At 39.6% G+C, this 58,031-nt stretch overlaps 3 pseudogenes; 2 read left to right on the top strand and 1 right to left on the bottom strand.

Annotated features, from left to right (window-relative positions):
* Positions 1 to 7,002: 7,002 nt before the first annotated feature.
* Positions 7,003 to 17,861, top strand: LOC116124211 (annotated as a pseudogene).
* Positions 17,862 to 22,254: 4,393 nt separating this feature from the next.
* Positions 22,255 to 29,648, top strand: LOC116124201 (annotated as a pseudogene).
* A 697-nt stretch (positions 29,649 to 30,345) lies between these two features.
* On the bottom strand, positions 30,346 to 32,237 carry LOC116124191 (annotated as a pseudogene).
* Between the last annotated feature and the right edge of the window lie 25,794 nt (positions 32,238 to 58,031).

The following is a 58,031-nucleotide window of genomic DNA, read 5'->3' as shown; positions in this document are numbered from 1 at the left end:
TATTAAATTAAAAGTTGATTTAGTATATGGAAGAAATTGTATTCACAAATTGAAATTGAAATGTAAAAATTAAAATTCATGCAAAAATATTCAAATTCGGGTACCCGAAAACCGGGTACCCTTAAAAGGGTTGGTTTGCGTACTCTTTAGGGTACCGATATTCGGGTACCCGATTTTTTGGGCAAAATCGGTAGGGTACCTGGTTTTGCACAGCCCTGTCGCCATCAGGGGAAGAGACGGTTCCTCGACAAGAGGGACGGCAACATGTCTCCAAGGTTGGGAGCCGTCGGGGGAAGTGTGGTAAGGGAACCAGATCCTCAACTTCCAACTTGAGCTCGATCTCTTATCCACCTTCGTCGAACTCTTCATGTTCCTGGCCCTCGCCATCATCCTTAGAGTCATCCGATACACGTAAGCCATTCCTGGGCTTGACCTTCATCCTCTCGACTTCCTTTTGATAAGCTCACGAAAGGAAAGAAAAGTCGATCGAGGGGTAAGCCTCCACTAGCTTCTTCAAAAGGAAGACCGACGTTTCCCAGGACCAAGTAGTGATGGCCTTGTTCACTCTTCAATTTGAAACCTGAGTGCTGCCCTGGTTTCAGCTTCCTGACGACCTACCACTTTTGGACAAGGTCGAGCGAGGATTGCTTGAACTTGGTCTCCCAACTCACGATAGCCTTTTGAGTCGAGGAGAGCCGAAATTCAGCTTGTATTGGACCTCCCTGTTATGCCAAATTCTTCTCGCTTCGCTGCCTTAGCTCAGCCTTCGCTCGAGCACCTCGCTCATGCTAAGCTTGTCAAGAAACTCTTTTCCTTGACCAAAGGCTGCACTTCCTCTGAGCCGTCGGCTCAACTTCTTTTCTTCTCTGCAACCTTAGCCCTAGCCAGCGCATCCTCCTAACTATCTCTGTTCAGCATCCACCCCTTGTGAATGCCTCTAAAGGGTGGTTGCACTCTCGTATAGAAGCCTGCTCGCCATGACAACCTAAAAAGATAAGATGAGAAGTCAACAAGAGACGAGGATACATGCAAATAAAAGAGAGGCGAGCTACTAGTACCTTTGCCACATAGCTACATGTTAAAGCCAATATCTGGGTGGCAGGCGAGTCCTAATGTCCGCGAAGGTTCATAGGGTGACGCAATCCTGGCCACTGCGGCCTTGGTCGATCAACGCGTCAATCGCAACTTGGGCCGCTTCATCTGCTTTCTTACTCTTCGGCTGGGATGAGCCAGGTTTACTCCCTCCCAACAGAGCTTGCCTCGCCGCAGGAGCGGACTTCTTTTAGCAAGTCCTTTGCCGCTATTTTCTGAAGGTCGTAAGCTGCGTAGGCTTACCACTTTTGCCTGAGCCAATCTACTGCTCGGCCGCCTTCTGTTTGCCCAAGCCCCCTGAGGCCGGTTGTTTTCTCTTCCTGAGCCATTGTTGTAATAACTTCTTTCTTAACTAGTTACTCAGAAATATACTATGAAAACTACGTACATATAATATGAAATAATGGCCTAAAATTTTTCTTTCTTTAACATATAATTCTTTACTTATAAAATATATTCTGTACATAGCAAAAAACAAATATACAAGAACTTTGGTAACGATGGACAGTAATGCCATGTCTTCCTCTTCGATGTCTCCGACCGCTCTCACCACTTTCCTGCAAAACAAGGAGAAAAACGAGGTGACCACTAATTGCTTAGTAAGTAAATCCTCTACTCTTACATCGCCACAACTTACTCGTGAGTTCTTTCCTTACTATTTCTTTTCTTCTTCATTCTCACTTGTCTTTCGTTCTCTCTTTCTTTCAAGTTTCTATTCTCACAGTTCTTCCATTCTATTAACTTTCTTTGTTCTTTCTTTCTAATTCTTTCATTCTTTTATTCTCAAATTCTTTCTTTCTTTCTTATTCTCACTAACATGAGGAAATCATGGTAACATGCATGGATGAGATGCAATGCAGTAATGTAAAGAAATGCATTTTCTTTTCTATTCTGTTTCTTTTCTTTCTATTTTCTTCTTTTCTGTTTCTTTTCTTTCTTTCTATCCTTTTTCTTGCTCTCTCTTCTTTTCTTTCTTTCTTTCTTGCTGTGCTCATGCTTTCTCATTCTTTCTTATTCTATCTTTTCTTAGTTTCTTCTTTCTCTTCTTTCTTATTCTTGTCGATCGGACTCGGTGATGCATGGATTGGAACCCTGGCCATGTGAGTGAGTACAGTCCTCATCTACATGCACTCTTGCAGACTGTATAAATTCTTTTTTCTTCTTAGGCCACTCAATAATGTGGCGTGCATGTAGGAACTTTCTCTTGTACAGACCTCATCCACATACATCTTAGGGTCGTACAAAATCTTCTTCTTAGGCCGCTCACTTAAGGCGGCGTGTATGTGGAATTTCTTCTTCTTGTCACCACGGGTCCCATCGCAACACAACTATTCTTTTTTCTTCTTTAGCAATTTTTTTCTTTTATTCCTTGTGCTTTTTTTTCTCTTTATTCTTAAAATTCTTTATTCTTTCTTTAAAGTCTTATAAATATGCAAATATATGCATGTGGAGGGCTCATGCTATAATTCTTTTTAAGTGCAAACATGTAATGCAAATATGTAATGTTGACACAAGTAAGGTTTTCTTACTCATACATGCACTTCTCTTAGGCATTTCATCAAACAACATGCCTGCATACCCAAATACTATCTTTGGTAAATTTTACTTCTTTATTAAACCATAATCTTGGAGTAAAACTCCTCTATAACAAAGTTAAACCTGGCCAGGAAACACACTTCAAAATATTCTACAAATCTTTCTAAATTCAACAAACTACACTTGGGCACCATAATATCAACTCCACTATCCATGGCTAATCTACTCATCAAAAGCCATCTACTCATGAGAGTGGAAGTGGTGTGTGGGGTGTAGAGAATGGAGGGTTGTTAAAATAAACCTTAATATCTATATAAATACACATTCTTTCCATTTTGCCCTACACTTTCTTAGAAATTCTATCTTACCCTTTAATTCTTTACAAATACACCCCATTTCCAATGCATTCTCCATGAAATTTTCTTACTTTTCACTCCCCACTTTCCTGCTAATTAGGCATAGAATGGTCACTTTACCCCTATGGAAAAATCCTCTAGAAATTCCCAAGAAATTCAGCCAGCTCTTCGCCCCGACAAAGATTTCTTCGCCTCGGCGAAAAATTATAGAGCGTATGTCGCGCGGCGAGGCTTATTCTTGCCCGGCGAAGTCTGTCATTCTCTAATTTCGCCAATCCTTCACCAAATTCAGGGCAACCAAGCATTATTCACAAATACAAACATTAACCAAGGACAAACAAACAACATTAAGGGTAATGAGCATATATAAATGACATACCTCAAAGTGGGCGTTACAATTGTGTTGCTCGGATGCTTTATGTTCTCTAAGTCCTAGTTAGCTTAGGCGTTTATTCAATGGCCCTTTTGGGGCTCAAGAACGCTTCTTTGCCAACTGCCTTGAGGGCCTCTTCGCGCTCGGGCCTTCCCAAGCTCGCCACAAACACGTTCATGCCAATGGGAGGTGTGTTCAAAAGCGGTTAAACCGAACCGAAATTCGGTTGGAAAAATTCCCTCACCAAAACCGAACGGTTTTAGGGAAAAACCGAACCGGTTTTAGGTTAACCGAAAAAGCGGTTAACCGTTTTAAAAAAAGCGGTTAACCGGTTTTGAACGTTTTCCCTTTCTTTTTTTTATAAAACTTTTTTTTTTTAAATTTTGTCCTAAATTAAATTGTAAATATAGAAAATACATGGGAACTAAGAAAAAAATTTGGGTTGGGATTTAGATTGAGTGAATTAGGGATTATTTAGTTTAGGTTATTTTTATATATATATATATTGAAAAACGGTTTAGAAAAACGGTTTTCTGTTAACCGTTTCTAATTCCCCGAATCGAATTCGATTTTTTTATTTTTCGAACGTAACCGAACCGTTTTTTTGGTTAACTGGTTTTTCGGCTCTGTTAGCGGTTCGGTTCGGTTTTTGCATTTTTTTTAACACCCCTAGCTAGCGGTGTCCACGAGTATCTTTGTCACCAAAGTAGCTGGTGGCTTCTTGGCAGTGTCGGGGCTGCCGTTTTCTTCTTGAGGCCCTTGGGTTTCTCGACCATACTCTGGAGAAAGAAACAAATGAACGAGCGACCATTTGTGTAGGAAAGTAAACGCAAGCAAGTAACAACTTAAACCTTCTCCAAAATTGTAAGGAATCTGGCCTCATCCCTAAAAAAGTCGTATGCTTCAAATGAGGAAGCGTAAGAAGCTTGTTGACGTTACGTGTGATCATCGAGAAGGTCGCTAAAACGCTGTAACCTCTGCAAGCTCGCAGCTAGAGATAGTTCGCTCAAAGTTATTGCAAAACAAAACAACTCAACTAGCTCAGACATGCCAAAAGCAACCCTTGCGCACCATGGGGAATCAATGTCTTACTCGCGTCTGAAGCGAAAGCACCGATCTCGGGGGTTCGTAGAAGAAAAACTAAGAATCCAATACGGAACCTCTTGGGAGTCGACTAGCCCGTTGAAATGTACCTTTCACCTTGAAAAGGTAGAGTACGTCTGGTCTTGCCCTTTTTTGAACCTATACAGATGGACAAGCTCTTCGACAGAAGGCTTGCCCAACTCTGCGATCTGTACGCAATGTACAGACCGATGAGACTGACAATGAATTGCGGACAGTTGGAGAGGAATGATGTTGAAAACCGTTTCAGACGTTATCGATAAAACAATGAGGGGGAATGGATACCCTGCACCTTAGGAGGGTCTCAAAGATTGCCACCCATCGAGTGGGGGGTTCTTCCGAGAATGTTTTGGGACTATCAAGTTAAGTTGCGGTGCATAGACCACTCTTAGTGTTCGAGATCCCGACCGTAATCGGATTGTGGTTCTTGTGCAAACCATGGGCTAGGGATGGCTGGGAATGAGCAGCGAATCGAAGCACGATTTGGACAAGCCTGCAGTGTCGAGGTTCAAACTTCGTGCGACAAATTCTTCAAAACCTCAGGTGGTCGCGTCCCCAAGAACTATCGAGCCCATGGGTGAATCGAGAGATCGATCTATGATATGATATTGAGGAAGACATGACTATAGCTCACTTTTGGGTACCTAAAAAAGAAGCGAACAAGTGTTAGAGCTCGAGCAACTCGACGATCATTCCACACTCGCTTTCTATTCAGGCACCGAGATAGCTCACGCAATACGACAAACGTATGCGACCTACCCAAGATAACAACAACCACGCGTAACCCTTGTAAACCCGAGACCACTGGAGATACACCCAAAAACCCTACAAAACCCAAAACATACAATGTGCCCACTACAGTCCACCATTTAACGCAAAGTTAGGAAATGGAAAGATAAGAGAAAACCTTACAGAATAAGAAGTGCAGAAAACTCGCCGGAAAGAGTGTCGTGATATGATAAAACCAGCAGCGGAATGCACAACAACGTTAGAGAACTTTATGGATTGAATGGGATTCTGACGACTTCGCCACCTTTTATAGTAGCTTGCATGAGAGACGAAAGGACGAGGTTTAATCGCAGTCGTTGAGTGCATTGATCTCCACCCTTCATTCGTCGAGCAACCTCAGCCTTTAGACATGGCCAGTGTCGACTATCCGTGGGGGCAACGAACCGTCAGACTGTTACACTAATAATCGTCACCGCACGTCACCTCGGCTTCGTGTGTGAACAGTTGTAGTCTCCCACGCTCAATGAAACGTGACTGACAAAGGTTTGCGCATTTAATGCGACATGACCACAATGAAATTACATGTTTGCCCTAACTTTTTTATTTGAGTTTTGTCAAGCATTGCAGGAAATAAAGACCCAAGTGTGGAGTACGTCGGCTAGACATAAGGTGACCTAAAGCTCAATCAAACCTGCTCCCGGAGGCCTGTGAAAGACTGAGCTTGACATCAAATCGAGCAATAGTTGAAGCCTGAAACGAGCATCGAACACTAGGGGCAGATGTTGTTTGTGATTTTTTCGCCAAGCTCAGGCTACCGTGAGGATATAGCTCGACCCAGAACCAGTCAGCAACTATGTTTGATCGACCCAGATAAGCTCGTCGGCTGTAGCTCGATCCAGCAGAAGCTAATCGCGAATAATGGAGCAATCATTCAATCAATTCTCGGATTATCTCAGATCTCAGATATTGCGGAAAGATTGATCAACAACAATTTCTACGCAATCCCAACGCCTAATCGCGAGAATATCGGAATTACATTTGAGACAATTGTAATCCCTTTGTTTCGCTCTTTCCTTCCTACAAATCTTGTATATAAACCTCTCTATTAGAAAAAGGGGATACAAAATTTTCATAGAATTTACTGTAAGCTCTCACGCAAATACAAAACGTGGACGTAAGCTTCAGAGTTACCTGGCCGAACCACTAAAAACTTTCATTGTCTTTACTTTATTGAATCTTATACCTTTATCGCTGATATCTTTAATCACGCTCACATTCATTCCGGTTTCGACAGAGTCAATTGGAATTCTTTTGGTTGGTGCAAATTTCTGTATCAACAAAAAATGTAATAATATAATAAGTTTTTAGAAATTGTTACATACCATCTCTGTATTTCGTCAAAACGTTTCTTTTTACACTAATTAAATTGTTTATGCTTATGTTGCGCCACTACGTTCCGTATATCTCACTGTTATGACTACGTTACTTAACCATCTGTAACATCAATTAGAGTTTAAATTAAGGGTTATCTTCAGATAGTCATAATATCTATATTATCTTTATTGTCATTCTTTAATAATGTTTAATTGGTACAGACGGGATATATACAGTATTCAACACATTCAGACTCACAATGCTATTTTACAAACAATCCCAAGCACTGTTTTCTACAAAATCATTTTAAAAGTTTGTTGTAAATGATTAAATAGAACTAATCAATTCAATGATGTAGTTGGAAATCAATTTCCCTCGTTTATATGGACAAGGGCAAGGCTTGTCTGTATAAAACTTCTAATGGATGATCCTTACACAGCCCAGTTTCCTCCATTAGAGCTAGATAAACCAAAAGCCCAAATAGACGTATCAAAGTATCAAACTGGTGATTCCAGGTTCATGAGCTTGTTTTTTCTGTAGTTGTGCATGCAGTCTATGACATTAATCTACTAGGATTTTGTTATTAAGTCATACGGAACATCAATTAAAACAATTCATTTCATGTGCCAGTGTTTGACCTTCCTCAAAAGTGTTGCGATGGGTTGATACAAAAGTGAGCTTCCAAACAACCTTTGATTTCTTGATGCTTGATATTCAACTTGGGAATGGGGAAGCTCATTTCAGCCAAGTGCAACATTCAATCGTGCAGACTCTTATATATTACCACCAGAAACCAGACCTGGGATTTTATTGTTCCGTAATTTGAAACCATTCAGTAATTGACCTCGGAGGAGAAACTACTGCTGATCGAACAACAAATTCAGCAAATTATGAAGGCCTCTCAAGAGTATGATTTTTTCAGGTTGGCTATACATTCATATTTTCTTATGTCAATAGTCAAAATTATTAATCCGAAAATTGAAATATATCATTTATATTATAGGCTAACATATAAAAGTGGCTATTTGGGAAATGGTTTTACTGTAATAGGTGATAATCATGGAGTCCGGAGAGGCTAATGCGTGATGAATTGACGTGGCCAAAGAGTTCTTCGAGCTGCCAGCCGAGGACAATGCCAGCTTATATTCTGAAGATCCAAAGCAAAGTTGTAGATTATATACAAGCATAGACTGTGTAAGGAAAGGTGCATTTCTGGAGAGATAATTTGAGACACCCTTGGCATCCGTTGAGGAAACATGCAATTTGGCCTGCAAAGCCTGCCAATATCGGTAATGCTCTCACTTGTTGATTGTTTAACATCTATATTCCACAGTTAATTTATAATTAATCAAGGTGAAGCCAATGACATTTTGGATCTAGAGAGGTGGTTCGAATTTATTCGGTTAGGTGATGAAATGAGTTTGTCGGTTTGGATATAATCCGTGAAGGTAGGACTGAATTTGGATACTTGAGAACGAGTGAGCCAAGTTCAGTTGATGACATTAAACCACTACCCCCGGATCCGAGTTCAACATGGATTGCCTAAACACAGTGATGTGAACTCATAACTCTTCTTCCCAAGGAGATGTGAATGGGCTGCAAGCTAGTGGTTAAGAATGGGGAATGGCTGGGTGTTGACCCTTTACCTAAGCATTATTGTTAATATTGGTCATAGTTAAAGGTACATACCTATCTCCCTTTCTCATAGCTTTCATTAAAAATAATCTAATTAATGGTCCTTACATTATCATCATTCATCATCAGTGCTCCCCAACTGTAATTAAAATGCTTATTGCTTTATCGCCATTAAGAAATGCATGTAATCATTTGAAATTATGAGGTTCAAGAATGGACAATATTGTAGACTCCTGCAGACTGAGGTGTAATGTGAATCACATTCATTTAAAAACAAACTCATTTTAATAACTTAATAATATCTTTTATATATATATATAATCTTATTTTAAGTTCAATACAACGTTCGCAAAACTTCAGGTTCGTTGCGTGTGTATGGTGAAAAAAATATGTTGATAAGTGATTGGTTCAGAATATACTGTTATTTATTCTGTCAATTGTCAAGTAATTAAAGAATTACAATAAATAATGCTTATTTTTTATCTAGCTAGCTTCAAATTGTCATGGTGGGGTGCAGATTATCAGCAATGCGACCGTAGAGTCGTAACGAACACAAGTCGAGGACAAACAACTGTTGCCCGTTTTCATTATCCCTCTAGTAATACCCATATTGAACCTGCAGAAGATGTGGTTAACAGTTGCAGTCTCAACTATACAAACCTTTATTTAAAAAGATTTTCTTAATGCTTATATAGTGATACTCACTTGGACGACAACCAATGAGCGTTTAAGCTAAACTTAAGCTGTTATGTATCTGAATATTTCCTACAGATTGGATTGGCTGTAACTATTGACGACGTTGGAATACAGTATTTTCATCTTAAGCATGTTTATGCACAAATGTTATCGAAATTGGTCAGCCCCAAATGGCCTCCTTAATCTGAAAAATCAGTGCTGCAACTGTGGATACTTCAAGTCACTAACAACTACAGTGTTATGTCAATAAATTCTTATAAATCATGAATATGTTTCATTAGTTGGGGGATCGGAAGAGGAAAAAACTAGAATTAAAATGGATGAAACAAGGAGGTTAGTTTCCATAAGTAGTGTGTGAATTGAGAATATGCCACTAACGCACCTCTTCAAGTGTTACTATTGGATTAAGCACCTATCTACCAGATGAGTCGTGGTTAGAAAGCAATGTGTACCTTCCATGGTGGGTAGAAATAACTTTTAGCATAAATTTTATTCCTTACACACACACCTTTGACGTAACCTCATTTTGATCACATAATATTCAAATGAATCACTGTTATTAACGAAAGTACTCATTCTTCTGATTTACATTCCTCAAAGTTTCGAACTCAAAACTTTTCAGTGATTGTCCCTATCTTCCTTAAAATGAATCTCGCTTGATAAAAAATTACTTTTCTTGGTCCATAAATTTCTACGTGAGTGGTGACTTGTAAAAAAAACTATATTCAATCAAACTAATAATAATCTGACTCAACTTTGATTAAAATAATACATAGAGAGGTTTTAATGCAAAATGCTATCATCATTAGAATCCTATAGCTAGATTTGTTGGGCCAGGATGAGTAGTACTAATACTAGGGTGATGCTTATTTCTCATTAAACTTGTGCATGTTAAAACATGAGCTTCTCTTTCTGTTAACTTAAAAGAAAAAGGATACCCAACTATAAGATATAAATAATTAAATGTGAATGGACACTAGTGTCAATATTAACATAGAAATTCAAATGGGTCTTCCATTTTCACGCCCATCTATATTGACTTGGTGGCAGATCAAAGCATTATCATTACAATGGAGACTAAGGGTCACCTTCCCAGATACATGTTGTAAAAAGCTAAACTAGAAGATCTGATTAGGATGATTTGGTTCCCAACTTCCCCCCGTATAAAGAAAGCAAGAATAAAGAGAGATAATAGTAAATGATAAAAGCAAAAATTAAATTAATTGCTGCGTTGCATAATACTTACCTCATATGGGAATAATGAGAGTATTTCTGTGTAATGGATTTAATCAACGAAAGGTTTGAAATGAGAGAGAATTCAGAAAGAAAGAGAAGATCGTATGATTGTACTTTGTCTTTTGTACTCATTCTTTCTCTATTTTTTTTTTTTTTTTTTATACATGAGAGAATGACTTATCATTGCATCACTACCTCTTCTCCTCATGAATAAACTAGTTGACTTTATTCTCTCATAATAAAAAAGCTGCTCAAAGTTTTAATGGAATTTTAATCTTTTTTTTTTACGCGATTGATATGAATAACAAGTTGATGTTTGACCAGTTTTGAAACAGCAGGGTCTGTGTTGTTGCTGTCAAATTTAGAGCTGATCCATGATATGAAGCTAGAGTAAGAAAAGATGAAGAGAGAGATGAAAATGTAATGAATAAAACATGATTATGCCTAGTAATTTACTTCGACAAATTGAATGTTTTTCAAAGAAAAGAAAAGAAGGCACTGCTACTTGGTAGGTGATTGTTGATCATATATCATTCACCTAATTGTATTGTTCGTGATGGGCAGTAAATTCAGCTCCTCACACAAAAGAAATTAATACAGTAGAATGATTGATAATCAATCTCAATAATCACAAAAAGTCCTGCTGTAAAAAAAAAAACAAATCATGGGATTCCAAAATGGTGTCATTGGTGCCTGCAACCACACATAATTATAAATATGTCATGAAATGCATGTAAAGATAAAAAAATTTGAACAATCTACACCATCATCTTGGGCATACTTTTCCCAATTATCGCTATCGCTGGCAAACATCAATGAAACAGGATGAAATGGGGACAATGTTAGCAATAAAATGATTGTTGAAAAAGGGAGTAGAGATAGTGAATGGTAAGTTCAAATGAAATGGTAAGATAAGAGCAATATTCTTGCTTCTATCATTTTGTTCGCCTAAAATTCACACTACTCATACACCAATTTCCTCTTTCTTTAATTAAATAAATGAAATATCTCATATCTATTCTTCTCTTTATATTTTCCTCTTACCATGTTCGAGGAGGAGGGTGCGCATGATGCGTACGAAAGCATAGGGTGCGTACTGCCACATTCAGCGCATGATAGAAAGCGACGCTTTGTTATCTTTTGTCAAAAAAGCTAAAATGAACGGGGTCTTAAAATAGCTGTGGTGTATAAAAAGCGACGTTGTCGTTGTGTCAAACAAAAAACAAAGCGAAAAAAGTTTGTCATTGTGCAGCTCAGTCAGTCTTTGTTTTCACTCTCAACAAAAAAAAGAAAGCCTTCCAGTTCAGCTTCTCTTCTGCTTTCCCTTTCAAAACAAAATTATTTTATTATTTAATATGTCAATTAACGTACTAGCTTAAACCTTCCAATTCTGTTCCTCCAGAGTTATAAGATTTTCTATTTTCGAATTTCAGTTACTTCGATATTTTTATTTTCAGAAATTGATTCTGTCATTCGATTTGTTGATGATCATGTGTCGGATATAAGCTAGTCTAGTCTCCCCACAATACTCTACTCTGTTTTGTTCAAACAGTCGATTAGTTATTTTCGTCTTTTCTTTTAAATTTCAAAGAAAATTCCGTATAATTTGATGGCGAAATCGTCCTACAGTTGACAAAACCTCCGTTGTTCGGAAATTTGATTGGTTTACTATCGTAGTTATTGACTGAGGAGAATTGTGAGTGAGTGAGTACGTTAGGGTTTCTAAAAAGTAGTTAGCGGTTGAGTGAGGTTGGTTGGAGAGGAGGGATGGGTAGGGGTTGGCTTTTCCTGGCAACGGTAGGACCACCGATAAAGCCGCGGGCGGATTGCGGAGAAAGCAAGTGGAAGAGGCTCTACAGAGGCAGCTAGGCCAGCTGAGGCTGAACACAATCAACGAGACAGGGCCAGGGGCGTTGTTTTTCGTATTTCTTTTTCTTGTTCGAGAGCTAAGTGAAGTGACAACTCCGTGGTTTTTGTTTTTCACGATTTCTGTTTTCATTGAGGAAAAAGATGGATACTGGTACTCCTGAGCTACACGGAGTAGAAAAACCCTCTGTTTCAATACGGAATGGAAGTACGCCGTCTTTGGAAGCTCAAACATCGGGCTGCATGTGAGTTCAATAAGCGATGTTTGGGTTGTAATAAAAATGGTATTTGGCAAAGTAAGAAGGGTGTTGGGTTTGATTATTTCCTTGTTGTTGAATCGTTGCAGGGTGTTGACCTGGGAAGATGGTTACTATGACAATTGTGAAACATGATTCTTTAGGGAATAAGCGTTCAGATGAAACACTTGAAAATTTGCATGGTGGGCATTATTCACATGATCCCCTTGGGTTGGCTGTGGCAAAAATGTCTTATCATGTTTATTCTTTGGGGGAGGGTATGCCTTTCTTACTCATGAGTCATGAATAGGCTACTCAATTTTTGCATTTTGTCAATATTGTTGCAAAACTGCTAATTCGTTGTGTTTTTAGTATGGAATTGGCGAATATAGTGAGACTTATAATATGACCTCTAGTTCAATTCAATTCCAATTATGACGTTGAATTCCATGAACTAAGTGCTCATTGTTGAGAACATAAAATATTGGTGAGTGAATGAATGTCTATAAAGATTGCCCAAACTCAGTCGCTTTTTCCTTGTTTTACAGGATTGTTGGGCAGGTAGCAGTTACTGGAAAGCATAGTGGATCTTCGCAGTCAACATGTACTAATTCTTGCTCATTATTTGAGGGTGGTAGTTATATGCATAGTATTGAATCATAATCTATAGCTGTTGATAGGATTGTGTTTTCGAATCATTCTAACACTATCTTTAATTGGGTATTTTTCGTCTGTGATGGGTGGCAAAGCCAGGTTTTTGCTGGGATCAGGGTATGCTTGCAGTATTTTCCTTTATATTATAATTGTTTTTATGTTTGAAGTGTAATGTGTTTAATATTGATGAAGCAAGAATTTAGCATAATATGTGCGAATTAGGAAATCCTCACTTTTTAGGCACTGACACAATTTTGATCACTGTGTTCTTGACTTGTATCAGCAAAGCCATAGGCCATATTCATGAGTGCTGGCCCTTTTCTTTTTACCATGTTAATCCCAAACACCCATCTGAAGTAATGGATTTGACTCTCTCACCATAAATCGTCTTTGTCTACAATTACTCTTGTTGTGATTTGCGTTGCTTTGTTTTAGTAATTTAGATGAAAATGGCAGCGCATTTACATTTTTTTCTAGAATCATGAAATTTCTATCTTCCTCTCCTAATCTCTTTGGTTAAACTTCACATTTTAGTGTTTCTTATAAAATAAAAGATTAAATAAAAAACTCTGCCAAATTTATTGATGAGATTAGCATCTGCACAGTGAAAGGCATCATTCTTGAGTCATGGGACATTTTATTATAAAGCAGGTTGTCCTTTCTGCTACCTTATAGCTCATCAAAGTTTCTCTAACAAAAATTTTGTTCTGATTGTAGACCATTGTTGTGTCGCTTGGTCCACAGGAGTGTGTACAGCTTGGTTCTTTGAATAAAGTAAGATGAGTTCTATCCTTGTTGGTCCACCATCAAGGTTTACATGTTGTCGATATATTTTTCTTTTTAAATTGAGTCTAGTAGTTTTCCGATGGAGTTTGAGGGTGGGATATTTATACAATATCGATATTCCAAAAATGGTTTACAAAAGCTTTACTTGTGTTAATATGTTCTTAAGATGACAACATTTTATTGAAAGATATAATGTTAATGAAATTCCAAATTTCTAATGTATCTATGATGAGAAGCAGAAGTGGAGAAGTTTCTTTGTGAAAATTCTAGGGAATGGAATGGTGACCTACTAAAGTGAGGGCAGTATGCATACCAGATATGGCATGAAGATTGGCCCAATGCCAAGTTGGATTTTGGTCAACGAAATGATAACTTAATCTCCCTGTATTGAGTAGTTAAAGCACAGAAAACCTTAATCATCTTGTACTGTATATTTTCGTAACATGCATATTAATTACATGCTTACTGCTTCACTTCAAGGCCTTGTATTTGTGTTTGAAGTATCTTTTTCTTTTTCTTCTTCTTATACATAGTTGGTGGTTCATCAGTGATTTTTTGCTTAGCAAGCAAAGAAAAAAAAAGGGAGTATGTTTTTGGCTTGACTATATGGATCTCCTGTGAGTAGTATGTGCTGGATACACCACTATGGTTGTCAAAAGACTCTGGGCTTTTGTATTCAGCATTCACTGTTTGAAGTTAAATATGTCACATTTGCTTTAAATTGACCAGCAACTCATGATCTACCTGTATTTAGACCTATGCATTTACCTTTTTCTGTTTGTGTGTATAATTGCTTATTTATTTATTGGTGGAGCAGGTCGATGAGGATAGAAGCTGGTGACTCATATCAGAGAATCTTTTGCCCTTAAAGATTTTTCAGTAGGGCATGTTTCTAGTGCCAATACAATGTAGTTGAAGAAATTACCCCTGGTATCTTTCTTCTTTTCTTTTGGCATGTATGTTTTTAGCACAGATCTGCATGTACAGTTGTTTAGCTAAAAAGTAAATATAAATTGATGAGAGATAATAATACTTTGTTTTGTCTCTTTTCAGCCAGATTTTCCTACCAAGGAGTAACTTCAGAAACTATTCCTAATGCTTGAGCAATTTAGACAAAGTGTCAACAATGAGACCAAATGTTCAGTTTACTATGTTCCCATATGTTGAGAAACACGGTGATAGTTCTTATATTTACCAGTGTTGGTAACAGCCTAAAACAAGTGTTGAAATGGTGAATAAGCATGGAGAGATTCAATTTTCCACACCAGGTAGTGATGGAAGTGACAAATTACTTCAGCCAAAAACACAAATATATACAATTTGCAGAACAGAATCAAATGGGGATAGATTTGTTGGGGACCAGATACGAGAAGGGGAGACTAGTGGCTGGAAAGATATAGGCATAGTATCAGAACAAAAGTCCCTCCATTTTCAATCCATTCTGTTATCAATAGCATAAATTTATGTAGTGTGCATTCCAGCTGAAAAGTTTGTTGTTGATCACGCATATTTCCCTCAAACCCGCTTGACTCCACTCTTAATGACAGAGTTAAGTTGGAATGCATGGATTCTTATCAAAATGGGATGTTGTATGTATACTGAATCTTCAGATTTGCAATTCCATAAAGATCTTGAGAAGTTAGGGAATCAAACCGAATTCAGTCACTTAAACCATCAGATGCATCTTTGAAGTCTCTGCTGGTTCTGAGCTGCATGAAGCTCTAGGACCTGTTTCTGAAGAAAGGTATCTATATGAAATGGAATCAGAAAATGCTGAAGCTGGAGAAACTATGGAGATGCCAGAGGTGGATGAGCAGCAGTCACTTGACATTGATTCTAGCTCAGAGAGTCTTCTGGAAGCTGTAGTAGCTAAGTTTGCCAAGTGGCAGTGATGTAAAAGTGGTAGATCATTCTGAAATCAAGGCAGTCACTATTGACAGCCGAAAAAATGCCCGAGCCTTCTAGCCAGACTAGCATACTGTTAATTCAGTAGATTGTTCTATAATCATCTCTCTGTAGAAGAAGACATAAAGAAGTGCTTGAGTTCATCAGAGGTGTGTGGTGCAATGTCTTCAAAAGGGTTTTCATCAATTGCCCAAGCACTTGTAGTGAACAGTTGGAAGGTCTTCAGAGCCTGTAAGAACAATAAAAAGAGGGCTAGACCTGGTGAAAATTGTAGGCCTAGGCCAAGGGACAGACAACTGATTCAAGATCGTATCAAGGAGCTGAGAGAGCTTGTGCCAAAGGATCAAGGTATCTGAACTTTTCATTGTGATATTTGCAATTCCTTTCGTTTAAAAATGTTCCATGATATGTGCTGAAAAATTCAAGAAATTTGCAGTGTGTAGTATGATTCTTTGCTGGAGCGAACAATCAAGCACAAGCTATTTCTGCAAAGCATCACTAAGCATGCTGACAGCTCAGCAAATGTGCTGAATCAAGGTAAAAGGCTCAGGCATTTGGCTTGTAGATTATCTTGATCCCCTGGTTTGGTAAATAAAGAACTCGGAAGCCTCCATTATATATGGAATAATCTGTTAATGACCTAATTCGGTTTTTTTTGGGGTTTATTTTCTTTCTGGTGTTTCCACCAAAGGCCTCCGAATTGCTAAATACAAATATGTGTACTATAATCTATTTCTTATGGTTATCTAATTGTGCTAGCTGTTAGGGTTTAGAGAACAGTTCTGCAAACTTTTGTAAAGTGTTCTGAAAATCAAGGTTGTTTTTTTCTCTAAAGAAGAGAAATAGTTTTTAGGAACAGGAAAACAAGTGGTCTGTGATTGTCTCTTCAAGTATATCCTACCTGATGATTTGTTTGGCTGTTTATGATATTCGGCACTCAGGGCATTCCAAATTCTATGGCCTGTAGGAAGAGCATATCAAAATTACTTCTGTTTCTTAGGTGTGTTCCACAGTTGTTCTTCTGTTGACATCTTGCTGCTGTTTTGCAGATGCAGCAAAAGCTACAGGCATTAAGATCACCAATTATGAACAGGGTTCAAGGGCTGTGGAGGTAGGAAGCCATCTGACAGTTTGTTCAGTAGTAGAGAACCTAAACAGAATGGGAGATGTTGTTGAGGTATGTGTATCACGATGTACTTTTGCAAGTGAATAGTCATGTTTTGGTGAAGCACAAGTGTTTCTATAAGTAAAATAATCCAGATAGATAATAATGAAAAAAAAAGTCTTATAAAGAGAAGCGAAGTTTTAGAGTGTGCTGGTTGATTGTCAGATGCTGTGCGAGGAATGCGTCACTTTCTTGAGATAGCAGAAGCCATCAGGAGCTTGGGTGACAATCTTAAAAGGAGTTACAGAAGCGCATGGTGATAAGACATGGATATGTTTTGTGGTTGAGGTAGGATCCTTTTCTTCGGAGAATTAGTTTTAAATTTTCTGGAAAAGAACAAAGCCTATGGTTGGTTCTCTATTCAAGCTGATATCTTTTCCAGGTTTATGTTCTCAAGAGTATATTCAATATGCAGCACTTCTTCACCTGTTAGCCTCCACTTCTTTAATCATGCATTAACTGATGAAAAGTGTGTAACTTGTGTCATTATTCAAAAATTTAAAAATGGTATGTTTGAAACATGATGAATCCTGATGTTATATGATACTTAGTTAGTGCTTACAATTACCCTTTTTTTCTATTTAACCACAGGCCATAATCTTACTGATGATTGGGTGATTAGATTTTTCTTGAAAGATATCTGGTGGCGTGCGAATGAAACATGCCAACCTTCACATCTCATGTATGGAAACCATTTAGAAGCGGCGAATTGTAAAATGATCACTTACTTAAAAAACATGAGTCTTTATGAAATCTAAATCTTCAACTCTTGAGGTTTCAATTAGATGTTCAAGTCTTGGAGGCAACCCATACGACTTTAACATCATCATACAGGCCTGTGCAGGCAAAGAATAACCGTTACCTCAGTCCTTTCACAGTGTAAAATTGCTAATCTTGAAACTATCTTGGAACTTTTGATCAATACAGGGAGAAAATAGAATCATGCGCGAATGGATGTCTTGTGGTCTCTTGTGCAAATATTGCAATCAAAGACTATGTGCGCTAACGACAGTGGCTGGTCATCTCTTGGGAGACAACCAAATTGGCTCCTCTGTAATATAAGTGAAACATTTCTGATCTTTGTGGCATTTGGCCCCTGAATTCTTTTTGTAACCAAGAGGAAGATAGAGGGGAGATTAAAAAAAAAAAAAAAAAGATTTCAAAGATCATTTTTGCTTTTTTCTGTGTGTGGAGATACCATTTAGTCCATTTGTTTGAATTTTGAAAGCTTGATAAGAGTGCCTTAGAAATCCAACTCTCTGAATTGTAACTTCTTTGATGGTCTTTCATTTATTCAGGTTTTATGGTTATTGGGATTATTTACATTGATAAGCTACTATGGTTAAAAGTAAAACTATATAAAGTGAAACAAAGTACAACATAATATAGTATTATTGATGGCTAATTTATTTTAACCATAGATCTAATTATGTATTGTTGGCATGACACAGGGTACTCAAATTTAAATGAGGTAAGGGTTGAGTTATCGTTTAGCCCTTGGATCTGAAATGGGCACCAAATTCGCAAAAGCAGAGTTCCTCTGTAAATCGGGGGATGGTCAGACTGAGACAGAAGCTCTTTTATTGGTTCATAGGGTTTAAATTTATTCATCCTACTTGGATAGAAAAGGCAGGCAACTGATATTCAGGTCTAACTCTTTTTCAGTACCTATGTTCTACGCTTTGAATTTGTCATTGGTGATAAGCTACACAAGATGATTCGAGAAGCCAGTACGAGACGTAGACAAAATTTATAATCGTGCAAGTGGAATTTCTAGTTTAGTGTCCACCTTTGGATGTATCTGAAAGTAAAAGTAGAAATTTTGTAATTTCAGAAACCAACAAGCATCTTTTCGGAGGGGAGATATTTAAATTTTATTTATCACTGGATGCCCACAGTTTCAGTGTTAAGCAAATTCCTCCGATTGATACCATAATTGGTCTGTGGATATTATTCAAGGCTGAATTAGCCTTCATTTGATGCTAAGAGTGCGTCAAGAAACTCAGGAACACAGTTATATAAAACCTAAGCAATAACATGTCATTATAACAGTATCATAGTACATATTTGAAATCAGCATATAAAACTTCAGTTTTATGTAGGTTGAGAGCTCATCAGTGAGTCAATGAAGTGATGTTTCAACTGGAGGGAGGCAGTACTCCGAGGCTCAGTGTGTCTGGGATGAGAAGTCCCCCAACATTTACTAGATCTTTCGCAGGACAATATCAGTGGGCTGATGTGATCTTTGGTATCGAAACATGAATACTTTATGTAGGTATTGTTACAATCATTTAAATTGTATTGGGTAGGTTATCAACAATGACGAGTTCAAAGTGTGATGCATGAGTGCTTGGTAGCGTGAGTGTTGGAAATGAGTTTTCTGCTCCCTTCAATTATACAGGAAGGAGTAAATATCGTAGATGTTTTCCGTATTATTAATCAAAGACATTGATCCAATGGTTTCGAGTTCTTATGTTAGGGAACATGGAGGCACACCTTCAGATAATTTTTTATATTATTATTCTCCAAAGTGTATTCATATTTTGAAAGTGGTTTAGGTAACTGATGAGCTCCAAATTCTTCACGATAATCACGGGCCGGGTTGATGGCCCAATTTGAAGGAATCTTTGGTAGCAAAAATGGAAGACTTAAACAGCTATAAGTGATCATAGTCGAATAATTAATAGGATTTTTAGTATATTATTAAAAATATCTTAAGTTTGATTATCTCAATTGCATGATTATCATTTATTTTTGATCTATATAGGCAAATGTATAACAAAACCGGAACTCTGTATATCAATTGTGGTCAAACTGAGAAGGCATAAGTATCCACTATTATTATTTTGTATAGTAATAATTTACTGTAAAGTAGTTAATAGAAAACAATTTTCTGCACTAGTTTTAAGGGGAAAAAGATTTCAGTTGACAATTCAACGCGTTCATTTTGACAAACATCTGCTAAGGCTTAAGCTGAAACAATAATATATAGATCCCTATCAATACCCAATGTCTCATGAATCACGATTAATAATGGGGCTGTTGAGCCTGTTGTTCAATGAGTGTGATGAAAAGAAAAACATCTGACTTAAATAATGAAACTAAACCTTTGTAATTGTTAGGTTTTACCGTAGAATGTTAATATGTTAGAAATATAACCTGTCAAAACCCCAGTTCGTAAACAAAATGTTAAAAAAGTCTTCAGACTACTTTTATATCCTCCAGTGCCACACGGTATAACTCGGCCCTCGCTGTTGGACCAAATCTATGGAAATCCTGGATGATAATGACTACAAGGTCAGACAAAAAGCTTATTGGAGTCTAAAAGTAAACAGTAAACCACTGCTCACCTAATCCAAATTTAACCCCATTTATTAAGCTGAGTTCATTAAGCCACTCATTATTTTAATCCAAATTTAAGCAACTAACCAGAGTTTTCATCACGCCACTCATTTTAATCCGAATTTAAGCCAACTAACCTGAGTCATCCACGTGAGCTCCAGGTCATGATCCCGCCCAAAAACTAGGTGTACAACAAAAATGATATCCGATCTTGGCCAGTCTGCTCCGATCCGAAAAAATCAGATATCCAAAAATTTGGATCGGATCGTTATTTAAAAAAAAAAACTGATATTCGGATCAGTTACCGATTAGGACTATTAAAAAATCGAATATCTGTTACGATATCTAGATTACAAACTACGTCGTTTTGAGTTTTAAAATAACCCTAACAGTCTAACACAATTAACTGAACTCTCTCACTCTCGGTCTCTCTCGCTCGAACACGCACAGACACACAGTCACTCAAACTCTCTCCGACCAGATCTCATCTCAGTTCCCACTCTCTCTCGCTCAAATCTCTCGGTCCTCTCGCTCTAACACGCACAGACACAGACACATAGGCAGTCAGCCCACTCAAACTCTCTCACATTCAGATCTCAGTCTCTCTCGTCAACTCTTCGTCTCGGTCCTCTCGCGTCGAACACGCACAGGCAAAGACACAGACACACATTCACTCAAACTCTCTCAGACTCAGATCTCAGTCTCTCTCGCTCAACTCTCTTCGGTCTCTCTCTCGCTCGAACACTCTCAGATCTCAGTCTCGCGCTCAACTCTCTCAGATCTCAGTCTCTCGCGATTGAAGCCCAAACGATCGTAAGTAAATTTCTTTAGAATTTAGATTTGCTGAATTATAGGCTGAATTTAATTGCAGACTTATGTCTGTGTAAATGTTTACATTTAGTACTTAGAAAGCAAACTGTTCTGGTGGGTTATTTTTATAGACAATTATAAGGCATGCCATGTGTTTGATTAAATGTTCCAATCAATTCAGTATTCAACTTTTTGTGTTGTGTATTACCTGTTTGACAAAATGTCCCAACAAACAAGGGACTTACCAGTTTGGCGAATCAGAAATTTCAAAAAAAAATTCAGAAGTATGAATCGCTACTCATTCTTAACAATTTATACACATTTCTGCATTTGATACAGGTAGCGGGATAATGAGAAGTTGGAATTTAATGGAGGAGCCAACATTTTTCAATAGAAAAGATCACTCATCTTCGCACAACCTGCAAGTATGAACAGTACTTTATTTCCGTTATCTTTTTTTTTTTTTAGTGCTATTAAGTATGCTTTTATGTGAAATATTTCCACATTTTTTTAGTTGAATAATGTACCAGTATTAGTTGAGTTTTTCATAAGTAATAGCAGGGAAGTTCTTTCTTCTTTTTGATAAAAGTTTTGGTAGGAAAACGACATGCTGAATAACAGTGAAATATTATGCTATAAAATTCCTTATGCAATTAATTTGTTGTTAATCTTAAAGTTGTTATTGAAATGGTTATTTGTTTTGTTTTGTTTTGTACAGGAGGATGATGACGAGTAGGAATTGGCAATGAGATAGCATAGTCATTTAGGCTGTGACAGTGTTTGGACAACATAGGTTAAATGTTTTGTGCTTCAGTTAATTTTTTTAGATACTTTATACATGTAAGGGAATATAATTTCAATTTTATGCTAGAATTTTTTTATTTTAATAAGAGAATTTTAAAATTCGGATCAATTCGGATATCGATTATCTGATCCGAATAATCGATATCCGTAAAACCGGATATCCAATAATTCGGATCAGATATAGCGCTGATCCGAAAATTCGGATCGGATCAGGAAAAGCCTATTCGGATCGGACACATCCGGATTGAACACTACCAAAAACCCTAATATGTTCCTCGCTCCTCCCTGTTTCACCCAGAACTCTTCAAACTAACTAGCACTCTTCAAACACCGAATCTCTTCTCAGTCTTCAAAATGAGCTCCTCAGAGTCTTCACAATCAATTCCTTCAAATCCAAAGCCACTCCACTTCAACCCAAAGCCGAAACTACGAATCCAAATCCGGTGACGACCAAAACCCCTAAGAAGCGTCACAGCTCCTCGGCGGGCGCCAACAGTGGCTGCGCCCGCTCCATCAAAGAAGTTCGAAAGGAACCCAATGCGAACACGGCCGCAACCACATCTAAAGGACGAGGTTGAATATGCAGAGGGCGGATCGGCTCATGGCCCACAAAAATCCCCCGTAAAACCAGCTCATGGGGTCAACAAATTGCCGAAAATAAGTTCTAATGATCTCTGATTTTTACTGAATTGGATTTAGCATTTTTTTGTCTGAAAATAGTTTTTTTTTTTTTAATTTCAATGTTGTTTTTTTTAAATCATAAATGGCAGGATAGGCAGCTGGCCGAGTTTTTTGATAGCTTAGATAGTGCGATCCGGTTATTGAATTGAAGCGATCCATGTCTACTTTCACCAATATCTGCCCAAGATTGAGTGTTTAACAGACAGGTTTTTTTTTCATTATTATTATTATTATTTTACATTTACTAGATTTTCTTCATCAAGAAATGGTCTTATGCATTGTGATATTTATAGGAGGTTCTCGTATGGCCACTTGGCTCAGTTGAGTTTATACTTCCTGAAGTGGTTGAGATAAAGAAAGTACTGATGTTTGATGAGAAGACTAATTGTATGAAGCGGCATTAATGTTACAATAAATGTTGAAGCGATAGAATGCGATGGCAAGTCAAATCAGATAGTAAGAACATGGATGTGAGGAAGGTTTTTCGTGCTCGGCTGATGGATTTATTAAAGGCCATCCTGAGGTATACCATCGCCTATACTTTGCATATTAAGCAAGGCATCAGAGTTTAATTGCATATCATTGTTAATGGTTTTACAATTAGTTCATTATATGGGTTCTGTTTTTCACTTTTACTTCGGTTTTTGTTTGTGTTACTAGGAACTCAAAGTTTATTCAGTTATGAGATTTTTCAATTTTTTGGCTGCAATCTGCTTTTGTATAAATGCACTTGGCTTGATACGAGTTGTGTCTTCAGTAGGTGGTTAACCTCGTACCATAAATCGTTGGGTTTCAAATAAACTTTAGCGTGCAATTCATTTGAAGTTCAGTTTTCCTGATATCATTTGTGTTAATTGGGGGCAAGAAATGTGAAAAAAGAATTCTTATTCAATATGAGAAGTCTGTTACATGTTGCTTAATTACAAGAAAATAACACAGCCTTTTAACTAATTTTCCACTATCTACAAACTTACAGCAGCATAACTAATTTCTAACTAACTAAGTTTTCTTCTATTTACGTAACACTTGATCTTTAACACTCCCCCTCAATGGCATCTTATGTATATTTTCAAGCATAAATTGGACAAAGATGTTTTCATGTTGAAGCTTCCCAACCTTTTGTCATCACGTCTGCCACTTGTTCTCCAGTTGGTATATATCTTGCAATGATCAAACCTCCTGAATTTTCTTCTTATTAAATGACAATCTATCTCTATGGGTTTTGTCTTCATGATACATGGGATTTGCCGCAATCTGCAATGCTGACTATTATCACAGTAGAGCATGCCGGTATGGTTTGGCTTCCATCAAGCTCTTTAAAGCAAGCTGTTAACCAAACTAACTCTGCAACAACTACAGCCATGCTTCTATATTGCTTTGCAGATGATCTTGCCACAGTATTTGTTTCTTTGATTTCCAGGACAGAAGGAATTCCATCTGATGCACGTATCCTGAATGATTTCTCATGACTGCGCAAGGTGCCAATCTGAATCACAAAAGGAAAATAACTCTTTGTATTCTTGCGGACATGAACAAACCAAGTGCTGGTTCTTTTTCACATATCTTAAACCCTTAATGCTGCTTCCATATGTGAGTTGTTTAGGAGTCTGCATGTGCTGATCTAAAGTCTGGACAGCGAATGAAATGTCTGGCCTGGTCATGGTTAGATATAACAACTTCCACCATTCTCTGAATTACTAGATCTGACAGCAACTCATCCTTTTCAAACCGGTGGGAACTTTTGATCATACTCATATGAAGTCAGTTTTAGATTTTGTTCAAGAGGAGTGTCAGCAGGTTTAGCAGCAGACAATCAGCCTCCGAAATGAGTTCCAGGGCATTCTTCTGGTTAAAACAATTCCTTCAGATGACTAGCAACCAATTCCAAGAAAGAATTAAGGTGACCAAGGTCTTTGATTTTGAAATTATCCTGCAGTATGAACTTCATGATCTATCATTTTGGTGCAGCTCCCTGTTATCAAGATGTCATCTACATAAACAAGCATGATGACTATATTGCTTCCTTCTCGTTTGGTGAATAAAGAGTGAATCATATTTACTTTAAGTAACCATTTCTGATCAAAGCTTCAGTGAGCTTGTGGTTCCATTGTCTACTTGCTTGCTTCAATCCATACAAGGATTTGAGCAGTCTGCAGACTCTGTTCTCCCCTGAGTGCCAAATCCTTGAGGTAAAGACATGTAAACTTCTTCATGAGATCCTTGCAGGAAGGCATAAACACATCAAGTTGAAAGAGTGGCCAATCATGAATAGAGGCTAACGAAGGACTGATCTGACAGTGACCATCTTTGCCAGGGGAGAATGTTTCTGTGTAGCGATACCAGCTTGTTGTATAGCCCTTGGCCACAAGCCGAGTTTGTATCTCTCTAAGGTACCATCAGAATTATATTGGCTTTGTAACCCATGCAGCCAATCGGTGCTTTCCTGCAGGGAGTGGGTAAGTTGCCAGGTTTTATTGGCCTCTAATGCAGTGATTGGTCTGCATTGCAGCAATCCAATAGGATCTGAGAAGCTTCAGCAAATGAAACAGGTTCTTGATCCGAGAATGGAAGAAAGGAAACACCTGTAAGATGAAGAAAGATGATCATAAGAAAGACATCTGAAATGGAGTAATGAGCTGAAGGGGGTAAGTAATCCTGCAACCAAATGGAGGTCTATGGATCTGGCAGAGCGTCTGATGTTTACAGGAATGGCAAGAGGAGATGCTGGAGCTGAAGATGTTGGAGATGTGGGATTAATTGAAGGAGCAGCAGGAAAAAGCTCAGTAGTAGGACAGGACTGGCAGTACTGACAGGAGCAGGATAGGGTCATCAGAAAATATGGTATTGAAAGGACACTTGAAAATAATGGAGTATAAGAAGTTTCTGGATTGAAATGGAAAAAATGTCTTCAATAAACTTGACATCTCGGTTGACAAAGAAACTGAAATCTTGCAAGTTCAGCAACTTGTATCCCTTGTGGTGGAAGAGTATCCCATAAGATGATGGGATGGCCTAAAACCAAATTTATCTCTTGAGCTTAGATTGGATGCGTAGCGCAGGCAGCCAAACACTTTGAAGTGATCAATGGAAGGAGGAGAACCAAAAAGAACTTGATGAGGAGATCTTTCCTGGAGCACATCAGTTGAAGTCTATTGATGATATAGCAGGCTGTAAGTATACATTCTCCCAATACTTGTGAATAGATGCCTGAAATCTCAAGGCTAGCAACCAATAAGCAAGTGCCTATGCTTCCTCTTACGACCCCATTCTGCTGGGGAGTATAAACGCAAGTTTCTGGGGATAATCCCAAGGGAAGTGAAAAAAGCTGAACACTGAGAATGAGAAACTCTAAGCCATTATCTGTTCGAACAGTTTTGACAGAGGCTGAAATTGAGTCTGGATAAGAGTAAGAAAACTCTTAATGAAGTATGACTTCATGTTTGCCATGAGGAAAACCAGGTAACCGAGATGATCATCAACCACTGTGAGGAAATATTTGTATGATTATGTGTAGGAGTATGATATGGTCCCCATACATCCATATGCAACAAATGAAAACATGTAGGAGCCCTTGTAGTGTAATAGGAAAAGATTTTCTCATGTTTGGCAAGAGGACAGATATCACAATGGTACTCAGCATTATCAGAATTAAAAATTCTTATTCCAGAAAAATTTCATCTTCGTATATGGTATGTGACCAAGTGTTTATGCAAAGCTGGTTTACAGAAGCTAAAGAAACATGTAAAGTTTTATTCAAAGATTCAAAGTAGAAACATTGGCCTTGTATGCATGAGAAGGCATGAAGAAGTAGAGACCCTCTGATTCTTTACCAATCCACGGATTTTCCCATTGGAGGGCCCGAAATATGCGAAATCAGGGAAAAACTGACAAAGCAAGATAAGTCTTGGTGAGCTTTGAGATAGAAATCAAATATATTTGAAATCTGGCACAAATAACACATTATTCAATTTCTGATCTGGACCGATTTACAAGATCCAGTATGTGTTACGGTGAATGATTTCCATTGGAAGTCTGACTGTGGAAGGAGAATCTGTCCCCTCAATTGTTCAAAGTTAGAGAAGCTGTCATATGGTGAGGCTCCTGTGTCTAATATCCAGCAGATTCCATGGTTTAAGGATGAAAAGTAAGAGTGAATACCTGCCATATTAACGTGTGCATCATTTGGAGCTAATGCAGGTTCCTTTTGGAGCAATTTAATATCTCTGCATACTGTTCTTGGAAATATTGGAGGTGCTGCGTGGTTACTATTTTGACTTTGTCAGGAATCATTAGTGGCAACATTGTTTGCTGATGATGGAGCAGGATTTCTTGTTCTGGTGAACTTAAAATCAGCAGAGATCCAATGTCCTATAACAATTATCCTTTTGTGTCCTTTCATATGGCAGTGTTCACAAGTATATTCCAGTTCTTCTTGGTTTGACGATGTTGATTAGATGAAGAAGAAAAAAACTGTTGGTTCAGAAGAGGATTCTGCAAACAACAGCATTGGATAAACTTCTCTGGCTTTCCTCAGTGACAAGCATAGAGTAGGCTTGGTTGATAGATGGTAAAGGTTGCATCATGAGGATTTGGCTTCTAGCATGCAAATAAGTCTCATTAATCCCATCAAGAATGTAGTAACTTTTGATTCTGCATGTGATCTACGAAACTTTTGACATGGAACATTCACAGGAAGGAAGCTGAACAATAGAGAGTACCATTCCCTAGCATTCTTAGTTTAGAGTAATAGTGGAGATGGACGAAGTTCCCTGCATTAAGTGACTCTTCTCTATGTAATTGGAAAACTCTAGATCCATTCACTATCAAACCTTTCTTTCAAATCTTTCCATACAGATGTGCACTAGATGCATAAACGATGCCACTTAAGAGTTCTTTAGTAACGGAATTCATGATCCAAGGAGAGAACTATGCATTACATCTATCCCATTGATTGGGCAAGTTAACTGGAAAGCTATCCTTGTGTAAGTTCCATCAATAAATCCAATCTTATTTTTAGCTAACAATGCAATTCTCATAGATCTACTCCATAATGAGTAATTATCAACACCACTTAATTGAAAGAAACGAGAACAGCACCTGGAGTATCAGAAGGATGAAGGTAAAGCTGATGACTAAAATCAATTGTTGAGCTCGATTGTCATTTCCTATTTGCAGAAGACTGCGTCTCTCCGTCTGCACTGACATTTGCCATTTTGGAAGAATGAAAATGATAGCTTCTTGATCAGAAGAAATGAGATCAGATAAGACGAAATTCTGAGGAAATGATGAAACAGACGAAACTGATGAATCAGTACGAAGCTGAGAAAACGATGGAACTGAGAATCAGCAAAGCCGTGACTTCTGATGAACAGGTGAAGTTCTCTGTGAATTTAGAATTCTCAAACCCTGGGATTCTAGCTCTGATACCATGTTAATTTGGGGCAAGAAATGTGAAAAAAGAATTCTCTTATTCAATAATGAGAAGTCTGTTACAATTGTTCTTTTACAAAGAAAAATACACAGCCTTTTAATAATTTCTTCCAACTATCTTAACAAACTTACAGCTCAGCATAACTAATTTCTAACTAACTAAGTTTTCTTCTATTTACGTAACAACTTGATTTAACAATTTGCACTAAGTCTGTTAGCACTTGTACTTGGAACCTGAATTATATTTCTTCTGCATTCAGGGTGATGAAGTTCCGGAGGAAGCATTGCCAGAACCATTCAGTCGTCTAAAGACAAATCTGCATTCAACACGCAATGAGACATCGATTGAGTCATCCTCAGAGCAAAAACAAGCAATATCAGTTATCTGCTCGAGAGATTCACCTTAAAAGTGATCAAAGCTCCTGGCATGTCATTGGGCATGGAGACATCGACTTGTGTATTTACAAATCAGCAACCAGTTGTAGCATCATGTCCGGTCTTTCAGAAGGCATTTTTCTCAGCCGCTTACAAGCAATGATGCAGAGCAAACTGAGGCTCAGCAAAGATTATCAAAGATTTCCAATGAACCTTCGGTTGTCCACTGCTAGAGCCAGCCCTGACAATATTCCTCAAGTGAGGAAACTAATGTTTATGCTGCGTCCCCAATTAAATATCATCTAAATCAATCAACAGTGACAAATGTTTGTCAAGTTGTGAATCTCCAGCTCATTTGTTACCAGGTTGCCTGCTGAAACTCCAATGAAAGAGACAGACACTAAAAATAAAGATGGTTCTCTCGTAGATATGATGGCGTGCAGTCCACTCCTGCAAAACTTGCTCTACAAGCTAGGCTGATGAGTTCAACAACTGCATTATGTAACACCAAAAAGGAGATGCTATATGACCCAGAAGATGTTTCTGCCAGCACACCAACAAGTTAGTAAGGCGTCCACTTCGTAGCAGATCATTGAAATTTGAACTCCAGTGAAGAATGCGAAAGTTGAGGATGAGGACAAGGTGATAGATGATGCATCAGTTGATGATGAATTCTTGATATTCTTCTGAGAATCTATTCAATCGGTACACCCCATTAAGAATTCTCTGTGATTTCAAACTACTGAATTATTTAGTTCACCCCAGATAAAATAATATAAGCTTTATTGTCTGTTTTAAGGCAGGGCTTTTTGGAATCTTTGATTTCCTTTTCAATAAATTAACCGTTTCCATTTTTCCAGATAAGAGAAAAAGAGAGGAAGACTATGGAGGAGTTGATCCTGCGATTCTCAAGCGAAGAGGCGGAAACAGATGATGCTTGCCTGCCAAGCTCTTCAACATGATTCATTACTTCTTTCAGTCTATAAAACGTTCAGTCATCACAAAAGAGGAGCTTATTACAAGATAATTTCAAGCCACTGTGATATAGTGATAAAAGTAAGTCTGAATGGTAACCAGTTAGGTATTCAGATATTTGTTTACAGAAATTTAGATGTGCTAACTCTTGTTTTTTGTTACAGGAGAAGTTGAAGAGCAGATGAGCTTGTTGTTGGAACTAGTTCCTGAATGGATTTTGAAGTTGGCATTAGTGGCGATTTGCTTGTCTGGTAAGACCCTTAGTAATTTACACTAAAATGATTGCATTCAGATGGTTTGCAACTTTTATTTCAAATGAGTTTATTTACTCAAAGATAATCATGTATTATTAAACACGATCAGGTTATATGTCTTCAGGACAAAAACTTGAAACTCTTATTGAAGGCCATGTAATTGTCTTTTGCAGCATCAACAAACTGTCAAGTCAGAGTCCTACGGGCACGGCTTGAAGAAGCAAATGAATGGAGATTGCCAGATTATTTAACTCACTGCAGTGTATTGCGAGATGGTGTAGATTCCCTTACAGTGCGCCTTTGTAAATGCTAATTATTCCTTATATGCGAGCTAATTCCCTTCGGCCAATGGTCACAAGATAGTGAAAATCCTTGCTCTTCAGTTGCAGTTCAAAAATGATATGTAGATATCCGGTGATAATAAATTTCTATGACGAGTGCATGATTTTCAATAGATGGTAGATCAATTGGGAGAAATATCATGAAAAAGCAGTATCTTTTTCCTAAAAGCACATAGTTCCCTTTTATGAGTTCTTGTTATGGGGTCTTCATTATAGATTTGACTATTGGAACTGATGGTAATTTATATTGTTTCCGATCACATTTTAGTTTTTGTCTGGTCATTAAAATTTACAAGCTGTGTATCAATTTCAATATCTACCATGCCTGCGGCATAAAATTATGTCAGATCAACATTCTGTACCTCATATTTCAGTTAAAAATTATCATCATAATCTTCTTTTACCTAATTCTGTGACACCTTGTTAGCCTTATGACACAAATCAAAGATTTAAAACTAGCACATCGTTTTATTCCTATTTCCAGACTCCAGAGTATTTGGCTCGGGATACAATGTCAGGTACCCTTTTAGGGCATGATTAGTCTCGTCAAGGTATTTTTGCTTCTGTTGAAGTTAATATTTGGTTCTTTGGCTCCTTTGCTCGTCACGGTTGGGGAAAGTTTGCTCTTGTGGCTGGCTGAAATGTTGATCTCCTTCTTTGCCCCACAACAGGGTGTATAAACCAACAATTACTATGATTCCTCCCACTATACCGAAGGCCAACAATTACTTTGATTAATATTAATTAATAGTGAATCAACGGTCAGGATTTAATCACGTTATTTGGTGTACAGATTCGATGCATAATCTTTGGTATCTGTAGGATTACTCGGGATTAAAACTAGTTACAAAAACTGGGCCTTTTTGTTTTGTGCACCATAGTTGAATGGCGATGGTCAAACCACAGCATATAACGCCCTTTTAGTCATCATAGAAAATAGAATCAAAATACATTAAAAGAAGTAAATTTTATGCTCTTCTAAAATCAACTTACAGAATATACGATGGACCAGAAACCGATGTTAGAGGTAACCAACCACGGTGCGGCTGATTTATGCTCTATGAGTATTGTGAAGACTGCCGATTGTGCTCCACCAATACATTTAACCATGCTGTAAGTGACAGTTCTACCGGATACTTCTTCAATGTAGATGCCTACAAAGTTTACATGCTTGTATGATCTTACATTGTTACTTTCAGAACAATAAATTTTTGCAACTTAAAGCATCCAAAGTAAGAAGTTTCTTTGGATACAGAATATAGCAATTAGCTTTTTTGGAGTATATTACTTATAGAGTCTAATGGTTCCCTTCATCAAAGTTATTTTACTTTCGCAGAGCTTGTTGAAGGGTTAAATACCTGCAGAATGTACCATACAGAGGTTGATATACAACTTGCAACAACCAGAATTGATCCTTTCATCCAGTTCTCATGAACAGAGTTATTTCCGATGTGGATTGCAACGTCCTTGAGGCTATGCACTGCAGGTCCTTTGTACAAAGTCATGGTTGTGACCCCAGCTAACGATATCAGAGTTCCCAGGATTTTAGCAATCCCACAACGATCTCTTACATCAACATGCTCCAACCTACATCAAATTCATTTAGAAAGTTGCTCATGAAATCTATGTGTTAATGAAATTAAGAGAAGTAATTATTTTAAACTGATTATTGAATTATGAAGTCCACACCTGAGAATGACTGCAAATAAGAAAGTCAAGCACGAGGTAGTATTAATCATCGCTGTGATGAAGGTTGGAGAGGTGTATCTCATACTTGCAAAATACATGTTAAGGGTTAATCCAACTCTGGTTTTATATCACAAAACAAAACAGTTAGTCTCATCATTTTTTCTGTTTTACATTCCAATTGAAGAATGAGACTCGGTAGACCTACCCGACGAAAGAAAGCAAAGATATCTCCAGAAATATTGATAATGTCATCTTTGGCCTTACTTTTCTGCAGTGAAAAAAAAAAAAAGAAATCAAATCACTCTTAAGTAATATAGCGTATTGGTCCTAAAAATTGAGCCAGATAGACAAAGAATTGTTATAATTTGGATATATAAGAAACTTAAAATGTTTCAGCAAGTGTGTGTGAATATGTATAATGTACCTTTCAAGAAAATAAGCAACAGGGAACATAACTACGCCGCCTACTATGTGGCGATAAGTCACGTAGACATGAGGATTCAGGCCACTGTTGAAGGCTGCTTCTGTTATGAAATAGAGCGCCGTATAACTCATCTGAACCAGAACCATTAGAAGGTGTAGCTTAAATCTCCTAAACACCCTGAATGCACATGCCTCTGGAGCCGTAGTTTCTGAGGGAGAGGTCATAACTTTATGCATGCCTCTTCCTAATTAAGTTTTGGTAGAAGCACAAAAATGCTACTAAACTGCTTCTATACTGATTATGCTTCTTGCTAGTTAATTTATAGTTGAAGCACAGAATGCAACTATACTACTTCTGTATTGATTATGCCTAAAAGTTTTGACGTGTAAACATCTTGTTCTTGAGCGAATTCCAACTTGGAAATTGCATGAAAAGGGGAATATATTAATTAAAAAAGTAGAAAATAGAACAATATTCTTGTTATCATACAGTAACTTTATAAAAGTTTCACTTTTGTTAACCATGGAACTTGTGAAAAAATATTATAAAAGCCTTTTTAACGTGTTATATTCTTGATATTTGATGCGAAATGATCTTGATTTAGGGAAAGATGGATGTAATTTAATTGGCAACTTGAAACAACTGTTTCTTTTAGTTCAGGTTCTCGCTTAAGTCAGATTCTCAACTTTCAGGTCACAGTAATTCTGGACCAATTAACTTAGCTTTGTTTCTAAGTCAAATAGTACTCAACTGTACTGGCATTCTGATTACGCCATCCCATAAAATTGTGTTAACTGGAAATAAAACTACAAGTGTCATCATCAGTCAGAATGATCTTGATTTTATATGCTGCAATATGACACATCTGCCTGAGTATAAGATTTTAATTTACATCATTTTCTTACCAGAATCATAAGTGGAGGATGAGGCTTTTCTACACTTTCCAAACACATTTTTGATTGAATGGAGAGAGTAGAGCACAACTGTAATGGGAATAAAAGAATATTCTTCTGGTTGGTTATTCTCTTTTTGCCTACCTCCACCCTTTAGTGCGGAGATTCGATTAACACAATATTTTGTTCCACATTGACTTGGGTCAATCAAATATTTTCTCCTTTATTAAGTGAATAACTTCAGGGGTCAAAAACTATGCAAGAATCCGATTTGTGCATGTGATATAAACGTTGACATGATCGTTAAGTACAGGAGTTTCTGATGAATCAGATTACAGGGCCAAAAAGGCCAACCATGCGATGACTTTGTTGCTTCCATTTGGATAGATGGGAATCAGAACATCTTCTCTACTGCAGAAATGGACGTTTCCATCCTCCATTTTCTTCAAATGATCCTCTCTTTTGTCTGGAATATGTCTCTGCCCTACTGAGAATGGTAAGTTTCTCTTCTATCGCCAATCTACTTCTCAGATTTGAATACCAATATTCCACTTATTTCAAGTCTTGATTCGGCTCCTCAATCTCACGAGACTAGTTATATCTTAAAATCAAATTTATCAAATTGTATAATGTGAGAAGTTGTTAAATATTTATTTTAGACCATTAACGGCAACTTTTGGATAGTCAAGAAGGTTTCTTCTAATATTTCTTAATCACAAAAAAGTATACCAATAACTGTCCTTTAAAGAAAGTTTTTAGCATTCTTCGGACTCCAAAATAATTTTGGTGTTAGAAGTCTCTGGATCAATGGCAATTGTAGGCTCTAAAATAAATTATTCTTCTTGTCACAATCAACAAACTGACTTAGAGTTAGAGAACCGGTAGCCAATATTTAATACGGGGACTTTGTCATTTTACCACCAGTCACAATCCGATAAAAATATATTTTACACTAATATAATCAGGTTCTTGCAACTTTGAGCAGAATCCAATGCGGGTCTTGGGATTTTCTTCCCGTATAAGAAGATACTAAAATATACCAAAGCAAAGAGCAAGGAAATTATAGAGGCGGGGCGATAGAAATTAAAGGAATGAGGCAAAGAGAATTAGTAGATTTTAGAACACCCCAACACCCATCTTTGGGCACCAATCACTGGGGCGCTGCGTCTCCCTTGTTAGCAAGAAACATGCCCAAAGAGTCACTTGAACAAAAGTATTTAAAGCTGAACTCAATCTGCACTCGTGATGAGATCTTCCCTGCTGAGGACGATGACTTCAACTACTTAACCCAAACTCATGCAAACAAACATCAGCCTGAACTTGCAGCCCCAACGCCAAGCCGCCGCGGTAGAGGATTTTTCTCAAAACTTACGAGGAAGGAGAAGGTTGCCGTGGGATCAAATTCGAAGAAAAAGAGATGGTTATTCCCCAGATGGGATCCTCGTCATAGGTGGCCTAACCCGAAGGCCCAACTGATTTGGTTAATGAGATATTTTGATTGTCCACTGTAAATTGCATAGACCGCTGTGCATAATTATGGCCCACATATCCCAACCCTTAGGCCACTGATAACCCAAGACGAGATCCAAACCCGGATAGGAGTCGAATAATGTAGTTTCAAAGTCAAATCCTTGGATTGAAATTGGGACCTTATCATATCTTGCATGGCATTAGTTTATCACCGCTAGCAATTCAAACACAAATGGAGTAATAGGAGTAACCGCCAGATTTAATCAGCTGACCATTGATTGGTTGATAAAATTATGGCTTGAGCCACTATCTATTAACGCATTAAGTTCTTGGTGATGAATCACAGCTTGAACCCGCATGGTACGATGCCCAAACTCGATATAGCATGCAAAGAAATAAGGGGATCGGTTGGAGAGTCTGTACCACCACTTCTTTTTCACCTTCAGCTTCCGATGCCAACATAATTTCTGCCTCAATTAAAGTCTGAGCTTGACACCTATGGCCAGGGGTAAATTTTTCATCACAGTTAAAACAAAGATTTCTCACGCTTCGCCTTCATCTCCTCAAATGTTAAACGCTTCACCGTCCGAAGTTGGTAAAGGTTTTACACTAACTGGCGTAGGGTTGGACGTAGTTGGAATGTAGGACTCGGAATAAGGTTAGTATTACGAAAATTTCCAACAACCTTTTTTGTTTTCTACAACTTCTCATCTTGACGTTTAGCCAGTCTATAGCCCTTTGTAAACTCTTTGGTTGAAACATTCGCACTCAACTGCCTTTGTCCACCCATAAAAACACCAAGAAGGGCTTTCTTTGGCCACCCATCACTCGGTTAGCCAACTTGTTGTAGATGCAAAAATCTACCGTCATGAAAATAGGGTCTGATCTCGTGAGGTTGAGGCCACTGACAATCGCTAGACTGCACACATGAAAGGGCAAGCGTGAAGCTTCCGGAAAACACCGGGGTGGTGTTTGTCGTAGGCACCCGACGCTCAAGTCAGCAAGGCTGAAAGAGAATTTGATAAGAATAGGAGATGAAGAATTACCATGAGGCTAGAACTATGGCGGAGGCGTCGGGTTCTGGGAGCAAGAACTTAGGAGCAGTAGATGTTTTGAGTAGTGTAGATTGACTATGGAGATTGCAGCCAATGAGGGGCAAACCTCTGTTTTATAAGAACCCAAGGGGTTGGAATCTTAGTATGACACTAAGTCTATTTTGAGAGATAATCCTATCATGAAAGAGATATGATTTCTTGACCTTATCAGATTAAGTTTAATAGTTTGAGTAAGATTTGGACTCTTAGTAGAAGAGGAAATAGAGAGATTTTGATTTCCTATTTATGGACTGTGCAGGCTAATGGGCTGAAACCCAGTTAGCTTAACTTATAGGATAGCCCAACTTAGAGTGGGTAGATCACAAGGTGATTTTAAGCGTAAGCCCAATCGGGATGGGTGAGGCCTTGGGCCGTAACATGTTTATTTCGTTATTGGGCCTCGTCAAGCCCAAGATGATTTTTAGCCCTAACAGTTAGCCCCCACTCTTTAAGTTAAAGAGTATTTTGCTTAGGGAGTAGATTTAATCGAATGAGTGCAGACTAAGCGGATGTGATAGTAGCTCGTTGGGTCAGATGGATCGTTGTGTGGATTTGGTCGTGACTTGTCGATTGAGGTGCAAGAACCCTTCAATCGGTCTGGGCTAACTGTATGTGTAGTTTCATGAATCGGGCAGGGCCGATCGAAGGTGTAAATTGTGAATGAGCAGGGTTGATCCGAAGGTGTAAATCTGGAATCGAGTAGGGTCGATCCAAAGGTGTAAATCTGTGGATCGAGCAGGGTCGATCGAAGTGTAAATGTAGATGGAGCAGGGTCGATCTGAAGTGTAAATCTGTGGATGGAGCAGGGTAGATCCGTGGATCGAGCAGGGTCGATTGAATGTGTAAATCGTGGATCGGGTAAGGCCGATCCAAGGTATAGATCCGTGGATTGAGCAGGGTCAATCCAAAGGTAAATCTGTGAGTCGGGCAGGGTCAACCGAAGGTGTAAATTATAGATCGAGCAGGGTCGATCCAAAGGTATAAATCCGTGGATCGAGCAGGGGAATCCGAAGGTGCAAATCCGTGGATCGAGCAGGGTCGATCCGAAGTGTAATTGTGGATCGGGCAGGACCGATCGAAGGTGTAGATCCGTGGATCGAGCAGGGCCAATCCAAAGGTGTAGATTCGTGGATCGGGCAGGGCCGATCGAAGGTGTAGATCCGTGGATCAAGCATGGTCAATCCGAAGGTGTAAATCCATGGATCGAGCAGGGTCGATCCGAAGGTGTAAATTCGTGGATCGGGCAGGGGCGATCCGAAGGTGTAGATAAGTGGATTGAGCATGGTCAATCTAAAGGTGTAAATCCGTGGATCGAGCAGGGTTGATGAAGGTGTAAATCTATGGATCGGGCAGGGCCGATCCGAAGGTGTAGATCTATGGATTGAGCAGGGTCAATTCAAATGTGGAGTCCGTGGGTCAAGCAGGGTCGATCCAAGGTGTAAATCTGTAGATTGAGTAAGGTCGAAGGTGTAAATCCATAGATCGGGCAGGGCTGATCTGAAGGTGTAGAATCCATGGATTGAGCAAAGTCAATCCAAAGGTGTAAATCCGTGGATCGAGCAGGGCAATCGAATGTGTAAATCTTGGGATCGGGCAGGGTCGATCCGAAGGTGTAGATCCATGGATTAGCAGGGTCAATCCGAAGGTGTAAATCCGTGGATCGAGCAGGGTCGATTTGAAGGTGTAAATCCATTGAGGGCAAGGCCGATCTGAAGGTGTAGATTCGTGGATTCAGTAGGGTCAATCCGAAGGTGTAAATTGTGGATCGAGCAGGGTCGATTCGAAGGTGTAAATCTGTGGATCGGGCAGGGGCGATCCGAAGGTGTAAATCGTGGATCGGGCAGGGTCGATCCGATGGTATAAATCCATGAATCGGGCAGGGTCGATCCAATGGTGTATGCCAAGTGGAGCTTGCAGTCGAGTCGTGTGATCGCTTGTAGTTGAAACCTTTGAGGGTATGTGGCCCAATCGACGTGACCGACTTGTAGTTGAAAACATCGATTGAAGCTAGAGCAGTGACATGCATGGCATGCATGTTTTAAGCAAATAGTCGAATTGAGAGTTAATATGCATGATGTGGATGTGTTATGGACTAAATAAAGAGTGAGCTAAATGGAAAAATGGGTGTATGTATTTAGGTAATGAGCCGAATAGAGAAAGACTTAACAAATAGAGTGGTAGTTAAAGGAGACAATGACACATACCTTTCCCCTTCAGTCTGCACCAGCTTGTTGGACCGTGGAGAGAGGGGTGTTACTTTCTATGTCGAGCGTGAACCAGTTGAAGTTGAGTGGGCACTTGACACTTTTGGGCTGATCCGAATGGGCACATGATATTGTATGTGCAAACCCAAATATCATTGAGTGGACTGCTCGTGTTGTTTAGTGGTGCTGAGTTGTAGTGGAGAGTGGAAAGTTTGCAAATAGCGGGGAGCGTAAGGGCTTTTGTGATAGTGTGGTGGAGATTGTGATGTGAAGGTGGTTTGATTTGATATGTATTGGTTGGGAAGGGGAGATGGTTCGAGTTTGGGTTACCTTCTAATGGAGCGGAGGTCTGGAGATGCTGGCGTATTGCGACATCTTCTTGAATGAACAAATGTGGGTTTTGTAGCGGGTAATGCATTGCAAAGCTCTGATGACACTGGTGAACCACCGGGTGTTGATGATTGAAGTGAAAAGGCCGTGCAAAGAGGTTAAAGGCAGAAGCTATTGATCTGACAGAGGATTAGAGAAGAGAGATTGTTGAAGCAAAGTCAATGAATCAAGGGTTAGGAACACCACTTTAAACTCTAACACATTTTAGTTATATTAATTTAGAACAATAATATGAGCTCAAGGTCTTATAACCCGCTGAATGGAATATATAAAAAAATTATGATATGCCAAATAGATATAATATGACATGTGAATAGATAGAACAAACGAAGAGAAATAAAGAAAAAAAAAAATTCTTATCGTGATGAGATTTTCTGATAACATTGTCAGTCAACAGGAGTTTCAATGCCTCCCATGTTGTAAGTCGTCGTTGGCAGATGATTGTCAGGGCTCACGGTGGGAGCCAAACTATAGATACAAAAAATCTACTGTCATGAAAATAGGGTCTGCTCTGTGAGGGTGAGGCCACTGACAATCCGCTAGACCCGCACATATGAAGGGCAAGCGTGAACGTTCCGGAAAACACTGGGGGTGGTGTTTGCCGTAGGCACTCCGATGCTCAAGTCAGTAGGCTGAAAGAGATTATTGATAAGAATTAAGGAGATGAAGAATTACTAGGAGTCTGCAGAGGCTAGGACTACGACAGAGGCATGGGTTCTTGGGAGAAGAACTAGGAGCAAATAGATGGTTTTAAGTAGTGTAGATTGACTATGGGAGATTGCTTGCCTAATGAGAGGGCAAACCTCTGTTTTATATGTGAACCAAAGGGTGGAATCTTAGTATGACACTAAGTCCTATTTTGGGAGATATCCCTATCATGAAAGAGATATGATTATTGACCTCATCAGTAAGTTTAATAGTTGAGTAAGATTGGACTTTTAGTAGAAAAGGAAATAGAATGGGATTCTGATTTCCTATTTATGGACTGTTGCAGGCTAATGGGCTGAAACCCAGTTTAGCTTACTTAGAGGATAGCCCAACTAATAGATGGGTAGTTCACAAGGTGATTTTAAGCATAGGCCCATGGGATTGGGTTGAGGCCTTGGGCCGTAATATGTTCATTTCGTTATTAGGCCTTGTCAAGCCTAAGACGATTTTTGGCCCTAACACTTGTCAAACTCCTGCAATACGCTCAGAAAGAACCTATTTGGAAATCTTACTGAATGCTTTATCATAATCTTCAAAATCCGTTGGCCCAAAACGACAGAGAATTCCTTCCTCTACTGACGCCATGAAATGGTTTCCCAAGTGGGAACCATTGTACCCTTGCCACCTTGATTTGCCTCACCTTCTAAATGAAAGAACTAACACCACCTTCTTTTACCCTGAACTCTAGTAGAAAAATACGCTTCGCACGATCGAGCCAAACAGTGGGGTTTTCTCCTGCAAATCGTGGAAAACAAGTTTCACCCGAGATGCATTCGTAGGGTCGGTTCTTCTCTTTCTCCTTGGTGTTACCCTCTTCTGAACCTGTATCAGATGCTTGAGAGAAAAAGACATTTCACTCTCACCCCTAACAGAATCATCTTGCTCGGAATCCTCAGAGTTCAAAGAAGACGACTGTGACCTTTGGAAGACTTACGATGAAGCCCTTTATGACGACGATCATTACGACTCAACGAAGGTGTTGGATTTATTCAATTCCTGGAGAATGGACTGATTCGTTCACTCATCTCTTGCATAGTGAGACGTAAGTCAGAAACAGCTTCTTCAAGTTGCTCCAAACGAACCTTGTTGACTTTGCTGGATCAGCAATTGACAGCAGAAGAAATGAATCGCAGATGCTCTGATACCAATTGATATGTATCAGCACCTGTGCTCTGCTCACGGTGCAGACAAACCCACTTCATTCACGTATTGAGAAGACCAAACAACTGTTTGCAAAACTCTTCCTTCCCCTTCCATAACAACTCATGGTTACATATAGGCAAACCAGTACAACCTCGGAAACATGCATGTCCCATAATAATGAAAACATTAATCACAAAAAACAAACAACCAAGCAATAAAAGTAGAAGTAAAAGTATGAATAGCCAGTAAAACAAATAAATAATGAGATCAAATCCCGTGAATCAGCAACGTAATCGGCCAACTAATATTCGGTTTGCTGGTTCTTGTGCTTCTTCTACGTGATGCCGTGACCTCTTTTATATTCGTATCATTCACGTCGCCCTTTATCAGCCTGTTGCTTCATCCGATTGCGAGTAATGTCCAAGTTAACTTTGAGTTGGCGAAGAATGCCATCTCTAGAAAGTAAAGTGCTGTCAACCTCAACTACAGCGGTAGAACCTGGAACATATGAATTCAAAATGGGTGGTGGACGACCATATAACGCTTCAAAGGGCGTCATGTGAATGGAGCTATGGAAAGAAGTATTATATGAAAATTCAGCCCAGGCGAGGTAAGTTTCCCAACGTTTCAGCGTTGCATGAACAAAGCAACGGAAATATTGTTCTAAACATCGATTGACAACTTCAGTCTGGCCGTTCGTCTCAGGGTGATAAGCCGAACTAGTGCACAATGTTGTACCTTGCAATCAGAAAAGTTCTCGCCAAAAGTGACTCATGAAAATTCGATCACGATTGCAAACGACGGATGTAGGAATGCCGTGAAGCTTGATGATATTTCTAACAAAAGCATCGGCTACATCCCTAGCGTTGTAAGGATGGGCAAGAGCAATGAAATGGGCATACTTTGTGAAGCGATCAGCAACTACAAAAATAGCATCTTTACTGGCTGACTTAGGGAGACCAACGATAAAATCCATAGACACGTCAGTCCATACACCCAAAGGAAGACTCAATGGCTCAAGTAGGCCAGCAGGGGAGCGGGTATCATATTTGTTGCGCTGACAAGAATCGCACTGTTGGGCATGTAATCTGACATCTCGTTTCATACCCCTCCAATTAAAAATAAGAGACAAACGTTTATAGGTACGAAGAAGGCCAGCATGCCCACCCATTGGGCTGTCATGAAACTCATGTAAAAGAGATTGCTTAAGAGCTGGAGAATCAGGCACCATAATTCACCCTGCATGCATGATACAACCATCCTTCAATATGTGGCCCTCCACAGATAATGGATCATCTTTCAGTTGCTGCATAATAGGACCCAAAACTGAATCACGTTGGGTAGCAGCCCTTAATTCACGCCAAACTTCCCAAATAAGACCAGAGATGGCATGCAGTTTAGGATCCCACCCACTACGAGATAGTGCATCCGCCGCATTATTTTCTCTCCCCGGTTTATAAATAATCTCGTAATCAAATCCCAAAAGTTTAGCAATCCATTTTTGTTGCTCAGGAGTAGTAATACACTGCTCAAGCAAATAACGCAAACTTTGTTGATCAGTGCAAATTTTAAACTTTCTTCCTAACAAATATGGCCTCCACAGCTTAATTGCCTCCAAAATAGCCAACATCTCTTTTTCATACATAGACCACGCAAATTTTGCAGGACCTATTGCCTTGCTAAGGAAAGCAATTGGTTTGCCAATTTGAGAAAGTACCGCGCCCACACCCAATCCAGAAGCATCTGTTTCAATTATAAAGTCTTCCAAAAAATTAGGAAGTGCCAAAACTCGCGTAGAAGTCATAGCATTTTTTAAATTATTAAAAGCATCTTCGGCTTCATCATTCCATGTGAACTGCCCCTTCTTTAACAACTAAGTTAATGGCCGAGCAATAAGACCATAATGTCGCACAAACTTACTATAATATCCGGTAAGGCCAAGAAAGCCCCGCAACGCAGTCACTATCTTGGGTCGTGGCCAATGAATCATAGCTTCAATTTTTCGGTGATCGACTTTCACACCCTTCGTGGTAATAATATGACCGAGATACTCGACTTCAGTTTGGCCAAAAATACACTTCGATGGCTTTATATAAAAAGAGTGTGCAACCAATATATCCAATGTAATCCGAAGATGTGCAAGATGATCCGCCCAGGATTTACTATAAATTAAGATATCTTCAAAAAAAACTAAGATAAAGTGACGTAAGTGCACTTTAAAAATGGAATTCATTACGGCTTGAAATGTCGAAGGCGCATTGCACAATCCGAAGGGCATTACCAAATATTTGAAATGGCTATGATGAGTCCGGAACGCCGTTTTGTGAACATCGTTAGGATGAACACGAATTTGGTGATAACCTGTTCGTAAATTAAGTTTGGAGAAATAAGCCGCACCAAACAACTCATCCAACATATCCTCAATGGTTGGGATTGGAAAACGATCTTTGATAGTCGCCTCATTCAGAGCTCGATAATCTGTACAAAACCGCCACGTACCATCTTTTTTTTTTACGAGCAAAACTGGCGAAGAAAAAGGACTCGTACTTGGTCGAATCAACCTTGTTGCTAACATTTCCTCAACTTGACGTTCGATCTCATTTTTTTGGAAATGGGCGTAACGATAAGGAGCCACATTCACAGGAGTAGACTTATCCTTGAACAAAATTCGATGATCACATTCACGCACTGGAGGCAATGTTTTTGGGGTCTCCAAAACTTGGGAATATTCTATTAGTAGATGCTTGATTTCATTGGCAACAACTGGTATACTAGATGTTGAAATTCATCTTCACCCTCAATCGCCGTTAGACAGAACATCTCAGCACCCTGTTTCCATTCTTGCAATAACAAATTAGCATCAACCACCCTCGAAGGCCCAACTGATTTGGCCTTAATGAGATATTTTTGATTGTCCACTGTAAATTGCATAGACCGCTGTGCATAATTATGTCCCACATATCCCAACCCTTCAGGCCACTGATAACCCAAGACGAGATCCAAACCCCGGATAGGAAGTCCGAATAATGTAGTTTCAAAGTCAAATCCTTGGATTGAAATTGGGACCTTATCATATCTTGCATGGCACTCTAGTTTATCACCGCTAGCAATTCAAACACAAAATGGAGTAATAGGAGTAACCGCCAGATTTAATCAGCTGACCATTGATTGGTTGATAAAATTATGGCTTGAGCCACTATCTATTAACGCATTAAGTTCTTGGTGATGAATCACAGCTTGAACCCGCATGGTACGATTGCCCAAACTCCCTGATATAGCATGCAAAGAAATAAGGGGATCGGTTGGAGAGTCTGTAGCCACCACTTCTTTTTCACCTTCAGCTTCCGATGCCAACATAATTTCTGCCTCAATTAAACATGTCTGAGCTTGACACCTATGGCCAGGGGTAAATTTTTCATCACAGTTAAAACAAAGATTCTTCTCACGCTTCGCTCTCATCTCCTCAAATGTTAAACGCTTCACTGCCGAAGTTGGTAAAGGTTTTACACTAACTGGCGTAGGATTGGACGTAGTTGGAATTGTAGGACTCGGAATACGGTTAGTATTACGAAAATTTCCAACAACCTTTTTTGTTTTCTACAACTTCTCATCTTGACGTTTAGCCAAGTCTATAGCCCTTTGTAAACTCTTTGGTTGAAACATTCGCACCTCAACTGCCTTTAGTCCACCCATAAAAACACCAAGAAGGGCTTTCTTTGGCCACCCCATCACTCGGTTAGCCAACTTGTTGTAGATGCAAAAAATCTACCGTCATGAAAATAGGGTCTGATCTCGTGAGGTTGAGGCCACTGACAATCCGCTAGACCTGCACACATGAAAGGGCAAGCGTGAAGCTTCCGGAAAACACCGGGGTGGTGTTTGTCGTAGGCACTCCGACGCTCAAGTCAGCAAGGCTGAAAGAGATTATTTGATAAGAATAAGGAGATGAAGAATTACCATGAGGCTAGAACTATGGCGGAGGCGTCGGGTTCTTGGGAGCAAGAACTTTAGGAGCAAGTAGATGGTTTTGAGTAGTGTAGATTGACTATGGGAGATTGCATGCCCAATGAGAGGGCAAACCTCTGTTTTTATAATGAACCCAAGGGGTTGGAATCTTAGTATGACACTAAGTCCTATTTTGAGAGATAATCCCTATCATGAAAGAGATATGATTTCTTGACCTTATCAGATTAAGTTTAATAGTTTGAGTAAGATTTGGAATCTTATCAGATTAAGTTTAATAGTTTAAATAAGATTTGAAATCTTAGTATTTGAGAGATAATCCCTATCATGAAAGAGATATGATTTCTTGACCTTATCAGATTAAGTTTAATAGTTTGAGTAAGATTTGGACTCTTAGTAGAAGAGGAAATAGAATGAGATTTTGATTTCCTATTTATGGACTGTTGCAGGCTAATGGGCTGAAACCCAGTTTAGCTTAACTTATAGGATAGCCCAACTAATAGAGTGGGTAGATCACAAGGTGATTTTAAGCGTAAGCCCAATCGGGATTGGGTTGAGGCCTTGGGCCGTAACATGTTTATTTCGTTATTGGGCCTCGTCAAGCCCAAGATGATTTTTAGCCCTAACAGTTAGCCCCCCACTCTTTAAGTTAAAGAGTATTTAGCTTAGGGAGTAGATTTAATCGAATGAGTGCAGACTAAGCGGATTAGTGATAGTAGCTCGTTGGGTCAGATGGATCGTTGTGTGGATTTGGTCGATGACTTGTCGATTTGAGGTGCAAGAACCCTTCAATCGGTCTGGGCTAACTGTATGTGTAGTTTCATGAATCGGGCAGGGCCGATCGAAGGTGTAAATCTGTGAATCGAGCAGGGTTGATCCGAAGGTGTAAATCTGTGAATCGAGTAGGGTCGATCCAAAGGTGTAAATCTGTGGATCGAGCAGGGTCGATCCGAAAGTGTAAATCCGTAGATGGAGCAGGGTCGATCTGAAGTGTAAATCTGTGGATGGAGCAGGGTAGATCCGTGGATCGAGCAGGGTCGATTCGAATGTGTAAATCCGTGGATCGGGTAAGGCCGATCCGAAGGTATAGATCCGTGGATTGAGCAGGGTCAATCCAAAGGTGTAAATCTGTGGATCGGGCAGGGTCAATCCGAAGGTGTAAATCTATAGATCGAGCAGGGTCGATCCAAAGGTATAAATCCGTGGATCGAGCAGGGTCAATCCGAAGGTGCAAATCCGTGGATCGAGCAGGGTCGATCCGAAGGTGTAAATCTGTGGATCGGGCAGGACCGATCCGAAGGTGTAGATCCGTGGATCGAGCAGGGCCAATCCAAAGGTGTAGATTCGTGGATCGGGCAGGGCCGATCGAAGGTGTAGATCCGTGGATCAAGCATGGTCAATCCGAAGGTGTAAATCCATGGATCGAGCAGGGTCGATCCGAAGGTGTAAATTCGTGGATCGGGCAGGGGCGATCCGAAGGTGTAGATAAGTGGATTGAGCATGGTCAATCTAAAGGTGTAAATCCGTGGATCGAGCAGGGTTGATCCGAAGGTGTAAATCTATGGATCGGGCAGGGCCGATCCGAAGGTGTAGATCTATGGATTGAGCAGGGTCAATTCAAAGGTGTAAGTCCGTGGGTCAAGCAGGGTCGATCCGAAGGTGTAAATCTGTAGATTGAGTAAGGTCGAAGGTGTAAATCCATAGATCGGGCAGGGCTGATCTGAAGGTGTAGATCCATGGATTGAGCAAAGTCAATCCAAAGGTGTAAATCCGTGGATCGAGCAGGGTCAATCCGAATGTGTAAATCTGTGGATCGGGCAGGGGCGATCCGAAGGTGTAGATCCATGGATTAAGCAGGGTCAATCCGAAGGTGTAAATCCGTGGATCGAGCAGGGTCGATTTGAAGGTGTAAATCCATTGATCGGGCAAGGCCGATCTGAAGGTGTAGATTCGTGGATTCAGTAGGGTCAATCCGAAGGTGTAAATCTGTGGATCGAGCAGGGTCGATTCGAAGGTGTAAATCTGTGGATCGGGCAGGGGCGATCCGAAGGTGTAAATCCGTGGATCGGGCAGGGTCGATCCGATGGTATAAATCCATGAATCGGGCAGGGTCGATCCAATGGTGTATGCCAAGTGGAGCTTGCAGTCGAGTCGGTGTGATCGACTTGTAGTTGAAACCTTTGAGGGCTATGTGGCCCAATCGACGTGACCGACTTTGTAGTTGAAAACATTCGATTGAAGCTAGAGCAGTGACATGCATGGCATGCATGTTTTAAGCAAATAGTCGAATTGAGAGTTAATATGCATGATGTGCATGTGTTATGGACTAAATAAAGAGTGAGCTAAATGGAAAAATGGGTTGTATGTATTTAGGTAATGAGCCGAATAGAGAAAGACTTAACTAAATAGAGTGGTAGTTAAAAGGAGACAATGACACATACCTTTCCCCTTCAAGTGCTGCCACCCATGCTTGTTGGACCGAGTGGAGAGAGGGGTGTTACTTTCTATGTCGGAGCTGAACCAGTTGAAGTTGAGTGGGCACTTGATTCACTTTTGGGCTGATCCGAATGGGCACATTGATATTGTATGTGCAAACCCAAATATCATTGAGTGGACTGCTCGTGTTGTTTAGTGGTGCTGAGTTGTAGTGGAGAGTGGAAAGTTTGCAAATAGCGGGGAGCGTAAGGGCTTTTGTGATAGGTGTGTTGGAGATTGTGATGTGAAGGTGGTTTGATTTGATATGTATTGGTTGGGAAGGGGAGATGGTTCGAGTTTGGGTTACCTTCTAATGGAGCGGAGGTCCTGGAGATGCTGGCGTATTGCGACATCTTCTTGAATGAACAAATTGATTGGTTTTGTAGCGGGTAATGCATTGCAAAGCTCTGATGACACTGGTGAACCACCTGGTGGTTTGATGATTGAAGTGAAAAGGCGCGTGCAAAGAGGTTAAAGGCAGAAGCTATTGCCTTATCTGAACAGAGGATTAGAGAAGAGAGATTGTTGAAGCAAAGTCAATGAATCAAGTGGTTTAGGAACACCACTTTAAACTCTAACACATTATTAGTCTATTATTAATTTAGAACAATAATATGAGCTTCAAGGTCTTATACTACCCGCTGAATGGATATAATATAAAATAAATTATGATATGCCAAATAGATATAATATGACATGTGAATAGATAGAACAAACGAAGAGAAATAAAGAAAAAAAAAAATTCTTATCGTGATGAGATTTTCTGATTAACATTGTCAGTCAACAGGAGTTTCAATCGCCTCCCATGTTGTAAGTCGTCGTTGGCAGATGATTGTCAGGGCCTCACGGTGGGAGCCAAACTATAGATACAAAAAATCTACTGTCATGAAAATAGGGTCTGATCCTGTGAGGTTGAGGCCACTGACAATCCGCTAGACCCGCACATATGAAAGGGCAAGCGTGAAGCTTCCGGAAAACACTGGGGTGGTGTTTGCCGTAGGCACTCCGATGCTCAAGTCAGTAAGGCTGAAAGAGATTATTTGATAAGAATTAAGGAGATGAAGAATTACTAGGAGTCTTGTCAGAGGCTAGGACTACGACAGAGGCATCGGGTTCTTGGGAGCAAGAACTTAGGAGCAAATAGATGGTTTTAAGTAGTGTAGATTGACTATGGGAGATTGCTTGCCTAATGAGAGGGCAAACCTCTGTTTTTATAGTGAACCCAAAGGGTTGGAATCTTAGTATGACACTAAGTCCTATTTTGGGAGATAATCCCTATCATGAAAGAGATATGATTTATTGACCTCATCAGATTAAGTTTAATAGTTTGAGTAAGATTTGGACTTTTAGTAGAAAAGGAAATAGAATGGGATTCTGATTTCCTATTTATGGACTGTTGCAGGCTAATGGGCTGAAACCCAGTTTAGCTTAACTTAGAGGATAGCCCAACTAATAGAGTGGGTAGTTCACAAGGTGATTTTAAGCATAGGCCCAATCGGGATTGGGTTGAGGCCTTGGGCCGTAATATGTTCATTTCGTTATTAGGCCTTGTCAAGCCTAAGACGATTTTTGGCCCTAACACTTGTCAAACTCCTGCAAATACGCTCAGAAAGAACCTATTTGTGAAATCTTACTGAATGCTTTATCATAATCTTCAAAATCCGTTGGCCCAAAACGACAGAGAATTCCTTCCTCATACTGACGCCATGAAATGGTCTTCCCATAGTGGGAACCATTGTACCATTGCCACCATTGATTTGCCTCACCTTCTAAATGAAAAGAAGCTAACACCACCTTCTTCTTACCCTGAATCTCTTGAGTAGAAAAATACTGCTTCGCACGATCGAGCCAAACAGTGGGGTTTTCTCCTGCAAATCGTGGAAAATCAAGTTTCACCCGAGAATGCATTCGTAGGGTCTGGTTCTTCTCTTTCTCCTTGGTGTTACCCTCTTCTGAACCTGTATCAGATGCTTGAGAGGAAAAAGACATTTCACTCTCACCCCTAACAGAATCATCTTGCTCGGAATCCTCAGAGTTCAAAGAAGACGACTGTGACCTTTTGGAAGACTTACGATGAAGCCCTTTATGACGACGATCATTACGACTCAACGAACGGGTGTTGGATTTATTCAATTCCTGGAGAATGGACTGATTCGTTACACTCATCTCTTGCATAGTGAGACGTAAGTCAGAAACAGCTTCTTCAAGTTGCTCCAAACGAACCTTGTTGATCTTTGCTGGATCAGCAATTGACAGCAGAAGAAATGAATCGCAGATGCTCTGATACCAATTGATATGTATCAGCACCTGTGTGCTCTGCTCACGGTGCAGAACCAACCCACTCTCAATTCACGGTATTGAGAAGACCAAACAACTGTTTGCAAAACTCTTCCTTCCCCTTCCATAACAACTCATGGTTACATATAGGCAACCACGTACAACCTCGGAAACATGCATGTCCCATAATAATGAAAAACATTAATCACAAAAAACAAACAACCAAGCAAATAAAAGTAGCAGATAAAAGTATGATAATAGCCAGTAAAACAATAAATGATAATGAGATCAAATCCCGTGAATCAAGCAACGTAATCGGCCAACTTAATATTCGGTTTGCTGGTTCTTGTGCTTCTTCTACGTGATGCCGTGACCTCTTTTATATTCGTATCAGCCAAAAAGGCCAACCATGCGATGACTTTGTTGCTTCCATTTGGATAGATGGGAATCAGAACATCTTCTCTACTGCAGAAATGGACGTTTCCATCCTCCATTATCTTCAAATGATCCTCTTTTTTGTCTGGAATATGTCGCTGCCCTACTGAGAATGGTAAGTTTCTCTTCTATCACCAATCTACTTCTCAGATTTGAATACCAATATTCCACTTATTTCAAGTCTTGATTCGGCTCCTCAATCTCACGAGACTAGTTATATCTTAAAATCAAATTTATCAAATTGTATAATGTGAGAAGTTGTTAAACTTAAATATTTATTTTAGACTATTAACGGCAACTTTTGGATAGTCAAGAAGGTTTCTTCTAATATTTCTTAATCACAAAAAAGTATACCAATAACAGTCCTTTAAAGAAAGTTTTTAGCATTCTTCGGACTCCAAAATAATTTTGGTGTTAGAAGTCTGTGGATCAATGGCAATTGCAGGCTCTAAAATAAATTATTCTTCTTGTCACAATCAACAAGCTGACTTAGAGTTAGAGAACCGGTAGCCAATATTTAATACGGGGACTGTGTCATTTTACCTCCAGTCACAATCCGATAAAAATATATTTTACACTAATATAATCAGGTTCTTGTAACTTTTGAGCAGAATCCAATGCAGGTCTTGGGATTTTCTTCCCGTATAAGAAGATACTAAAATATACCAAAGCAAAGAGCAAGGAAATTATAGAGGTGGGGCGATAGAAATTAAAGGAATGAGGCAAAGAGAATTAGTAGAATTTAGAACACCCCAACACCCATTTTTGGGCACCAATCACTGGGGCACTGCTTCTCCCTTGTTAGCAAGAAACATAGCCAAAGAGTCACTTGAACAAAAGTATTTAAAGCTGAACTCAATCCGCACTCGTGATGAGATCTTCCCTGCTGAGGACGATGACTTCATCTACTTAACCCAAACTCATGCAAACAAACATCAGCCTGAACTTGCAGCCCCAACGCCAAGCCGCCGCAGTAGAGGATTTTTCTCAAAACTTACGAGGAAGGAGAAGGTTGCCTTGGGATCAAATTCGAAGAAAAAGAGATGGTTATTCCCCAGATGGGATCCTCGTCATAGGTGGCCTTAAGGTTGGTGTTAATTGTTGAGTTCATTAGATTCAAGAGCTGGCAGTGGAAGTCTTGAGAGAAGATTAGCCAGCGATATGTCAAACATATACAATATTTATCATTTTCTCTTTAATTTTCTTGAAATGTAAGGATGAATTCTTGTAGACCTGTACGTTGCATGCATGCTCCATCAATATTGGATTTGGATTTTTCTTTGAATCAGATCTCTTCTTTTGGTACATAAATAATTTACAACTACACCTGAGCCATAGTGTCTATGTGGTAAATGGCCAAATGGGAATAGTTCCTGGCCCTCTACGAAGATCTCAAAACATGCACTTCAAAATTCCAATATCATTGATCGGGTAAGTGGACCGACGGTAAAAGGGTGATGTAATTTCGCTTCGGTAATGTAGTTGATTGAAACAATAAAGAATATACAATAATGCTAGGGACACCGATTTTTTTACACCGAAATCTTGTACCGGCCTACATGTTCTGTAATTCACACCAGCAAATCAGACACGTTTCACGTTATTAATTTTTTTTTCTAGTGAACAGCCGTTCACTTACGATGGACTATGGACGAGAGACGAGAGTCCATCGTAAGTGAACGGCCGTTCACTAGAAAAAAAATTAATAACGTGAAACGTGTCTGATTTGCTGGTGTGAATTACAGAACGGGGGTCCATTTATTACGGATGGGCGTCCCTATTTAAAGGATGCTCGTCCATCAGTAAAATAGAATATTTTTTTTTATAAAAATTAGGGACGGTTGTTCATTAGTTATGGACGGCCGTCCCTTCATTTTGGACGCTAGTCCATAAATTGTGGACGGGCGTCCCTTAATGTTGGATGCCCGTCCATTAACTGTGGACGGGCGTCCCTTAAGTTTGGAGGAATGGACGCTCGTCCTTTTCGTTCTTACTCACTCTCACTGCCGTCTTCCAAATATCTTCAGTCAGTTTAGCCTAACTCCAAAACTTTATCAAGAGCTTTAGTCGTAGACTAACCTGGATGGGGACTCTATTTTCTCTAATAATAGCATCATAACCATCTACCTCCTTCCCAAACCTTGTTTTCAAAAGATCTCCTGAGTTACCAATAACAGCACAGCAGCCAAACTGCCGGGGAAAACATGGTGGCGTTTCAAGAAGTACCAGTGAAAGTTTCTCCATGCATAAAGTTTTATTCCGACGACGGTTGCTGCAATAAAATAGGAACCACATCAAACTACATGTGGCTACCTAGTAAATATTTATTCATCAAGAAATCCAAAAATGAGCATTCACAGAGAAACTTATGGTGTATTCTATTGAGTAATACAATATTCTTGAATTTATACTGGGACATTTTATCTTAATGAGTTATCCCAAATGCAGGCAGCCATTTGATTTTTCAATTTCTCCAAAACTAAAAAAACAGCAATCCTGCTTTACTTGCAAAATACTTACAAAAGTATTCCTTCAAGAAGGTATCCTTGGTTAAAATTCGGAACCAGACACAGTTGCTTCAAGAGGTCAAGTTCTCCTTGGCAGATTCAAAAAGTTTTGTGTTGTCTGGGTCTCACAATGATACAGTTTCCGTTCTTCCAAAATCTGAGCACATCCTCAGTTACAAAACTGTGCCACTTGCCTCAAGTTCCTAATCACTGCCTAAAGTTACAGTGAGCTCAGTGAGATATTCAGCCGAGTTTCAGCCGTCTAACGCAGCATCATCTGTGTTTGTATTTCCTTCTAAGCCCCTACATCTGATTCTTCTCTTTTGGGGATGAACCAATTTACTCCAGCTAAATCATCGGCCATAGTTGAAGATATCCGATGGGTCTTTTCCATCTTCCTCTTCATTTTGATTTTCTCTTATGACCCACAAGAATGGAGGAGATTGCACGTGGGTTGCCAAATAAAAATAAAGAAGGGAAGACATGATGGCTAAGAAAGAATTCCCTAACTGCATTCAAAGAAGATATTTGGAAGACGGGAGTGAGAGTGAGTAAGAACGAATAGGACGGGTGTCCATTCCTCCAAAATTAAGGGACGCTCGTCCACAGTTTATGGACGGGCGTCCAAAATTAAGGGACGCTCGTCCACAATTTATGGACGGGCGATAAGGGACGCTCGTCCACAATTTATGGACGGGCATCCAAAATCAAGGGACGGCCGTCCATAACTAATGAACGGCTATCCCTAATTTTTATAAAAAAAAAAATATATATATTCTATTTTACTGATGGATGGGCGTCCTTTAAATGGGGACGCCCGTCCGTAGTAAATGGACCCCCGTCCATATAATATGGACAGGAGTCCATCGTAAGTGAACGGTTGTCCATAGTTGATGAACGGCCATTCACTAGAAAAAAAATTAATAACGTGAAACGTGTCTGATTTGTTGGTGTAAATTACAAAACACATAGGCTGGTACAAGATTTTATTGTAAAAAAATGGGTGTCCCTAGCATTATTGAAGAATATAATATAGGTGATATTTAACTAGAGTTGCCACATCAAGTTGACCTGTCATCTCTTAAACTTGGAGCGGATTGACCAAAGTTTCAAAATATTATTAATGACAGAGACTTGGATGAAATGATATTTCTCCTTTAAATTAAATTTCTAATTACAATCTTGGTACATCACCTGAATCATTCCTAATTAAAATAATTGTTGTTTAAAAATGTTGTGTGTGATTTTTCCGCGAAGCTCGGGCTATCGTGAGGATATAGCTTGACCCAGAACCAGGCTCAGCAACGATGTTTGATCAACCCAGTAGAAACTAGTCGCGAATAATCCGAGCAATCATTCAATCAATTCCCAGATCCCAGATATTGTGGAAAAGATTAGATCAACAGCAATTTCTGGACAATCCCAATGCCCAATCGCGAGAATATCAGAATTACGTTTTAAATCAATTGTAATCCCTTTGTTTTCGCTCTTTCCTTCCTACAAATCTTGTATATAAACCCCCTCAAATTATGAAAAAAAGGTTACAAATTTTTCATAGAATTTACATTGTAAGCTCTCACCGTAAATACAAAACAGTACACATAGGCTTCAGAGTTTATCTCGTCGAACCACTTTAAAAACTCTCATTGTCTTTTACTTTATTGCATCTTTATACCTTCATCACTGATCATCTTTAATCACGCTCACATCTATTCTGATTTCGACAGGGTCAATCGGAATTCTTTGGTTGGTGCAGATTTCTGTATCAATATTTTGCCGTTAGAAGGAGGGCTTTGTCAACATCTCTGGTATTCTAGTGAACAGTCACAACAACCAACCCAATCCAGGGCCATAATGGTGCACACCAAGTCAAAGACTACTACTGGAAACCTTGAAAATGTGGAAACCACCCACCAGGAAGTGCAACAGGACGTTATTGGATGCCAACCGCCTATGCCACCAACTCAAGACGTCACAAACCACCAGGGGGTAGGGATGTCAAACCCCAAGAAAGGCCAGTCGGTGGAGATGATCAGAACAATGGTTGCACAAGCGGTGCAATAAAACGTGGCTGAGTTGAGGAACTAGTAACCAACTGCCCAGAATCTCAACCAGCCACGCTTCACCAACGCCACCCCAACATGTATGAATTCTGCAGGTGGACGATCTGCTTCGTCGGCACAAAGAGACGACCAACACCCCCAACATCGCAAATTGCACTCCGCTCAAGAGCACGAATACCGCGGGTAGACTAACCCCGAAAGGCAACCAGGGAAGCAACCGCTAAAGGAAAGCGAAGATAACAAACACCCCTGAGATGCTCGGCGATATCCCCGGCGATATCCCCGGCAATATCCCCGGCATCAACTTGCTGGTATTAACTCACGCCCAAGACAAGATCAATCTTCGTAGGTTCACGGGATGAGCCAAGTGCGTCAATCTGGCAATGACCGACATTTCAGTTATAATCGACGTCATAAACAATGCACTGACGAGCATGATAGCATGTATAAGCCTAGCCATCATGACTCGACCTCGCGCATCAACACGCACACTGGAGGGACCTCGCAAGCGACAAATTTGCGAACCCATTTGCTCGAAGTGAGGCTGAATAGAGTCAACTAGGGCAACCACAATGAAGACTTAGATCGCTTGCAAAAAAATGCTCAACAATCTGAGAGCCCGCCAGAATGGCACGGTGGAGGAAATAGTAAGTTCCCCCTTCATAGAGGAAGTTCGCTAGGCCCCGCTTCCACAAGAATTCAGAGCGCTAGAGAGCAAGTTTGATAGGAGAGGAGACCCCAGAGACCACCTCGACAATTTCAATGATCTGATGGAGCTACACCAAGTGTGTGTCTTGGCTAAATGTCGATGTTTCGCAATCACATTGGTAGGGGACGCTAAGAGGTGGTATAAGAGGCTCAAGGTGAACTCTATCAACTCTTGGCAACAATTCTCCTCGTTGTACTTACAACAATTTCAAGCGAGGAGGCGGTTCGTGATGCTGCTCAACTACTTGAGCAACATTCGTTAGGAGAGAGACAAAACACTAACCTCGAACCTAATGAGGTTCTAGAACGAACAATCAAAGGTCGCGGATGTGCCCGAGGAGTCCATCCAAACTTTGCTAATTGCAGGGATCAGACCGAACGCAAAGCTATGGAAAGAGCTCCAAAGTGAAGATCACGTAAGCCTGGCCCAATTCTATCATATGGTTGCAAAATACTAAAGGGTAGAAAGCTCGTTGGCAGCATTGGCTAGAAGCTCGGTGCAAGGAGCCTTGGACAGGCAACAAGATCGCCCATCAGATAAGCGCAAGGGCCAAGTTCGCAACAATAGGGACCACAATAGGTTCCAAAAAAGACAAAGAACAGATAACCGCGGAGACAGGCAGCCTTTCCCGCGATATGCAGAATACACCCCTTTCACTCAAGACATCGCCAACATATAAGAAGTCTCTTGCGAGGCGAAGAGACTGCCCGCTCCAGAGAAAGTTGGGGGGGGGGGGGGGGGGGGGGGCACCTGGTAGAAGAGATCGACAAAAGTACTGTCGGTACCATAGGGATGTTGAACACAACACAAATGAGTGTCAAACTTTGAATGACGCCATTGAGAACCTAATAAGAATGAGCTATCTAAAGGAATTCGTTAAGGCGGTACCAACTTTCAAGAATACTGGCGAGCAAAATAACCAGGTCTAGAGCCAGGTTCAAAACCAGGTCCAACAAGCTCCGCCAAACTCTAACGACGTCCTGGTGGGCATGATTTATGGAGGGCCCGACATAGTGGGGAGCTTAAGGCGTGCTCACAAGCAGTATGCTTGAGAGGCCAGAATAGACTCGGCCCCCCAGATAATGAGCTATGAATCGAAGCCGCCTAAGTCGCTCAGATAGGATAGCGAGGTAGTGGGATTCACAATTGAGGAATGCAATGAATCCCCTAGCCACAACCTTGACACAATTGTGATCATGGCCAGAATCGACAATGCTAGAGTGTTAAGGGTAATGGTTGATAATGGGAGTGCAACGAACATCATTTTTCTAAGAGCTTTCCGAGGAATGAGGTTCACAGAGAGAGACCTAAGGACATGCCCTTTGTTGCTCTATGGGTTTACCGGGGACAACGTGGTTCCCAAAGGAACGATTGACCTTTCCGTGACTGACAGACTTTTCGCAAGTGTACAAAATTGTGCAAGTAGTAAAACTTTAGTAAACAAGTGTCGAATCCCAAGAGAGCTACCTACCAAGTACCAAACTAGTCTATTTTATTGCTATTTGATGCAATAGAATTTTATGAATGAATTTAATGAAAAAGAAAACAAATTAAAACAAAGCAGAATTTTATAAAAGCTATGGTATAAAGATCAATATGGCTAAACCCTAGGGCACAGATTTCACACCAATTTATTCCTATGTATTGAAGATTATTACTATCCTAATGAAGCTTCTTCTAAAGGCCAAATCCCCTAATATTGCCCTAATTTTCTCTCAAACAATTAGTGAATTAACGCTCAAACAACAACCCAAAATATCTCTAAGTTGGATTTAGAAGCTAAGAGATTATTAAGTTCTATGGATTTTACCAGAGCCTCATAGATCGCGGTAACCTATCTCTAATGTTCACTCAATCTATGGTTTTATTACCTTAGACAAATCGGGTTTCATCTCTTAATCTCAACCCAACCCATGATACCATTCAACCCTCGGATCCTTAAGAATTGAAAGCATTACACACAATAATAAAACTTAGACTTAATGCTCAATAAGAAATCAATAACGATAACGTCAACACATATTCATAAATTGGGCTACATCTTTAGCCTTAGAAAAGAGATTTAGTTCATAATTACAATAATAAAAACCATCATTCTATTAAAAAACATGAGTTCAAGAAAGAAAAATATAAACACTTCTCTAATCGGTGAACAAGAGCTTCAAGAATCCCGATCTCCAAACTAGTAGCCGTTCTTCTCTTTCTCTCTCAAAAAACCCCTTTCAAACTTCTTAGAGACCCTTATTTATATTCCTAGGGTTTTGATCTTACTTAGGAAAAGATTAAATGCCTTAGCCCGTTCAGATTCGGATTAGGATAATGCATTAACTTAATAAGCCCGTGACCCATCGCCGCGGCGGTAAGAACAGTCGCTGCATCGATCGTTCTTTCTGCCCAAGGTGCCCGTGATCTTCAGAATTTGGTAAAGTCATCATCATGAAATTTGTAGATCTCTGAATAAGCTTTCCAACGCCACCAGAATCGTTGAATTTCGATTTCTATAGATCAAGTTATGACAGAAACATCGAAGCACGCTCATCTTGAAGGATTTCCAGATTTTACGTTATATCTTCGACGCGTCACAACTTTCTCGTTTCAACTTCGATTCTTATACCGTTTGTTCCTACGCGTCATGAATTCCATCGACATTATTATTTTCCCTTCACATATCTGTTTGAACCTGAAAATACTCAAAATACACCTGTGATCCCGTAAAAGGTATTTATGAAAGAATTTATTCAAATACCACAATTTAAACACATTTTTCCATAAATAATCCAATCAAATCACTAACAAAATATAAACTTTCAAGCTCTTATCAGTGACTCTAGGGACAAAGCCCAAGATCAGGACGGTGATGGCCGAATTCCTAGTGGTAGACTACCCGACCGCGCACAATGTCATCCTCGGAAGACTAATCTTGGATGACTTGAGTGCAGTCACATCAGTGCGCTACCAGGTAATGAGGTTTTCGACCCCTGGGGGAGTCACAATAGAAAGAAATCTCAGGAATGTTACAACTGGACCATACATACAGCACAAAAATGACCGCTCCCGAGAACAATGGTTGTAGCAAAATCCAAGCTTAACCCTAGACCACTCGAGGATACTATAGATCCTCCCATCTATAGAGAAGAGTCTGCAGCAGAGCTGATCGAAAAGTTGCGAGAAATAAGTGTTAGCGAGGAAGATCCAACTTGCATGTTGAAAATCGACAGTGGTTTGACTGGAGAAATGATTGGAAATCTAGTGGGGTTCTTGAAGAAGAACCTCGACATGTTCGCATGGGTGCACGCGGATATGGTTAGGATCAGCCCCAAGGTAATGTGCCACAGGTTGAACCTCGACCCTCAAGCTCGGCCCATAAAGCAGAAAAGAAAGGCTATGAATGCGGAGCGCTCTCAAGTGCTTAAGGATGAAGTTGACGAACTCCTGAAAATCAACTTTATCAGGGAAATCAAGTACTCGAACTGGCTCGCCAACCCAATCCTGGTTAAAAAGTTGAATGGCAAATGGCCGACTTGCGTCGACTTCATAGATTTGAACAAAACCTGTCCCAAAGAAAGCTTTCCGCTATCACGGATCGACCAGCTAGTAGATGCGACAGCAAAAAACACACTACTTAGTTTCATGGATGCGTACTCGGGATATAACCAAATCCCAATGTACCAACCCGATGAAAAGCATACTTCTTTTATTACTGATGTGGAATTTATTGTTACAAGGTTATGCCATTTGGTTTCAAGAATGCTAGGGCGACCTACCAGCGCTTGGTGAACAAGATGTTCGCTAACCAAATTGGTCATACCATGGA

This window comes from Pistacia vera, unplaced genomic scaffold (genome assembly GCF_008641045.1).
Source record: "Pistacia vera cultivar Batoury unplaced genomic scaffold, PisVer_v2 Contig1033, whole genome shotgun sequence".
In the NCBI taxonomy this organism is placed as follows: Eukaryota; Viridiplantae; Streptophyta; class Magnoliopsida; order Sapindales; family Anacardiaceae; genus Pistacia; species Pistacia vera.
The sequence above is the reverse complement of the archived record's forward strand: the minus strand, read 5'-3'. Positions and strand labels throughout refer to the sequence as shown.